Raw genomic sequence first — 71,793 nt, forward strand, 5'->3', positions numbered from 1 at the left:
GATTAATGAGATTTTTTATTTATTTTATTTTTTATTTCACCTTTATTTAACCAGGTAGGCTAGTTGAGAACAAGTTCTCATTTGCAGCTGCGACCTGGCCAAGATAAAGCAAAGCAGTTCGACACATATAACAACACAGAGTTACACATGGAATAAACAAACATACAATCAATAATACAGTAGAAAAATCTATATACAGCATGTGCAAATGAGGTAGGATAAGAGGGACCAGTACGGAGAAAAAATTTATGAAATGTATGCATTCACTACTGTAAGTCGCTCTGGATAAGAGCGTCTGCTAAATGACTAAAATGTAAATGTAAGGTAAGGCAATAAATAGGCCGTGGTGGAGAAGTAATTACAATATAGCAATTAAACACTGGAATGGTAGAATGTACAGAAGATGAATGGGCAAATAGAGATACTGGGGTGCAAAGGAGCAAGATAAATAAATAAATACAGTTTGGGGATGAGGTAGATTGGATGGGCTATTTACAGATGAGCTATGTACAGGTGCAGTGATCTGTGAGCTGCTCTGACAGCTGGTGAGGGAGGTAAGAGTCTCCAGCTTTAGTGATTTTTGCAGTTCGTTCCACTCATTGGCAGCAGAGAACTGGAAGGAGAGGCGGCCGAAGGAAGAATTGGCTTTGGGGGTGAACAGTGAGATATACCTTCTGGAGCGCGTACTACGGGTGGGTGCTGCTATGGTGACCGGTGAGCTGAGATAAGGCGGGGCTTTACCTAGCAGAGACTTGTAGATGACCTGGAGCCAGTGGGTTTGGCGACGAGTATGAAGCGAGGGCCAGCCAACGAGAGCGTACAGGTCACAGTGGTGGGTAGTATATGGGGCTTTGGTGACAAAACGGATGGCACTGTGGTAGACTGCATTCAATTTGTTGAGTAGAGTGTTGGAGGCTATTTTGTAAATGACATCGCAGAAGTCGAGGATCGGTAGGATAGTCAGTTTTGCAAGGGTATGTTTGGCAGCATGAGTGAAGGATGCTTTGTTGCAGAATAGGGTGCCGATTCTAGATTTAATTTTGGATTGGAGATGTTTAATGTGAGTCTGGAAGGAGAGTTTACAGTCTAGCCAGACACCTAGGTATTTGTAGTTGTCCACATATTCTAAGTCAGAACCGTCCAGAGTAGTGATGCTGGACGGGCGGGCAGGTGCGTGCAGTGATCGGTTGAAGAGCATGCATTTAGTTTTACTTGCATTTAAGAGCAGTTGGAGGCCACGGAAGGAGAGTTGTAAGGCATTGAAGCTCATCTGGAGGTTAGTTAACGCAGTGTCCAAAGAAGGGCCAGAGGTATACAGAAGGTGTCGTGTGTGTAGAGGTGGATCAGAGAATCACCAGCAGCAAGAGCGACATCATTGATGTATACAGAGAAGAGAGTCGGACAGAGAATTGAACCCTGTGGCACCCCCATAGAGACTGCCAGAGGTCCGGACAACAGGCTTTCCGATTTGAAATACTGAACTCTATCAGAGAAGTAGTTGGTGAACCAGGCGAGGCAATCATTTGAGAAACCAAGGCTGTTGAGTCTTGGTTGTGATGTTGTGATTGACAGAGTCGAAAGCCTTAGCCAGGTCGATTAATACGGCTGCACAGTAATGTCTCTTATCGATGGCGGTTATGATATCGTTTAGGACCTTGAGCGTGGCCGAGGTGCACCCATGACCAGCTCTGAAACCAGATTGCATAGTGGAGAAGGTACGGTGGGATTCGAAATGGTCGGAAAGGCAGAGTAGAATAGATATAGGTCTGTAGCAGTTTGGGTGTAGAGTGTCTCCCCCTTTGATAAGGGGGATGACCGCGGCAGCTTTCCAATCTATGGGAATCTCAGACGATACGAAAGAGAGGTTGAACAGGCTAGTAATGGGGTTGCCCAGATACTCTGTTAAGACTTAATGTGCACAAGCCTCTTCAGTGTCATAAATGCTAAATATTTGGTCATGCGTCAAGTGTGTGCAAAAGGGAAGAGTATCTTCTGCAGTGGTTACACGTCTTTCAGGGCAGGTGGTTTGAGCCCCAACTGTTTTGCATGTTATTTTGGCATTAATATGTGTCTCATATCAATTTGCAAACAATGGAAAAAATGTAATTAAAAAATCATTGCATTACTAAAGCCGCATACAAAATTGGTCTATTTTTTGCTTACTTGAGTAAGGCAGTTCCAAAGTGCAGGTGTTTCAGCCTAGCTCAGTGCTTTCTGTTCCGGTGGGGCAGCCAGCAGAAAATACGGAGCGTAGGGGTTGGTAATGTTCTCTACTGCCCCGTGATTGGCTCAGTGTTCTGACACTTATGGGGACACTACGTCACCACAAAATCTAAGGGTAGAGCTCGAGAATTCAAGCCCCTTGGGTTCTGCCAGAGAGTTACATTAGAAGTGTCCATCCAAGAAGGCTCAAGGTCATTGGCCATAGATAAAATTACATCATATCACATTATATCTACAGTAGCTTTGATTGGACTGATCATGTAAACATCACATCATACTTTCAAAATCTTAGCTAGCAAGCTAGCAGTCATCTTGAAGTCGACAATCTACTGGCAAATCCTTTGCAATCCTTGTCATTTGAAGAGAAATAATGAAGAGAAATTATAGATAAAAAGTATCAGTGCTCATCGGCTATTGGACATAAACATTAAACAAAGTTGGAAATGGAAAATTAAACAATGAGGGGTTTAGAACGAATCACTGGCTAACTGCAAGCATTGAAAGCAATCACTAGCCTGCTATTCAGTGGAGTGGGTGTGTGGACCCAAGTCTGGGTAAAAGGGTCTCTTTTCCAAGCTTAAAAGGACAAACATTCAACATTGGCCATGCTGTCAATCCAGCATGACTTCTGCCGCGCTCAAAACAACTGGAAACTCGGAACTGTGAAATCTCAGCCTTCAGTGAGTTCAAGACAACTTGGAACTCTGAAAAAAACGACCTCCGACTGGGAAAATACGTTTTAAATGGTCATCCAACTCGGAATTGCAAGTCGGGAACTCTGGCCTCTTTCTAGAGCTCTGACCTGAAGATCACTGAAGTCATCATGATTCAACCTGGTTTTTTTCAGAGTTCCCAGTTGTCTTGAAAGCACCAAAAATCCAAAGAATGACAAAGTTTGATGACAAAGTTTGATGACAAAATTTGCCCACGAAGGACCGCCGCTCCACCTTCCTGTTCAAGTGAGCACAGCACAACAAGGTGAGTCCAAAAATGTCTTCTATGCTGCTGCATAAATGATGTAATATGCCAGGTAGATATGTATACTTTAGCTAAGAAAGTAATACTAAGTGTATGTTGTGTAGTAAGCTGTTAGTAGCCCATGTGCCTCACCAAATCATTTGGTCCCCTTTCCCCTCATAATTCCACCAACTGTTCTGACTTGGTGGTGCACTATAGCATGTTTTAGAGGAATGTAATCATCAAATATTGTAACAGCTTTTATTGTCTGCTTATATGCCCCCTTTATTTAACCTACAGTTCTGACTTGGTGTACAGGGAGAATAGTTTTCTATTTTTTAAACTTGGTAAGTCAGTTAATAAGAACAAATTCTTATTTTTTATGATGGCCTAGGAACAGTGGGTTAACTGCCTTGTTCAGGGGCAGCACGACAGATTTTTACCTTGTCAGCTCAGGGATTTGATCTTGCAACCTTCTGGTTACTAGTCCAACGCTCTAACCACTAGGCTACCTGCCGCTCCAGAACACTGTAAGGATGGCCCATGTTCTGAATTCTGTCGCTGTACATTTCAAAAGTGCTAAACAAATAAACTCAGCAAAAAAATAAACGTCCTCTCACTGTCAACTGCGTTTATTTTCAGCAAACTTAAAGTGTAAATATTTGTATGAACATAAGATTCAACAACTGAGACATAAACTGAACAAGTTACACAGACATGTGACTAACAGAATAATGGAATAATGTGTCCCTGAACAAAGGTGGTGGTGGGGGGGGGGGGGGAGTCAAAATCAAAAGTAACAGTCAGTATCTGGTGTGGCCACCAGCTGCATTAAGTACTGCAGTGCATCTCCTCCTCATGGACTGCACCAGATTTGCCAGTTCTTGCTGTGAGATGTTACCCCACTCTTCCACCTAGGCACCTGCAAGTTCCCGGACATTTCTGGGGGGAATGGCCCTAGCCCTCACCCTCCGATCCAACAGGTCCCAGACCAATGGGATTGAGATCCGGGCTCTTTGCTGGTCATGGCAGAACACTAACATTCCTGTCTTGCAGGAAATCACGCACAGAATGAGCAGTATGGCTGGTGGCATTGTCATGCTGGAGGGTCATGTCAGGATGAGCCTGCAGGAAGGGTACCACATGAGGGAGGAGGATGTCTTCCCTGTAACACACAGCGTTGAGATTGCCTGCAATGACAACAAGCTCAGTCCAATGATGCTGTGACACACTGCCCCAGACCATGACGGACCCTCCACCTCCAAATGGATCCCACTCCAGAGTACAGGCCTCGGCGTAACGCTCATTCCTTCAACGATAAATGCAAATCCAACCATCACCCCCTTGTGAGACAAAACCGCGACTCGTCAGTGAAGAGCACTTTTTGCCAGTCCTGTCTGGTCCAGTGACGGTGGGTTTGTGCCCATAGGCGACGTTGTTGCCGGTGATGTGTGGTGAGGACCTGCCTTACAACAGGTCTACAAGCCCTCAGTCCAGCCTCCCTCAGCCTATTGCGGACAGTCTGAGCACTGATGGAGGGATTATACGTTCCTGGTGTAACTCGGGAAGTTGTTGTTGCCATCCTGTACCTGTCCCGCAGGTGTGATGTTCGGATGTACCGATCCTGTGCAGGTGTTGTTACACGTGGTCTGCCACTGCGATGACGATCAGCTCTCCGTCCTGTCTCCCTGTAGTGCTGTCTTAGGTGTCTTAAAGTACGTTCATTGCAATTTATTGCCCTGGCCACATCTGCAGTCCTGATGCCTCCTTGCAGCATGCCTAAGGCATGTTCACGCAGATGAGCAGAGACCCTGTGTCACACCCTGATCTGTTTCACCTGTTCTCGTTATTGTCTCCACCCCCTCCAGGTGTCGCTTGTTTTCCACATTGTATTTATCCCTGTGTTTCCTGGTTCTCTGTGCCAGTTCGTCTTGTCTGTTCCAAGTCAACCAGCGGTTTTCCCGTTCGCCGGCTTTTTGTATTCTCCTTTTTCTGGTCCTCCCGGTTTTGACCCTTGCCTGTTTCTGGGCTCTGTACCCACCTGCCTGACCATTCTGCATGCCTTAACCACGAGCCTGTCTGCCACTCTGTACCTCCTGGACTCTGATCTGGTTTTGACATTTTGCCTGTCCACGCCATGACCATTCTCTTGCCTACTCCTTTTGGATTTATTAAACATCTTAAATGCCAACCATCTGCCTCCTGTGTCTGCACGTTCATGAATTGTTTATGGTTCATTGAACAAGCATTGGTAACAGTGTTTAAACCCTTTACAAGGAAGATCTGTGAAGTTATTTGGATTTTTACAAATTATCTTTGAAAGACAGGGTCCTGAAAAAGGGAAGTTAATTTTTTTGCTGAGTTTAGTTATACTGACTATGTCCATCCTAGCTCGCTTATTAATGTCTTAATCTAAATTATCCCCCCCCCCCCGTTGTCCCCTTATGCCAAAATCGGTACATCTCAATTGTCATTAGAAACCACATTGATTTATGCCAGTCAGTCATATAAGCTATGTTTTTTTGAAAGGCAGTAAAGGAGGCTGAATTAACTGTTTCGCTGCCAGACAAGGCTCTGCAGTTTGTTGTCACCGTTATAGTGCAATTAATGTATTGTTTAGTGTAGTGGCTTTGCTGGCATTCATCATCTAAAAAAAAAAAAATGTGAGTTTGACCCACAAGATTTACATGCTAAAATCGCCACTGATCTTATGCCAATGAAATGCTGCAATTGTGGAGGCGAACATGCACCCGAATTCCTGGTGTCCTGTTATTGTGAAGGAGACCGAGGCGGCAAGAGTAAGGGGCGTTGAGCGTGTCTCCTATCTGGAGGCAGTTAGAAGAGTGGAAGGAATGAGTGTCGGGGAAGATGGTAGTAGAGGTACCACGACCAGTGAAGGTTTCTCATCAACGAGGGATCGTGAAATGTCACGTTATTAAAAAGTGGACTTTGTATTTTTTATTGCAATGGTCATAAACTGTACAGCACAAGCGGAAAAGAAGTAGCAGAAAATAAGTTTGAGAAAATTGGAATCATTCTGAATGCAGCTGAACGTTTATTGGGTCTTCGTGATTTCACAGCCGAGGCCTTGCAAGAAATCCTGCCGGTGAATGTTCCCCCTTAGCATGTGTAGGGATGTATTTTGGAATGGACTGTGATTGATTAAGTGGGATGGGTTTTGTTTGTTGACGTGTCTTTTTTTGTGTTTTGTATGATGTCATTTCCCCCCCTTTCCTACAATGGATTTTTATTTTCTCGTTCAGTACCTCATCCAGCTGGTGGCAGTAATGGTCAAAATTCCGGTCATTTTAAGGGGGTGGCTCTTCCATAGACACCAATGCATTAGCAGCTGGGTCTGTTCTGCTTAGTTCATTGACTGTATATGAACCAGAAAAAAATAAGGAGTGGGATGTCTCGCTTCCTCTTCCATCTCTGGTGGATTTTCTTTGACTACTATTCTTTTCAGGGAAATCATTGCACAGATTACTTTGGCAAAGGCAATGACCAATAATGGAATTCTCTTATTTAGGGGAGGTTTGCTTTCAACTGAGAGTGTGTTGTAGGTGTTTAGGAAACTATTACAGTCTTAATGTATTTCCATGTATTGCTCTCAGAGAATCCACACAAAGAATGGAAAAATGTAGTCCTAATTAAATGACAGAATCTAGACTACCTTTTTACACTTGTACTATTAGAAATGGGAATATTTCACAAGATCAGGACAGGACTACTGCATTTGATGTTGAAGTTTCTCTATGAAAAGCAATGGAATTCCAACTAACAAAACATATAGTGAGACGGGATGGAAATACTGTGTTGCTCTATTCAGGGACAGAGAAAAAGTGGGTTAGCCATGCTCACTGTCATCTGCCATGTCTCTACACACTTTCCTCTTGTCCCATGTCCACACCATGGCTCAACCCTGACCCTAGCCATAACCCTAACCCTAGTTTAATGTCCACACCCTGGCTCAACCCTATCACGAACCCTAGCAATAACCCTAAACTTAGCCCTAGCCTTATGTTCAACCCTAACCCTAATCTTGGTTTGTCACACTTTTATCCTACTTTTCTCTTTGGACCCATAAGGTGCTGGAACTCAGCTCTGCCTGGCTCTCTCTTTGACCCAAGTTGAAGGAGTCTGGCTCCGGATAGCTGGGTCGTTCCACTAAAAGAGTGCCCCTTTTACGTCCCTTTGATATTTCAAGTAGAAATTGTGCACCAATATTGCATTTTAAAAGCCTGTTATATTAAATGAAGTGCCCTTTAATATAGACCACATGGATAATTAAATAAATCAGATTTTTAATATGAATAAAGACTTGCTAAAGTGCCAAAATCCATCATTTTGACATGTCCCTCTGTGCACCCTCGGTCACTTCTAGAAAGATTTTAACCCACTTAACCCACACATTTCTCCAAGTTTTCACCATCATTGTAAAGCCCTATATATTTTGTTGCTTTGACAAAGTCAATGCTGAAGATTATTATTTATTTAGTGTGATTAGTGATTCATTTACGTTTGTCCCCCATTTACGTTTGTCAACCCTGTTACATGAACGGAGCTCTCGTTTTAATATGGTGAAACTATTCCTTTAAAAATATTTTTCAAAAGAAACATTGAACCTCTAATAGTCAAATCATTGTGTAAAAGCAGGTGAGCTTGTTCTACACTTTTGGGCAATTTTCTGGTGTTTTATGTTGTGAAACTGAGCTGGTTGAGCATAACACGTCAACCCTGTTACCCATAGAAATCTTTTAACATTACATTTTTTTTTGTGAAGCTTGCATTCAATTGTCACTTCCTGTTGCACACAACAAACTTCCATTCCCCCAATTAAAAGGTGATTTATGGCTGATTTAAGATGAAATCGTCAAACCTGTTACGGTCAACCCTGTTACTTCATTTGGTGCTTAATAGACACTTAATATAGTATTTTTTTTAATTTAACCTCTTGAGATGGGAAAACTTGTTTTTTATGAAGTTGAACATGTGCTCTTTATGACAGAATGTGTTAAAATTAGGTGAAGTTACACTTCTCAAAAGGCACCGAAATGGTGGAAGGACCCATCTCCAGTACAATTTAAAGGCCAGTTGCAGCCATTTAAAAAAATAATCTCAATATCAAATTATTTCTTAGTACCTTACTGTAATTATTTTCAATTAAAATGGTAAAAACTTTAAATTAAAATTGCTTCTTAGCAAAGAGCAATTTCTCAAGAACTAATTTAGATAGGACTGTCTGTGAGTGGTCTAAGTGACCCTTCAGGTGGTCTTTTCAAGCAGTTCTTACACTAAAAAGGCTTTATAATCATTTTCACAATTTCTCAGTATTATTCCAACCTCATAGTGTGGAAATATATATAAAACACAGGATATCACGTTTTTGACTGCACTGGGCCTTTAACCACCGGATGCAACATCCCTTAATCTGATACAACACAAGCCTATAGGAATAGAGATACATTCAATATAAGAGAGACAGATATTACATATATAGGAAGTATATCCCCATATACAGTGTCTTCAGAAAGTGTTCAGACCCCTTGAACTTTTCCACATTTTGTTAACGTTAAAGATTTATTCTAAAATTGATTCCATTTTCTAAAATCCTCAGCAATCTACACACAAAGTGAAAAACAGGTTTTTAGAAATGTTTGCAAATGTATTAAAAATAAAAACCTGAAAATACCTTATTTACATAAGTATTCCATTGATCATCCTTGAGATGTTTGTTCAACATGATTGGAGTCCACTTGTGGTAAATTCAATTGATTGGACATGATTTGGAAAGGTACACACCTGTTTATATAACCCACAGTTGACAACGCATGTCAGAGCAAAAACCAAGTAATGAGGTTGAAGGAATTGTCCGTAGAGCTCCGAGACAGGATTGTGTCGAGGCACAGATCTGGGGAAGGGTACGCAAACATTTCTGACCTGACTGCCCGGCCAAACTGAGCAATCCGAGGAGAAGGGCCTTGGTCAGGGAGGTGACCAAGAACCCGATGGTCACTCTGACAGAGCTCTAGAGTTCCTCTGTGGAGATGGGAGAACCATGGAGAAGGACAAACATCTCTGCAGCACTCCACCAATCAGGCCTTTTTGGTAGAGTGGCCATACGGAAGCCACTACTCAGTAAAAGGCACATGACAGCCACTTGGAGTTTGCCAAAACGCACCTAAAGGCTCTCAGACCATGAGAAACAAGATTCTCTGGTCTGATAAAACCAAGATTGAACTCTTTGGCCTGAATGCCAAATGCCACACCTGGAGGAAACCTGGCACCATCCCTACAGTGAAGCATGGTGGAGGCAGCATCATACTGTGGGGATGTTTATCAGTGGCAGGGACTGGGAGACTATTCAGGATTGAGGCAAAGATTAATGGAGCAAAGTACAGGGAGATCCTTGATGAAAACCTGTTCCAGAGCGCTCAGGACCTCAGACTGGGGCGAAGGTTCACCTTCCAACACGACAATGACCCTAAGCACACAGCCAAGACAATGCAGGAGTGGCTTCAGGACAAGTCTCTGAATGTCCTTGAGTGGCCCAGCCAGAGCCCGGACTTGAACCCAATCTAACATCTCTGGAGAGACCTGAGAATAGCGGGGCAGCAACGCTCCCCATCCAACCTGATAGAGCTTGAGAGGATCTGCGTAGAATAATGGGAGAAACTCCGCAAATACAGCTGTGCATCATACCCAAGAAGACTCTAGGCTGTAATCGATGCCAATGGTGCTTCAACAAAGTATTGAGTAAAGGGTCTGAATAACTTATGTAAATGTGATATTTCAGTTTTTTTTATATAAATTAGCAAAAAACTCTAAAAACCAGTTTTTGCTTTGTTGTTATGGGGTATTGTGTGTAGATTGATGAGGAAACTAGATTGATGAGGGAAAAAACAATGTAATACATTTTAGAATAAGGCTTTAATGTAACAAATGTGGAAAAAGTCAAGGGGTCTGAATACTTTCCGAAGGCACTGTATATTTAATTTTGTGTATTCCCATCAATGCAGTCTGCTTGCTCTATAAAGTTCACACCTTTTCAGATGATGCTTATTCAATGCAAGGGAACACGGTTGACCCCTAAGCCCAAGGCGCGAAGGGAAACCTATTGTATTGATGCAAATCAGGGGGACCAATTTAACATTCCACAATTCGATTAGACATCTGCCCCTCAAATCTGCCAATACCCCCCCGCCCCCATGACCCCAGGGCGGCCTCTGTCCCTGATTCCCCCCACCCCCTGACCCTGTAAGACCCTGGCACAATTGTTGACCCCGCCCTAGAGAAAGAGCAGCCAGAGTTCAAGGTAAATGTCCTTTTCTCTGTCTGTCTGCGGCCTGCCCATTCCTGCCCTTGCCCATAATAATATGCACCGCTCTTTTCACTTCTCACAGTTTTGTCACCCTTTGGACCAGATATGACTCTGTCTTGAAATTGAAGCTTTTCAGCTCCAAATAATTTTCAGAGACTCTTTTTCAGTGATTTCACAGAAGAAAAAATGTTTATTCTAATTTGGATCCCACAGATTCATTTTCAGTGGTGGGAATGATACAAAAGTGTGTGTTAATGCAACTTACAACAGACAGTAGAAGTGGTGGGATTTTAGGAAAATGCAACCCTAAAAACATAGATATACACGGTATGTAAAAAAAACATTTATCAATTTTAAGACATACACACAAATGACACATGGTTTGTCCTGGTGACAGCAGATCACATTGCTTTTCTATTTCTTATGAATAACCCGTAGCAATGTTAATTTATTTTAACAGAACAGGAAAAATTTGCTGTAGTTCTTTGTAACTCATTTTCTAAACTTGATACTGTCATGCATTTAAAAACCTACCTTTATATCTTAAAGGTCAATGCAATTGCAAACACTAATCTAATTTATTTAATTTAAGATTTTTTTGTATGGTAATCTTTTCAGTTTTACTCGATGTTAATAGGGGCATCAATATTCAAGTGGTGGAATATGTTTTTTTAATGTATATCATATTTATATATCATGTAAGTGCAGTGCATTCGGAAAGTATTCAGACTCCTTGACCTTTTCAAATAAAATTACGTTACAGCCTTAATTGAAAATGTATTAAATACACATTTTTCCTCATCAATCTACACACAATACCCCATAATGACAAAGCGAAAACAGGTTTTTAGAAATGTTTGAAATGTATTCCAAATATAAAACTGAAATACTTTATTTACCGAAGTATTCAGACCCTTTGCTATGGGACTCGAAATTGAGCTCAGATGCATCGTGTTTCCATTGATCATCCTTGAGATGTTTCTACAACTTGAACTGAGTCCACCTGTGGTAGAGCTCAGAGGCACAGATCAAGGCACAGATCTGGGGAAGGGTACCAAAACATTTCTGCAGCATTGAAGGTCCCCAAACACAGTGGCCTCCATCATTCTTAAAATGAAGAAGTTTGGAACCACCAAGATTCTTCCTAGAGCTGGCAGCCCAGCCAAACTGAGCAATCGGGAGAGAACCTTCCAGAAGGACAACCATCTCTGCAGCACTCCACCAATTAGGCCTTTATGGTAGAGTGGCCAGAGCGAAGCCACTCCTCAGTAAAAGGCACATGACAGCCCGCTTAGAGTTTACCAAAAGGCGAAAATAAAATTGAATCCAAGATTGAACTCTTTGGCCTGAATGCCATTATTCATGTCTGGAGGAAACCTGGCACCATCCCTACAGTAAAACATGGTGTTGGCAGCATCATGCTGTGGATATGTTTTTCATCCGGAGGGACTGGGAGACTAGTCAGGATCGAGGGAAAGATTAACGGAGCAAAGTACAGAGAGGTTTTTTATGAAAACCTGCTCCAGAGCGCTCAGGACCTCAGACTGGGGGGCGAAGATTCACCTTCCAACGATACAATGACCCTAAGCACACAGCCAAGACAGCGCAGGAATGGCTTCGGGACAAGTCTCTGAATGTCCTTGAGTGGCCCAGCCAGAGGCCGGACTTGAACCCGATCGACCATCTCTGGAGAGACCTGAAAATAGCTGTGCAGCAATGCTCCCCATCCAACCTGACAGAGCTTGAGAGGATCTGCAGAGAAGAATGGGAGAAACTCCCCAAATACAGGTGTGCCAAGCAAGTAACATCATACCCAAGAAGACTTGAGGCTGTAATCGCTGCCAAAGGTCCTTCAACAAAGTAGTCTGAATACTTATGTAAATATAATATTCAGTTTTTTTATATTCATTTGCAAAAAATTCTACAAACCTGTTTTTGCTTTGTCATTATGAGTTATTGTGTGTAGATTGATGAGGAGAAAAAATGGTTTAATCCATTTTAGAATAAGTCTGTAACATAACAACATTTGGAAAAAGCCAAGGGGTCTGAATACTTTCTGAATGCACCGTATATACTAGGGTATTTTTATGACAGTGGGATGCATTTTAAATGTGCTTTGATGTGAGCTGAAATTGTGGCAATAGTTTTAGAATAAGAAGAGCACACCTTTTTGGCAAAACTAAGTATTTGAAAGTATAGCGACACTATTGAATCCTTTGGAGTTAGCAAGGGTGCAACTTTCACTGGGGATGGGGGGAAATGTCCCCCCCACATTCAGAAATAGCATTTTTGTCCCCCCCAGTTTTATAATTGGAATGTGATACAAAACTGGGCAACGGTGTGCTTTAGGACCATGCGGACGCCTCCGAGTGGTTGGGTAAGCTGTTTGGAGTGTTTATCCGACCGGATACATTTTTTAAATAATAATAAGTTATGTCCCCCCCACTTCTAAAACCAAAGTTGCGCCCCTGGGAGTTAGTAGGATTGGTGTAATTGATATTAATAAGTACTGTATTAGAATATAACTGTATAAAACTGAAACGGAATCAGCAACTGTATGTTTTCACAAATCGCCATTTTATTTTGATCTTGACATGTTTGGGTGTTTGATCCACACTACAACTCATATTGCACAATGCTCAACATGCTGGCAGCTACACCCTGGTTTGAAAACAGATCTTTTCTCTATCAGGCAAGCACCAACACATTAAGCACGCACATTTCAACCAGTGTCAAACCTATTTATTACTGATTTATAAATATAAATCGGTATATAAACACAGTCTTTGAAATACTCATTGAATACCTCACAGATCCTTTATAACCCATTTATAAGGTACTTTATTTTCTTCTTCACAAGAGTTACCCAACTTATGGAAGTATCACATTTTTATACTAGGAGGACTGGATGAAGAATAAATCTTAAAATAATAGTATGCATTCCAAGCAAGTTCAGGAAAGTCCCTGCAACACTCCCACTTGAAGAAAGATTTTGTAGAACTTCATGGATACAGTGTTGTAAAGTAACTAAGTAAAAATAATTTGAAGTACAGTTGTGGTGGAAATTCAACACCAGGGACACTCAAAGTCAATATTAAATGAATCTTTATTTATTAACAGCAAGCTGAAGAGGTCACAGTCAAACTTAGATGCATAAAGTATTGGTCTGAAGTGAGCTCCACCGGGGCAGTCCCGTTAGTTCTCTTGTATACTGCTTACACAGACAAGTTATATTTGCATGATTTAGCTTATTCATTATTCATAATTAATTCATCATTAATGTTTTGGTTCATGCATGTGACCGACCAATACCTCTTCTTCTCCAAGCTGAGACCTTGAAACTGAGATATCCCTTTCCGTTCTCAAAACAAGGTTCTGGACGTACTGCCAAATTGCTTATTCTGATAGTGAGGATTCTTCCCAGGCACGATCAATCAGTCACTTGCATGAACCCAGTCGAATTGGTTATTAGAAAAGCACAAACATAACATTTTCCATCACCCTACTTAAGTATTTTTGGGGATATCTGTACTTTACTATTTATATTTTTTGAAAACTTTTACTTTTACTCCACTATATTCCTAAAGAAAATATGTAATTTTTGCTCCCATATACAGTGCCCTTAGAATGTATTCACACCCCTTGCCTTTCTCCAAATGTTGTTGTGTTACAGCTTGAATTCTTTTGTCACTGGCCTACACACAATACCCCATAACATCAAAGTCGAATCATGTTTTTTGAAAATTTTACAAATAAATTAAAATGAAAAGCTAAAATGTCTTGAGTCAGTAAGTATTCAACCCCTTTGTTATGGCAAGCCTAAATATGTTCATGAGTAAACATTTGCTTAACAAGTCACAAAATAAGTTGCCTGGACTCCAATAGTGTTTTACAGGATTTTTAAGTGACTACCTAATCTCTGTAACTCTGTAACTAAAGGTTCCTCAGTCGAGCAGTGAATTTCAAATACAGATTCAGCCAGGGAGGTTTTCCAATGCCTCGCAAAGAAGGGCATATATGGTAGATGGGTAAAACATTTTAAAAAGCTGATTTTGAATGTCCATTTGAGCATGTTGAAGTTATTAATTACACTTTGGATGGTGTATCAATACACCCAGTCACTACAAAGATAAGGGCGTCCTTCCAAACTTATTTGCCGGAGAGGAAGGAAACCACTCAGGGATTTTATCATAAGGCCAGTTACAGAGTTTAATGGTTGTGATAGGAGAAAACTGAGAATGGATCAACAACATTGTAGTTACTCCACAATACTAACCTAATTGACACAGTGAAAATAAGGAAGACGGCACAGAATACAAATATTCCAAAACATGCATCCTGTTTGCAAAAAGGCACTAAAGTAATACTGCAAAAAAATGTGGCAAAGCAATTAACATTTATCCCAAATACAAAGTCTTATGTTTGGAGCAAATCCAATCCAATACATTACTTGTACCATATTTTCAAGCATAGTGGTGGCTGCATCATGTTATGGGTATGCTTGTAATTGTTAAGGACTGGGGAATTTTTCAGTATAAAATAGAAATGGAATAGAGCTAAGCACAGGCAAAATCCTGGAGGAAAACCTGGTTCAGTCTGCTTTCCGCCAGACTGGGAGATGAATTCCCCTTTCAGCAGGACAATAACCTAAAACATAAGGCCAAATCTACACTGGAGTTGCTTACCAAGAAGACTGTGAATGTTCCTGAGTGGCAGAGTTTCAGTTTTCACTTAAATCTACTTGAAAATCTATGGCAAGACCTGAAGATGGTTGTCTAGCAATGATCAACAACCAATTTGAGAGAGCTTGAAGAATTCTGAAAAGAATAATGAGCAAATGTTGAACAATCCAGGTGCAGAATGCTCTTAGAGACTTACCCAGAAAGACTCACAGCTGTAATCTCTGCCAAAGGTGCTTATACAAAGTATTGACTCAGTGGTGTGAATACTTATGTAAATATCATATTTCTGTATTCCATTTTCAATAAATTTGCCTAAAATTCTAAAAACATGTTTACACATGGTCATTTGAGGGTATTGTGTGTAGATAGGGGAGATTACTATTTTTTAAATCCATTTTTAATTCAGACTGTACACAACAAAATGTGGAATAAATCAAGGGGTATGAATATTTTCTGAAGGTACTGTACACCCAAAAGTACTCATACATTCTTTTATGCTTAGCAGGACATGAAAATGGTCTAATTCACTCACTTATCAAGAGAACACACGGTTGTCACTACTGCCTCTGATCTGGTGGACTCACTAAACAAAAAGGCTTTGTTTGTGAATGATGTCTGAATGTTGGAGTGTGCGCCTGCACTCCAAAAAATGCTGGGTTAAAAACAAACAGATTAGGGTTTTTCATCATTATTCTTGTTCTGGAGGCAGCTCTGCAGTATGGTCACTAGCTGGCACAGCCACAAAGTCATACAATCTGTTTTTAAACCTAACCCTAACCTTAACCACACAGCTAACCCTAATGCCTAACCCTAACCTTAAATTAAGACAAAATCGCAAATGTTTGTTTTCATGAATTTTTGCAATATCTATCTAAGGGGAAATCTCAGAGTTCTGCCTCCAGGAAAAGAGTCATGACAATAAATGTTAACCTGCTAAAAACAACCCAATTTCGTTTATTTGGTAACCCAGTACTGGGTAAATATTGGACAGAACACACACTGGGTTATTTTGACCCAGCCAGTTGGGTTGCGTGAATAACCCAACATATTGGGTTGTTGGGATTACCTAAACATGGGTTAATTTAACCATCAATTGGGTTTGTATTCCCTTTCATGCTGGTTGACCCAGCAGCTGTGTCTTTTTTTAATGTAATCCATAAGTTATTAGGGGCGTAGTTTTCATATAGTTGTTTTTGGCCACCTGTGAGAGTAAATGTCATTCCTGTTAAACTTATTACATTTGTACACTGCAATTCGATTTTCCTTGATTATTTTTGCACATTATATGTTCTAATATACATTTATTATAATATGTTTTGGAATATTGTAACAAAGTGGTAACTATCCCAACTTTGGAATATGTATAGACTCTTCATAAACTCATAAACTTGTGTAAGCCTCTAAAGCTTCAAAAGTGTCAGTGTGAAACTTTAACTTGTGATTACAATACAAGAGAACAAATTAACCGGAATGACATTTACTCTCACGAGTGACCAAAAATAACTTCCTGAATGCCATCCCCCTACTAAGCCACGTCTCCAGTCTTCCAGTCATATCATTAGAACATCTTTCTGTCACAGTATCTAACGAAGGTGGCGCCCCTCCTCGGTCGGGCGGTGCTCGGCGGTCGTCGTCGCCGGCCTATTAGCTGCCACCGATCGTTGTTTCTGTGTCTTTTGGTTTTGTCTGTCTATCCCACACCTGTTTTGTGTCTGTCATTAGTGGGGGGTTATTTAGTGTGTATTTTCAGTTGGGGTTCTCGTGCGGAATTGTTTATTGTCTACTCTAGACAGTTGCGAGTATAGCAGTTTTTTTCGCTGGATATTGTCTATTGTATTGCCGGGCTGCGCCCCGTGCGCTTTTCCGGAGTGTTTAATTTTTGGGAATGTGTTTTTCCCTGGCGGACTTTGTCACGCGCCCTGTGCCCTACGGCTATTGTGTTTGCATTTATTATTAAAACACCGTTGCTCCGGCCCTCTGTCTCCTGCTCCTGATTCCACATCTCCACTGGTCCTAGACAGCCGTGACACTTTCGTCATATCTCAACCCAACCTTCCTTTTTTTAAAGACAACAACCAAACTGAGTGACCCAATGCCTACAACCCAGCAATTGCGTCATCCAAACAATCCAGCACGTTTGAGTGGCTATCTGTAAAATAGAAAAACAACAAAATTGTGCCGTCTGGTTTGCATTTTTTTTATATTTAAAGGGCAATTCAACTATTTTTCAACCTCATTTTCATTATCTACAGTGTATACATTTCTAGTTTTGTAGAAAATACTCTAAACTAAAAAAGTTCTACCCGATTACATCATCAAAAGTAAAAAAAATAAAAAAAAAAACAGTGATCTTCAAACACTATGAGATTCGCAGTGAAAAAGTATCTGTCCAGAAAACTACTTAAGTACTAGTTACACATTTAGCTAGGTCATTTTTTACACCTTATGGTAAACCGTGATAGCAAACAAAAATAACAACTACTTGATTTTACATACATTTATTATTTAATAAGCCTGCCAGCACCATCTTGCAGATGTCCTCCAGCACAGGTAGTCTCCAATGAAGACTGATATCATACAGTCCGTAGGCTGTACACTTTCAGTTATGGTCTTATTCAAAGTTGACTTAATATCTATCAATGTGCTCAGTTTCATAAAAAGGTTAAATGGTACTATAGACATTTCGAATAATTTCACAATTTTAAATTAATTTCACAATATTATTTCAAGTACCTTTGATGAATGCGTTCTAAAAAGATTTACCCCAAGTGGGACGTTTCATTTTTTTTACTCAGAATGACATATCAAGGAGGATCAGTTAAGTGTTACAACAGTCAAACAACAATAAATATCAACATTTCACTATCAATCATGTTACTGGTATGCAAATCAGACACATTTCAGAATGGAATTAAACGTGAAGGTAGGTATTAAGGTAAGAATAATTTAAGTAATAAATAATCAAACAGTGCAGATATCAATTGCCATAGCCAACTCAATCATCTTTTTCCTGCCAAGGTGTGATTTACCCTGAATCCTCCTTCTCTTCTGAACCTCTCCTTTCCACTTTGAAGGGTCTTTTCTTTTCTTGGCAGGTCCATTCTCCTCCCCCTTGGCTGTGTCGCTACAAGCTGTAATTTCACTAAATGGCACAAAAATCTTACTCAGATGATGCACTGTATGACCAATGTACTTATAGACCTTGTCATAAGAGAGAGAGAGAGAGCAATGGAGTGGGAGAATGCCAAGAGTGTGCAAAGCTGTCATCAAGGCAAAGGGTGGCTATTTGAAAAATCTCAAATCTCAAATATATTTTGATATGTTTAACACTTTTTGAGTTACTACATGTATAGTAAAAATAGTAAAAAATAAAGAAAAACACTTGATTGAGTAGATGTTCTAAAACATTTGACCGGTAGTACATATCTGAGAAATACTTATTTTACTCCAGAAATATATAAAATTTCAAAGGCAGAAAGTTATTTGTATTTATTATGGATCCCCATTAGCAATCAAGATATTATGTTGTGAAATCTGTTGTGGAATTTATTGTACTGTTTTAAAATTGTATATAACTGCCTTCATTTTGCTGGACCTGGGATTTCACAACACAATACCTTGATCATGTCTGGCTAAGATTGAACCTACAAACACAAATCACTTCAAGTGAAGATGCACGCTTCACTTCAAAAGCTGAGTTGGAGAAATGGGATTTGACAGACAACTTTGAGAGCCAGTGGACTTAAGAGTTTTGATGACAAGCTATTTTGAATATATTTCATTGGCCGAGGGGTCGTGAAACGTTCATACAGACATAAAGTGGCATGGTCTACAGACAATCACAGACTACAAAAGGAAAACCAGCCACGTCGTGGACACCGACGTCTTGCTTCTGGACAAGCTAAACACCTTCTTCGCCTTCTTTGACGATAACACAGTACCATCGACCCAGCCCGCTATCAAGAACTGTGGAATCTCCTTCTCTGTGGCCGACGTGAGTAAGACATTTAAGCATGTTGACCCTCACAAGGCTACCGGCCCAGACGGCATACCTTGCAGCGTCCTCAGAGCATGTGCAGACCAGTTGGCTGGAGTGTTTAAGGACATATTCAATCTCTCCCTATCCCAGTCTACTGTCCCCACATGCTTCAAGATGGCCACCATTGTTCCTGTACCCAAGATAGCAAAGGTAACTAACTAAATGACTATTGCCCCGTTGCACTCACTTCTGTCATCATGAAGTGCTTCGAGAGACTAGTCAGGGATCGTAGCACCTCTGCCTTACCTGACACCCTAGACTCACTTCAATTTGCTTACCGCCGCAATAGATCCACAGACGATGCAATCGTCATCGCACTGCACACTGCCCTATCCCATCTGGACAAGAGGAATACCTATGTAAGAATGCTGTTCATTGACTATAGCTTAGCATTCAAAACTATAGTACTGTCCAAGCTCATCATTAAGCTCGAGGCCCTGGGTCTGAACCCCGCCCTATGCAATTGGGTCCTGGACTTCCTGACGGGCCACCCCCAGGTGGTGAAGGGAGGAAACAACACCACCACTTTGCTGATCCTCAACACTGGGGCCCCACAAGGGTGCGTGCTCGGCCCCCTCCTGTACTCCCTGTTCACCAATGATTGCGTGGCCACGCACGCCTCCAACACAATCATCAAGTTTGCAGATGACACAATAGTAATAGGCTTGATTACCAACAATGACAAGACAGCCTACAGGGAGGAGGTGAGGGCCCTGGGAGTGTGGTGCCAGGAAAATAAACTCACTCAATGTCAACAAAACAAGGAGCTGATCGTGGACCTCAGGAAACAGCAGAGGGAGCACCCCCCTATCCACATCGAAGGGACCACAGTGGAGAAGGTGGAAAGTTCTTCTGCGTACACATCACAGACAAACTGAAATGGTCCACCCACACAGACAGTGTGGTGAAGAAGGCGCAACAGCGCCTCTTCAACCTCAGGAGGCTGAAGAAATTTGGCTTGGCACCTAAAACCCTCACAAACTTTTACAGATGCACAATTGAAAGCATCATGTCCAACTGTATCACCGCCTGGTACGGCAACTGCACCACCTGCAACCGCAGGCCTCTCCAGAGGATGGTGTGGTCTGCCCAACGCGTCACCGGGGGCAAACTACCTGCCCTCCAGGACACCTAGAGCACCCGATGTCACAGGAAGGCCAAAAAGATCATCAAGGACAACAAACACTCGAGCCAATGTCTGTTCACAGGTCAGTACAGGTTTATCAAAGCTGGGACCGAGAGACTGAAAAACAGCTTCTATCTCAAGGTCATCAGACTGTTAAATAGCCATCACTAGCACATTAGAGGCTGATGCCCTATATACATAGACTTGAAATCACTTATTATTAAATTCCATTAATGTTAGATTTTACTGCACTGTTGGAGCTAGAAACACAAGCATTTCGCTACACCCGCAATAACATCTGCTAAACACGTGTATGTGACCAATACATTTTTATTTGACTTGATTTGAAAGGGGAACCATTAGTATTGATTCATGTAAAAAAAAAAAAAAAAGATCTCCACATTTGGAATTACAAGGTTTTCACCCGAGAGCGAAGATATAATAATAGAAATCTATGTCACTGAAGTGATTTGGTAAAATGTAACTGTTAAAAAGTAAGTTACTTCCTTCAGAAATTGCTTGAGTAAGAATACAGAGCGTAACTACAGAGAGTAACTAAAAAAGTACAATACTGAAAAAAATATAAACACAACATGTAAAGTGTTGGTCCCATGTTTCATGATCCCAGAACTTTTCCATGTGCACAAAAAGCTTTTGCAACTTGTGCTGGGGATAATAAAAGTTCACTGTAAAATGTGCAGTTTTGTCACATAATACAATGCCACAGATGTCTCAAGTTTTGATGGAGCGTGCAATTGGCATGCTGACTGCAGGACTGTCCACCAGAGCTGTTGCCAGAGAATTTAATGTTCATTTATCTACCAAAACGTTGTTTTAGAGAATTTGGCAGTACAACCAACCGGCCTCACAACCGCAGACCACGTGGAACCATGCCAGTCCAGGACCTCCACATCCAGCTTCCTCACCTGCGGGATCGTCTGAGACCAGCCACCCAGACAGCTTATGAAACTGAGGAGTATGTCTGTCTGTAATAAAGCCCTTTTGTGGGGAAAAACTCATTCTGATTGGCTGGACCTGGCTCCCCAGTGGGTGGGCCTGGTGCTCAAGTGAGTAGGCCTATGCCCTCCCATGTCAACCCATGGCTGCAACCCTGCCCAGTCATATGAAATCCATAAATTAGGGCCTAATGAATTTATTTCAATTGACTGATTTCCTTATATGTACTGTAACGCAGTAAAATCGTTGAAATCTTTGAGATTGTTGCATGTTGCGTTTTTATTTTTGTTCAGTATAGTTCCTCCAAAAATGTACTTAAGTTCATGTAACGTGTTACTTGCAGTGCGTTACTACCTACTTCTGCCTCTGGTTAGAAACTAATTTCAGATTTTGAAAATAACCATTTTTTTCACTTTTCATTGAAAAGCATTTTTTAGGACCTTTTTCTTATCTTTTTAACCATAGATCATAGATACACGTCGTTTTCACATGTGTAGACATTCAAAATACAAAATACAGAAATCATCCCAGCATATAATGCAAAATGCATCATACGGTGATGATTTCTGTATTTTGAACACTAATGAAACAAATACCAAAATATAGTTTTTGGGTGGAATTAATGTTTTTATTTTTTATTTATTTATTCAAGAAAACAAGTGATAGACAACAATACAGAAAAAAACAAATTAAATAAAAAAAATAATAATACTGTGTGCAGGTGTGGATGGAAGCCCAAGGGCTTGTATGAAAACCACACCACAAAAAAACTACATACAATACATAAGTACAAAAATAAGTATATTTAAGTATATTTAAAACCAGATACTTTTAGACTTTTACTCAAGTAGTATTTTACTGGGTTACTTTCACTTTTACTTAAGTAATTTTCTATTAAAGTATCTTTATTTTTACTCAAATATGACAATAGGGTACTTTTTCCACCACTGCATGGATGTTTGTTTATGCTGTTGTCAAGCACACCTCCTCTTCCGTCTAGGTTTTATTTGTACTTTAGGCTACCGAAACTCACACGTAGTTTCTTAACTAGCATAACCTGTCACGTTTACTACTGCTCCCCCTCTCCGGAGCTCGACGTCCCCAGTTGTCTCATCATTACACACACCTGTCACCATTGTTACGCGCACCTGCGCCTAATGACACTCACCTGGACTCCATCACCTTCCTGATTACCTCCCCTATATCTGTCACTCCCCTTGGTTCTTTCCTCAGGCGTTATTGACTCTGTTTCTGTTTGTACTCTACTCGTGTTTCTTGTTTTGTTCATGTTCATTTATTTAGAAAATTCACTCCCTGTACTTGTTTCCCGATTATTAGCGTACACGTTTCATAACCAGTCCATGACGATCATTTCCAATGAAATACAGAGATGAGTTTATTTGGTTGAACATAGTCAATCAATCAATCACATTTATTTATAAAGCCCTTTTTACATCAGCAGATGTCAGAGTGCTATATAGAAACACAGCCTAAAACCCCAAACAAAAAGCAATGCATTTGTAGAAGCCCGGTGGCTAGGAAAAACTTCCTAGAAAGGCAGGAACCAAGGAAGAAACCTAGAGATCTGAGGGGTGACCAGTCCTCTTCTGGCTGTGCCAGGTGGGATAGTACATGGCCATTAAGACCAGATTGTTTTGAAGATTTTCAAATGTTCATAGTGACTCACTTCTGCTAAACTGACAGTCACAGAATGTACCATCTACATACATAAACTAATTTGCATGACCCCTAAATAATAGAGTGCAAGACATTCAAATGTGTAGACATTATAGTAAGTTATTGTTTTGGTCATATGTTATGCTAGATGTATGGTGTCATCAACACAGTAAATCCTGTCTTCTGTTGTTATAAGAACTCACAACAGAAATCATCCCAAATACAGTATGTGCAATGAGGAATACAATTGGCTTGATTCAATATGAGTTCCCTAAAACCAGAAGGGAGGACAGAGTTTGAAACACATTTTTGGAACTCCTTGGAACTATTTTGTGATCTACATCCAGCTAGCAAGTTTCTTGGGATGCTGTGTCATATCAGTCCAACCTGTGTAGAAGCTATAGGCGAGAGTCCACTCCAACTCAGCGATCCTCCTGGCTACAGACACATTAAACGGGCTCTGAAAATGGAGGCCTAAAATATATTTGTGTGCCGATCACTTTGAACTCTGTCCCTGTGAATCTTGGCAGGAAGTGACTATCATTGGTGTAAAATTACCGTTTTTGGTCCTTGTCCCAGCCTGCACTGTTGGAGAGAACAGAGGGGCAGAATGGCTCTCTGGGTCACTTCAACATGACAAGAGATTTAAAGAGATTGAACCCAGTGAACTTACTATTTCCTAGAGACGTATCCCTCTTTTATTTGGCTCTATAAACTCAAAAGAGCAAATGGAAGTTGCACATTTCATGTGGTTATGGCATTGCTGCATCAAGCATGAACAAAGGTCAGTAAGGGACGAATCCTAACTTCCACTCTGGTGAAATGTTCGCTTAGTCTCCTATTGATATCAATGCATGTGTTCTTTACACTTTAATTAAACATTTTGTACTGCGGGTTTATATTTTTTTTCCATACCTTTTTTAGCATTATGAAAAGCTACATTTGAATATTTTACTTGTTCAAATGGTAAGCATTGGACTAGAGATTCAGATCCTGGTATAATAAAACTAAAATCTGACTGGTACACAATCTATTGATAACAAATCATGTTCATTGAACCATCAAACTACACTAAGGCATTTCATCAAAGATACATAAATAGTTTTCCTTATTTATTTATTCCATAAATGATGGGATATAGCTAGAAAGATACATCTGGGATTGAGTTGTCAAATCTCAGGATTAAATTTTGTCCGTTGCGTATCTCAGCCCCCCCGCTCTCCCTTTTCGTATATCTGTAGCTACATCACAATGTTAAACGCTTTTGTCCCTCATCTCCTTGCTCTGAACAGCGTTTCTGGCCAATCACAAAACGTGTCAAACGGGGGCATTGGACTTGGTCTGCCATGTTCTCCCATGGCTGACTTTAATCCTATTACTGTCGGCCATGACGCATAGATCATGGCCTTTCATCCTTCCCCATTAGGGTCTATCGGCTGTGCTGTTGACTAGGGGGTGTTGGTGGAGCTTTAATGACATTGTAAGCTATTCACCCCATCCGTGTGTCATAACGTGTTATCCTCTGATTCAGTTATAACCCGCCGTTTGGATCGTAGGGCTGAATGGGTTTCGCTATTGGGGCGGTGGGGCATTTTCAATCTGTTTCTCAACATGTTAGTTTTGACTGAATTAACATTAACATTTCAAACTTGGTACGTGAGCTCTGTAACATTTTGAACATTTGAATGTTTAGATTGGCATGATAATGGAACTGCAGATTTAAAAGCAGTTGATATGAAATGAAGGAATCTAAAGGCCTGTGGAGGAAGGGAGATGCAGGCTGTCTAGTCGTGGTGGTTTGGTGTTCAAGCCAGTTCCTTACAGTTCCTGTCTTCTAGGTTGGAAATAGCTTTTTGATACATTGAACAATTGTGATACATTGGCCTCATTCTTTCCTGTTGGATTTTTTTTATTCAAAAGCAACCGGAATTAAATATTCGCAAATACCCAATTGTTTTCCCTGAGTTTCACTTATCTAGGCAAAGCGTTGGCACACACACAGCCTTCCACGGCTCTCAATAGCCACATTTGCGTGGACATTGACCAGAGTCAATTGCCTGTCAAATGCTATGCATGATTAGATACCAGTGGATATTGGGCCTAATGCAGGGAGCCTCCTATAGAGTCCGGACAGTGGGCACCCTCACCCTCCTCGCTCCCCCCCTTTTCTTGACCTTTTATCTCACCGCTCAGTTCAATGTTAACATCCAGCAGTGTCCAGTTGGCCAGCTCCTGCGCAAAATCGTTCCTTCCCTCTTTTCTCACCCTCGCCTCCTCTTGTGTGCTGTCCAGCTGGCTGTGACCTCTGACCCGGACAACCTCACTCCTGACCCTTGGACTCGTTCCCACGCCACACCCTTTTGTGTGGACCGCGCCATGGCAACGCCTCGGTCACTGCTGCCACGGTAACAGATGGACAGGGCCCTGGAAATAACTTCATTCAAGCCGCGGACAATCTGCCCAGGGGTACCCCACCCCACACACACCCCAAAGCCCCCCACACACTCCCTCCATCCCTGCACTCTGCGCCCACAATCCTTCGATTAATTCCGCTGCGGTACTTCTGGTTATGCTATTTAATAAAGTCATTACCATGGCAATCTCAGATTTATCCTGACATGTGCGCAGAAAATGTTCATAGAAATAAGAAGAGCATGTTGTCAATGCAGTAAGCCTCAAAAGGCACAAACAAGATACACAAATATCCTATTTCACAGTGCTGGTATTTATGGTAGGGAGTGGGAGTGGGAGTGGTAACTAACTTCATCAACTAACTTCATAATTATTAGCTAAACCACTTTTATTAGTCCTATTGTTCTTCTCACATTCTGCAAAGGGTAGCTTTAAGGAGAGATGTAAAGAGACAGATTGGAGCAATAGGAATTTGTATGCTGCTCCAAAACAAATGGAAAGAATAATAATATCATTAACATACCCAATAAGGTGCTTGCAGAACATTTTGTGAAAATTACTTATCACTAGTTTCATTTTTTTGACGTGACAAATTAAGTTGATTCTGGGGCAAATGTGTTAAATAAAACAGGGATGATGTTTAATTGTGTTGAATGGGCCTGTGACCATGTTGGTGTTGTGTTGTCAAAACACACACTTGTCCTTTAATAGAGCAGTCTGATCCTCAATGCCGTTTCACCTCCCACTCAGAGTACACAAACAAACACACAAAATGGCTCCTATTGAAACTGCCGAATACTCCCAAAAGCATCATATTTCAAAAATCTGTACAATTAGGTTTGAAAAGGTAAATCCCATAGGCTGCATCTACACAGGCAGCTCAATTCAGATTTTTTTTCTACTAATAGCTTTTTTTGAGCTGATCTGATTGGTCAAAAGACCAATTAATGACAAGAAGGTCAGATTTGGGATGCCTGTATGAACGCAGCCGTATAGGCCTACATGAAAACAACACTATTAAAAACAAAATGATCTCCTAGTCTTATAAGAACAGTTGGATTTTTTTTTTTTACATTTTCTAGCACTTTTATACAGGGAGAGGTTAGTTGGAAATTCAGCATAAGATTCAAAAGTGGGAGATGTTTTCAGCTCAGCCCAACAGACTGACTGATCAAGAGGCGCCAACGGCGACCCCAAAAGACGGACCATTGAAGCGAAATCACACAAGCGCAACCATTTATTCAATTTTGGATTTTGGATCCCTCTGTCCCGCATCTGCATCACTATCTTTCCCCCCCCACCCCACTTCTCCCCCTCTGCCTCTCGCCCAGTTCATTGTACCAAAGGAGATTTTCTTCATTGAGGCCCAGTCTCTTAGGTAACCCCAGTGCTGCATGAAATGAAGAGAGAGAGACAGAGAGCGAGAGAGCGAGAGAGAGAGAGAAAAAAAGAGAGAGAGGGGGGAGTGAAGGAAATTGAAAGACGGAAGGAAGAACAGGCAGAAAGGGTCGGAGAACGCAAGAGAGAAGGATGCAGGAGCAGAGAAGGCAAGAGTTAAGATGCTAAAGTAGGACAAGTGTGTCAGACATTGAACGCAACGCAGCTAAAACAATAACCTATCTGAGGGAAGAAGATAAAAAAATATTTCAGGATGAATTTCTACACCTTTGAGCAGCAGGGTTTTTATTTGTTATAACGTGTCAATGTTTTTAGGCCTCAGGTCGTATCTGAGGTCGTATCTGAGACACGGAGCCATGTCGTAGACCAGATGCAGCAGTTGGACTCTCGTTGGATTCCTTGCCGGGACAGTGGAACAACTTCACTGCTGCTTAACAGATTACTACCACTTTGAAGAAACTTCTCAAGATGAATGGGTAAAAATGGGTGACTAGCTTTTATTTTCCAGTCGTGGCTGATATTCAGGAAGGGAAATACACTTTATTGAACCTTCTAAACATCCTCTGTGGGGAAAAAATGTACTAAGTACTGTAAAAATCCAGATTTAGTTTTTGATATTTAAAAGAGGTTAATTTAACCAGATTTTAAATGAACCACTTTTTTTCTGTAATCAAATATTTAAGAAAAAGGGCATTTTCTGAATTCAAAAGAAAAACAAGTCTTCATTAGACTTTTAAATATGACTTTTTATAGTATCTACTCAATAGTATCTACTCAAACAAATAACTGTTAACATTAACTTTAAGATATGGATATGAAATACTTTATTTCTCTTTGTGGGGCGTACGGGGCTGCTCTTCAATTGTGAGCAGCACATGGAGCATCAATGAATGGCTGAGGCCTTTCGAAAGCGGCCCATATTATTCATTTTGACACAGCTCATATTGAAAGACAAATGTTGCATAGAGCAATTCAGTTTGGGGGGCTACTTTTGTTTCAACTTCTCACTTTTGTTTCCAGCTCTTACCTTGGCTGCTCATGTGTTAACACTCGGCTGCACTAAGTTATCATAGGGAGCTTTTGTCTCTTTGATCCGTGTGACCATGGGGAGCCCTTTTGTATGGGTCACATTGCTGCTGCCTTGGGGTGCTGCCCTGCAAAGTGACCCTGCGTTCATCATTGTGTCATGAACATACAGAAAGGGTGGTTGAGTTAGGGTTTCAGAGGCCTTAATTTCCCTATACGTTTCTCTGTACCCTATGTCTATCCAAACGTCTGCCCATCCATCCCTGCTATGTGCTGACCCAGGGGGTCCGGAGCTGATTGTCCAAACGCAATTCTTGTGTCTGCCTCCCTGAAACCAGGAGTTGTGGATGGACATCACGCCCCTGACCTCCAGAAATCTCCAGTAATGCAGACATGGAAGGGACAGAAGGAAACGTGTGGGTATAAATGCTCACCTTTAGCACACTGGGCTTTTTCCAAGAAATTATTTTTACTTCTACTATTCTCCAGCTTCTAAACGTGGCTCACGGTGGCGGTTAAGAGCCAGAACAAGAGGTTGAGTCTACTTGGAGGCTGAAGTCATTAGAGGGAGAAATGAATAGCATTTATAATGTTAAGTACTGTTGAATGTGTCCGGTTTGCACTTCAGTCCCTGTTTTCTAGGTTGCTTTTTCTTTCAAAGCTATTCACAAAAGGTCTCACAAGATGCACACTTCTAGCAGGAAAGGGGAGAGAGTGAGAGAAAATTAGATTGAATGAATGAAGTGAGGTGTGTGTGTTTGCATTTGCCTGTGTTTGGCAAGGTTCAGGGGTTAGGCTACGGAATAATAGGGAAAACGAGAGCGAAAGTAAAGCACTGTAAAGGATTTGGAGATTGTAGGGAGAGACGGGGCTTGGGGCGAGAGACTGGGATTATCAGGGAAGGAGGGATTTCGGAAGAGAAAGAAGGAGGAGAAAAGGGCAATAGGACATTTTTGGAGGGAAAGACAAGAGAACAAGGAAGAGAGAAATGTGTAAAGTACGAAGGGCCCAAACTGAGCGCAGAGAGAAAGGGAAGTACAAAATAAGTTGAGAAAAAAATTGCCAGGGAGGAAGTTCGAGCGAGACTCGGGAAATAGCTATAGAAAGGAAAGAGAAAGAGAGAGGGTGGAGAAAAGAGAGAGACAGAGAGATCAAGAGGGAGGCAGCATTAATATGCTAATGGACTGGGTGAATGCACAACAGGCCCACTGACCAGGCTAATCACTGGTGGACACACACTGGGGCTAATCCTTCACGCAGCTCCCTCGCACACACCTCCGTGCACACACTGATCACCCACTGCTGAACACACACGCACAACCCACCCACATGTACACTATTTGCACTGACCCACACAAATAACATCATTTGATGCTAATAATAGCAAAATAGCAAAAAGTCACAGGAACATATATGCGCAATGCACTCTCACTTTCACACACAAACAGCTGTTCAGACAATATCACCATGGTTATTTAGCTCTCTGAAGCCATGATTGGACTCTGTGGGCAGAATGTGTCCTCTGATGGGGTTTCTACCACTCGTTTTGTTAGGGTTTTCTCTTTATTCTGAGCTGGAGTCAATGAAACTACTGATATTTACTGAAGAGATTGGCTGCCATCTGTGTGTCTAACCCAGACTGAAGGAGTGGAGGTTTTGAGTGAGCACAGGGAAGTGATTCCAAACAATTCTTGTAATAAATGATGTGTACATCTTTATTAGCTATCATGTCACGTGTAATATCATGTCTTTCACTTAAATAAAAAAACGTTCAAATTAGTTGATGTGACTTTTCCCATTTTTTTCCCCTCAAGGTGATTAGTAGCTATATATGAATGGAAACTCAATGCTTTATATTAAGTAACTGTCTTTGTTATCCATCTCAAGAGTTGAGTTTAAAACCAAAAAAACTGTCACAGATATAACCTGACAAAGGTTAGGATTTAGGTATTGTATCTTGTATTGTATCTTGAGCGCTCAGTTGGTTACCCAGGGTAAGAACAAGTTACCCCTCAAGTCGAGTGGGGCTTAGAGGGGAGCAGTGGAGACAGCTGGTGGTTGATATTAGAGCAGCACCTCGGGGCAACCTAGCCCTACGCTGACATATGATCATGTCTCAGCTAAGCTAGGCTAATGCTAACTGTGCTCTGGCCAACTCTTATGTCTGGCAGCAATGACAACTACAACAATAGGAGTGTAGCCATAACAATAGCAACATCAATGGAAACTTACCACTCATTTAATTAGATTGGATGGGGATTAAAGTCCCCTCAAATCCACACCAGTCCCATCATATCTGGAAAACAAAAAACTGACCTAAGGTCAACGTCTCTACGGTCAACTTCAGTTAGTGCCACCCGGAAACCTTGGGACATCGATACCCTAAACCTTACCATAACCATAACCCTAACCTTAACCCTAACCTTAACCCTTAACTTTTTACAACGTTAAATGTTTTAGATTTCAACTACATTTTAAACATTTTAACTTTCAATTTCAACTTTCATCCCAAGGACCCCACTTGGACTTTTCAGTCAACTTCACCCTACTCTGTACCCTGGGCTGCTCTCTCCTCTCCCCATCTGGCTACAGCTGTAGACTTCAGAGAAACCATCTCCAAGTTCACCCCTTCCACTCGCTTCGGCCTCTTGGTGGTCTAAGAAAACACAGCACCAAGAGTCAGTAATATAAAAAAAATCACAGGTACAATACAATCCAACTGATTAATTCAGTGATTAAACCAAGACTTGCCTTCTAAAATACACATTTTGTTCACCTGACTTGTCACTTTTTAATGTCTTTACCTTGATGTACAGATAGGTGGTGGAGTTGGCTTTCACCGACAGTGGAAAGCTGTCAGAGGAGAGACTGCAACAGAAACACATTTCATTAGGGGATTGTTAATCATCAGATTCGTCTGTGGAAAATCTGTTAATGTCAAAGTTCTAAGTATGGTTTGTTTTCAGTTACCTGTGACAGTGAGGGAGAGGAGCTCACTCTCAGAAGAGAAGTCATGTGAAAAAACATAAATCTCATGAACACAGCTGTAGTTCCCTTGGTGGAAGCCATCTGCAGCGGGAAAGAGGAAGGCAGCAGAGTGATAGACAGCTGGCTAGGTCTGGGTTGTTTTGGAGTCAGGGTACGTGAGGAGGAAGGAGACACCCGGGTGCTGTGGCTGAGTGGAGCAGGTGCTGGTGAAGCTGTGGCCCCTGAACACCTCTAGAGTCCTTTGGTGGCCCCTGGAGACCCGTCCCATTGAGATGGTCATGGAGATATCAGGCTTAAGCGGGAGATCTATAAAAATAAAACACAAAAATAAAAACCTCTTTTAAAGGGGCAATCAGCAGTTGCTACATCCATGTTTTGACTTATAAGTTAATGCTATGTACCCTTTGATTCTTGAAGAGTATAACTTATAAATGCCTCCTGAGCTTAGTTATACTTTTGTATCCCATCAGAATCCAAAATATAAGCTTGTTTTACTCCAGTGTTTGTAAATAAGATAAATGTAAACAAACACTATATAGCCTCAAAACATGGTTAAACTAACATTTTGATATCATGGATGGTCAGTCCACGCATCCATAGCTCTCTATGAATTTGAAAGTGGTTACATTTCTCCAACCCCCATCCCTCGGCTTTTTTTTACAGAAACAGGGCTGGGAGTGGCTTTGTTATTGTTTCAACTGCTGATCGCCACTTTAACTCATTTCATCATATACTGTAGATATGACCATAACATCAGCATGTAACAGTGCTTGCCAGCCTCTCTTACAGGGCAACATCTGTGATGGGCCTATAGCGACTGAAATTACATGAAAATACAAAAGCATTGTGTGATACTTTGCATTGCTATTGAATTATTATTAGTTCATCTTTATTAAAGCAGCCATAAAAGTTCAACTGTGAGATGTGTGAAGGAAGTTGTATAAAAATCAGCAGAATATTATAACTCTAGTGTTACCTGAGCAGATCACCTTTAATGGAGTCACCAAAGTTGGCCCTGTGCCTCTTCCACAGTCCCTGAGCGCCGGCTCAGGTCCATTACAGTACACTTCAAACCCTTCAGTGCATTTTCCCAAGTAGTGTTGAAACAGTGGAGCCACAGTCCAGCTGTCTACACAAAAACATCAGCGACATCCTTCAATTTCCAGCCATATTTTACAGGCCACATATTCCTCTTTCCCTGTTGGTACCATTCCACTCTACCAACGCAGCGACTGCCTCCTCCCACCAGCCTCACATCATCAGACTCTGGAGAAAGAAGAGTACATACTATTTATTTATCTATTCTCAACAAGGTGCCACAGCCAAGCTCCCGACAGACGTCCTCTGCATCCTGCCAGTCAAAGTCAGCTTCACACCCTGACGTCCAGGACTGATTGGACTTCAGCTCCACTCTTCCAGAGCAGAAACCAGCTTCATCCACAAACTTGACAAAATCTGAACAAAAAGAGACGGTAGAACATTCAGTTTTGTTGATGGTACTAGTATTTTCAGCCCCCAAAATATGAATATTGAATATTAAATGAAAATCTAAAATATCCTAATTTTGTTTGATACAATCTTTAATACAACACATATCAATCTTACCTGAGCAGATGACATTAGCATAATTATGCTTATGCTCAAAGACACCATCTCCATGTGAGACTAATGTACACTGCTCAAGAGTAGAATCCTGACCTTAGCAATCAATACATGCTAGTTGGTATCCTCCACTTCCCTCCAAACTGAGGTCTGTAAGTTGCAGCTACAGCATTCCCACAGTCCATCTTTCTCCACACATTAGCTGCTTTCAAGCCACAATACAGTCCTCCAGTGTCCATAGAAAAACACCTCTGCTCTCCGAGCGCAGGAGCTGCTTCCATTCACCACCCTGAATGGGCCTAAACACCAGGTAGGAAAATACAAGGGTGAGGACAGATTATATGGCAGAATTATTTTGATTGTAACAGAAGTAGTGTCAGTGCTTTTGACATTGTAATAGCAGTTACTACAGAACAGTTCTTTAAAGCTGTAATCTCTGTTGATTGTTTTTCTACCAACCTGCTGGGCTGCCGATTTGAGCCTGTATATCTGAGAATAAAGATAAAAGAAGAAACATTAATTTAACATATCCCATAAAGTGATGGGAAACATATTAATATGTGTGTGTTTGTTTGTGCTTTTTAATCACACTAACTGTGAACTGCTCCAAAACTGCCATAAAAAAGCCAGACTACGGTTTGCAACTGCACATGGGGACAAAGATTGTACTTTTTGGAGAAATGTCCTCTGGTCTGATGAAACAGAAATATAACTGTTTGGCCATAATGACCATCGTTATGTTTGGAGGAAAAAGGGGGAGGCTTGCAAGCTGAAGAACACCATCCCAACCATGAAGCACGGGGGTGGCAGCATCATGTTGTGGGGGTGCTTTGCTGAAGGATGGACTGGTGCACTTAACAAAATAGATGGCATCATGAGGCAGAAAAATTATGTGGATATATTGAAGCAACATCTCAAGACATCAGTCAGGAAGTCAAAGCTTGGTCGCATATGGGTCTTCCAAATGGACAATGACCCCAAGCATACTTCCAAAGTTGTTGCAAAATGGCTTAAGGACAACAAAGTCAAGGTATTGGAGTGGCCATCACAAAGCCCTGACCTCAAAAAAAGCATATGCGAGCAAGGAGACCTACAAACCTGACTCAGTTACACCAGCTCTGTCAGGAGGAATGGGCCAAAATTCACACAACTTATTGTGGGAAGCTTGTGGAAGGCTTCCCGAAACGTTTGACCCAAGTTAAACAATTTAATGGCAATGCTACCAAATACTAATTGAGTGTATGTAAACTTCTGACCCACTGGGAATGTGATGAAAGAAATAAAAGCTGAAATAAATAATTCTCTCTACTATCATTCTGACATTTCACATTCTTAAAATAAAGTGGTGATCCTAACTGACCTAAGACAGGGATTTTTTACTGGGATTAAATGTCAGGAATTGTGAAAAACAGAGTTTAAATGTATTTGACTAAGGTGTATGTAAACTTACGACTTCAACTGTACATCTCCTTGACTACATGCACACTTGGGGGAGAGAGAGAGAGAGAGAGAGAGAGAGAGAGAGAGCGAGAGAGAAAGAGAATGAGGGGGAGGGAGGGAGAGGGAGAGAGAGAGAGGGGGGGCGGGGGAGAGTGAGAGAGAGCGAGAGCGAGAGAGAGAGGGGGGGTGGGGAGGGGGAGACTGTTAGGGAGGTAAAGAAAAGGAGAACAGAAAGGGGAAGGACATAGATAGACAGAGAGCAGAGAAAATAACAGAGGTGGCAAAAGAAGATAGAAAATATAAAATAACAAATGCTTTTCATCATAATAACATTATTTTATTCAAAATTCTCAGTTTAATGTCAGTTAAAATATGCAATGTGAAATCATTTACATCATTACTGTGTAAGTAGAGCTACGTCATGTCATGTACATAAAGAGAGAGAGTGTGTGTGTCTATGACTATGCATGTGTGTACATTTCAATGTGTGCTTGTGAGCGTCGCTACGTATGAAGTTTGTTTGTGTTCTAACTGGCAGTGGGTAATGGTATGTGCGTCAAATTGAGGGAAGTAGTGCATAAAAATATTGATTTTGGCATGTTATTACATCATTCATCAGAAAAGTTTTTACTCACCGGTTAAATTAATCACCATCGGTTAATCTAAAAAATGACATCCACCGGAAAAAGTTATTATGTTAACCGTTCAACATTTTATTACGCTAACCGGCAAGTTATTATATTAACCGGTTTTATTACATAAATGTGTTATTACAAATAGAAAGGTTCTAACATTAACCGGTGTTATTATTACATTAGCCATTGTAACAAGGCCTATTACCAGCACCAGAAGGATAAAACCCCTTCAGTCAACTATTAGGCCCAAAACAGTGCTCTCCTTGGGCCTGGAGCAGGGGGTCTAGATATTTTCACTAACTTTGAGGGGTCGTTCTTTAAAAGTGCTTTCCTCACCATCTTAAACAAGCATGCCCTTTCAAAAAATGTAGAACTAAGAACAGATATAGCCCTTGGTTCACTCCAGACTTGACTGCCCTTGACCAAAACAAAAACCCCCTGTGGCGTACTGCACTAGCTTCGAATAGTCCCCACGATATGCAACTTTTCAGGGAAGTCAGGAACCAATACACACAGTCAGTTAGGAAAGCAAAGGCTAGCTTTTTCAAACAGAAATTTGCATCCTGCAGCACTAATTCCAAAAGGTTTTGGGACATTGTAAAGTCCATGGAGAATAAGAGCACCTCCTCCCAGCTGTCCACTGCACTGAGGATAGGAAACACTGTCACCACTGATAAATCAATGATAATCGAGAATTTCAATAAGCATTTCTCTACGGCTGGCAATGCTTTCCACCTGGTCACCTCAACCCGGGACAACAGCTCTGCACGCCCCGCAGCAACTGGCTCAAGCCCCCCCGCTTCTCCTTCACCCAAATCCAGACAGCTGATGTTCTGAAAGAGCTGCATAATCTGGATCCCTACAAATCAGCTGGGCTAGACAATCTGGACCCTCTCTTCCTGAAATTATCCGCTGCCATTGTTGCAACCCCTATTACTAGTCTGTTCAACCTCTCTTTCGTATTGTCTGAGATTCCTAAAGATTGGAAAACTGCCGTGGTCATCCCCCTCTTCAAAGGGGGAGACACTCTTGACCCAAACTATTACAGACCTATATCCATCCTGCCCTGCTTTTCTAAAGTCTTCGAAAGCCAAGTGAACAAACAGATCACAAACCATTTCGAATCCCGCCATACAACACTCCTTCCGTGGCTTCCAACTGCTCTTAAATACAAGTAAAACGAAATGCCCGCATGACTAGCATCACAACTCTGGACGGTTCTGACTTAGAGTATGTGGACAACTATAAATACCTAGGTGTCTGGCTAGACTGTAAACTCTCCTTCCAGACTCACATTAAGCATCTCCAATCCAAAGTTAGATCTAGAATCGGCTTCCTATTTACGGGGTATGCTGCCAAACATACCCCGTAAAACTGACCATCCTACCGATCCTTGACTTCGGCGATGTCATTTACAAAATAGCCTCCAACACTCTACTCAGCAAATTGGATGCAGTCTATCACAGTGACATCCGTTTTGTCACCAAAGCCCCATAGACTACCCACCACTGTGACCTGTATGCTCTCGTTGGCTGGTCCTCGCTTCATATTCATCGCCAAACCTACTGGCTCCAGATCATCTATAAACATTTGCTAGGTAAACTCCGCCTTATCTCAGCTCACTGGTCACCATAGCAACTCCCACCGCGCTCCAGCACACGCTCCAGCAGGTATATTTCACTGGTCATCCCCAAAGCCAACAGCTCCTTTGGCCGCCTTTCCTCCCAGTTCTCTGCTGCCAATGACTGGAACAAATTGCAAAAATCACTGAAGTTGGAGACTTATATCTCCCTCACTAACTTTAAGCGTCAGCTGTCAGAGCAGCTTACCGATCGCTGCAGCTGTACACAGCCCATCCAACCAACTACCTACCTCATCCCCATATTTGTTTTTGTTTTTCTACTCTTTTGCACACTAGTATTTCTACTTGCACATCTTCATCTGCACATATATCACTCCAGTGTAAATTGCTAAATTGTAATTACTTCACCACTATTGGCCTATTTATTGCCTTACCTCCTTACTTAATTTGCACACACTGTATACAGGTTTTTCTATTGTGTTATTGACTGTACGTTTGTTTATCCCATGTGTAACTCTGTGTTGTTTTTGTCGCACTGCTTTGCTTTACTTGGCCAGGTCGCAGTTGTAAATGAGAACTTGTTCTCAACTAGCCTACCTGGTTAAATATAGGTGAAATAAATTAGCTGCAACTCTTGATAGCTTTTGTCTCCAGATAGTGCATGCAGGTTCAAAGATAGTAAGAAACTAAAGGCCTATAAATGACCAACATCAATAATGTTAATTATTATTTACGTCAATATCTATGTCATTACCTCGCATGCCCCTTGAAAGTCTACATTAGAGTATGCTGTGGTTTGGGAGAATGGCATAATAGAGCTTCATGTATCTCAGGTTAAGGTCTATGGAGTTTATTTGGCGTACTGTATGTAACCCATTGAAGGAGGCGCATCATGTTGGATCTAGCTCCATTTAATATTAAATTATTTTATATCATCACATTGAAACACAGCAATAAAAAATACAGCATGGAAATGCAATGCAAAGTACTGTGCACACACAGACAAACATGGCAGCGCGCGCACACATACACACACACACACACAGAGGAGGGTGGTGTCAAACAGTGTTGAGGTAAATACCACACCCTTTCATGTAAGAGCCTCAGTATGCAGCCATCTTGTGTCTATCTATCCTCAATCATAAGATGGCCGACACATGGATGTTTTTTCATATCCATACTGCTGAGTGGGGTGTAGGCCTATTACATTAACACATTATTTTCATTTAAAAAGGGGTTTTGTGTCACAACGACTTCAGGCTACTGAAAGAACTAGAACAGAGCCAGTGGATACTAGCTGAAACTCTTTGACCATAACTACAGTAACAAGCCTACAAGTCCAACCAAGTCATCTTTGGACACTCATTTTCTCTCCCCAATGAAAATGTGTTCCTGAATTCTTGCCCACTCCCACAGTGTATTCCGGTACTTTTGAAATGGAATAACCAAATCAAACCCTAATAAGAATCATAAAAGCGACAAACCATCAGTCCAATAGGCCTACAGTGAAGGATGAACAATATCACAGTGTCATCTATAGGTAGATTAACTCTTCTCATCCTTGTTAGAGAGGAATCACCTGATGAGTCATGACTTTTGGGTGTCTTTGTCGCTCCGTGGTAAAGTTTCCCCTAGGTACAGATCTAGGATCAGCTTCCCCTCCCCTACTCCTAACCTTAACCATTAGTGGGGAAAATGCAAAAACAAAAAAAGTTGCCTCTCATCACAAATCTTGGATCAGATTACTATACTCGCAATCCTAACATAAACAATGGGTGGTAAAATAAATATCTGACCATGTCATAGAGTTCTTTATTGTCAACAGAAAACGGGCATTTGGCAGATACACCAGGAAGTAAGAAGGACAAAGCAGAGGCCATAGCTTGTTTATCAGATAGTCTCAGGTCATGGAATCCATCTTGACACTTTGTTTCTCTGCATTTTGCAAAACAATCAGGAAATTCTGTGACATTATCTATTAGTCTTTAGGGTTACAAAATTTGATATGAAGTTATGTTTGTTATTTCACACATAAAGAAAACGCCATTTGGAACAATGACTTGTTCAAAACCTATTTTTATCTATTGGTATCTAGATAAACTTTATCTAAATTTTAAGTTCCTCGGTGTACACATCACAGACAAACTGAAAGGGTCTACCCACACAGACAGCGTGGTGAAGAAGGCGCAACAGTGCCTCTTCAACCTCAGGAGGCTGAAGAAATTTGGCTTATCATCTAAAACACTCACAAACTTTTACAGATGCACAATCGAGAGCATCCTGTCGGGCTGTATCACCGCAAGGTTTGGCAACTGCGCCGCCCTCAACCGCAAGGCTCTCCAGAAGGTAGTGCGGTCTGCACTGCATCACCAGGGGCAAACTACCTGCCCTCCAGGACACATACAGCACCCGATATCACAGGAAGACCAAAAACATCATCAAGGACAATCACCACCCGAGCAAATGCCTGTTCACCAGACGCCTCCCAAGTCCTCAACTGGCAGCTTCATTAAATAGTACCCGCAAAACACCAGTCTCAACGTCAACAGTGAAGAGCCGACTCCGGGATGCTGGCCTTCTAGGCAAAGAAAAAGCCATATCTGACTTGATTAAGATTAAGATGGGCAAAAGAACACAGACACTGGACAGAGGAACTCTGCCTTGAAGGCCAGCATCCCGGACTCGCCTCTTCACTGTTGACGTTGCAACTGGTGTTTTGCGGGTACTATTTCATTAAGTTCCCAGTTGAGGACTTGTAAGGCTTCTGTTTCTCAAACCAGACACTCTAATCTACTTGTCCTCTTGCTCAGTTGTGCACCGGGGCCTCTCACTCCTCTTTCTATTCTGGTTAGAGCCCGTTTGCGCTGTTCTGTGTAGGGAGTAGTAGACAGCGTTGTACGAGATCTTCAGTTTCTTGGCAATTTCTTGCATGGAATACCCTTTATTTCTCAGAACAAGAATGGACTGACGAGTTTCAGAAGAAAGTTCTTTGTTTCTGGACATTTTTGAGCCTGTAATCGAACCCACAAATGCTGATGCTCCAGATACTTAACTAGTCTAAAGAAGGCCAGTTTTATTGCTTCTTTAATCAGAACAACAGTTTTCAGCTGTGCTAACATAATTGCAAAAGGTTTTTCTAATGATCAATTAGCCTTTTAAAATTATAAACTTGGATTAGCTAACACAACGTGCCATTGGAACACAGGAGTGATGGTTGCTGATAATGAGCCTCTGTATGCCTATGTACATATTCCAATAAGAAATCAGCCGTTTCCAGCTACAATAGTCATTTACAACATTAACAATGTCTACACTGTATTTCGGATCAATTTTATGTTCTTTTAATGGACCAAAAATGTGCTTTTCTTTCAAAAACAAGGACATTTCTGAGTGACTCCAAACTTTTGAACGGTAGTGTACATAATGTACTAGTTTTACTTTATACCATGGTGCTCCATCTATGCCTCATCTGGCTATGCGCATGTGTGTCTGACTGCTAAATGAAAGTGAAAGGAGAGTTTGCTGTGGGAGTTACAGGGGAAGTCCGAAGTCAAAATCGTATTTCTCCTCATTTTGTCTCATCCATCAGACTACAGAATAGTCGAGGACACTATCAAAGACGACCAGTGCTTAACTTGTACTGAAATAGGTGGTGGTATTCAATTTGGGTGCCAGTACTGTTTATATTTAGCTGCAGGAGCTCCACAATACTTATATTCTATAAGAGGAAGAGGAGCTCAAGCCGTAGAACATTTGAGGTGCCGGCAGTAGCGGTGTGTGGGTAAGCCACATTACAATCTACGTGTTGTGATAATTGCGTTGTTTGCTCTATGACCCGTTAATTAATATGCCTTGCGACCTTGATATATAGGACTAGACAAAAAGAAGACACAGTGCCTGAATAAATTCAACCACACCTTTCAATTTCATTGAATTGTTCTTGTGCATGTGAAAAAACAACTTTAATATTGTTTTTATTTAATTTTGTTTAATTTTATATTTCCTTGTATAGACAGAATAGGCTACTTTTCGTTAATATTTTCTTATTGATTTTCCTACCATCACATCAGTTGTTAGATTAATCTATTGTCAGGAATGAGCAAGAACGTTGAGCAAATGAGGACTGTCTCAGCCTCCAGTATTTATGCTGCAGTAGTTTATGTGTCGGGGGGCTAGGGTCAGTCTGTTACATCTGGAGTATTTCTCTTGTCTTATCCGGTGTCCTGTGTGAATTTAAATATGCTCTCTAATTCTCTCTTTCTTTCGGAGGACCTGAGCCCTAGGACCATACCTGAGCCCTGGCATGATGACTCCTTGCTGTCCCCAGTCCACCTGGCCATGCTGCTGCTCGTTTCAACTGTTCTGCCTGCGGCTATGGAACCCTGACCTGTTCACCGGACATGCTTGTTGCACCCTCGACAACTACTATGATTATTATTATTTGACCATGCTGGTCATTTATGAACATTTTGACATCTTGACCATGTTCTGTTATAATATCCACCCGGCACAGCCAGAAGAGGACTGGCCACCCCTCATAGCCTGGTTCCTCTCTAGGTTTCTTCCTAGGTTTTTGGCCTTTCTAGGGAGTTTTTCCTAGCCACCGTGCTTCTTTCACATGTATTGCTTGATGTTTGGGGTTTTAGGCTGGGTTTCTGTAGAGCACTTTGAGATTTCAGCTGATGTACGAAGGGCTATATGAATACATTTGATTTTGATTTGACATGGGATGTAATAAAGTCTTTGTTCATCTTCAAAACAGCGTTGAAGGAAACTAACAAGATTATAGAGATCAACCATTACCTGCTGGGGACCATGTCTGGTAGTGCTGCTGACTGCCAGTACTGGGAGAGACTGCTGGCTAAGGAGTGCAGGTCTGTTAAAACTTGTCTCTGTGGGATTGAGTCCTGCTATACAGTTACATGGTGTTAATATCATAATCATCTATGCCTGTCTGTCTGTTAGGCTTATGGGCACGGGGAGGGCCAGTGAGGGTTGGTTGAAGAGAAAATGTACCAATCAATGTCATTTCCATACACTCAAAACAAATGCGTGGGACAAAGTAAGCCATCAGTACCAACCAGTGACATTGTAGGTACCATCTGTTATCTAGACGAGCCACCTCCCTATTCTGGTCTTAATGGTCTGTTTCCAAGCCACATTAATGCCTTTATGTATCTGGGGTGTTAAAATGTATCTGGAAGTAAACCAGTGTTTCAGCACTCTTGACTGCCTTGTCTCATACAGTGACTGACCATCTCTTTGTGTCTCAGGCTGTACAAACTGAGGAACAAGCAGAGGATCAGTGTCTGCAGCCTCTAAGCTGCTGTGTAACATGATGCTGGGATACAGAGTCATGGGCCTCTCCATGGGCAGCATGATCGTTGGCTGGGACAACAAGGTACAGGGTGGGAGGGAGTAGAGTTTGTATATGTGTGTGGGGTGGTATGTGTTTATTTGAAAGGATGATTTTATAGCTTACATTTTCATCCTGATGGTACCCACAATTCGGTTACTGGCCCAACGCTCTTAACCGCTAGGCTACCTGCCACCACAATTTTTCACACAGGTTATCAAAATATTTATTACTTCTTAAGCCCATATACAAAATTATATTGTTCCACTTCCAATACCTGTTTAGAGCATATCTTACTGCAAACATTATTAAAAGGCCCAGTATGACACTGATTCAAATTGTGGACTTTGAGAAGTGTAAGAACATTACAGAACGCATGAATTTGGTCTCTAATTTGTCTTGTTGTGGATCACATTAAATGGAATGAAATAATGGGGCCAACAGAGGGCTGCCTTGCTTCTAGTCCATAGGAAACTTTGCGACAAGCATTTCACCACCCGCAATAACATCTGCTAAGCACGTGGTGTATGCGTTTGTATTTATTATGGCTCCCCATTAAAATGAAGGCAGTTTATACAATTAAAACTTTACATTTACAAAACACTGTGGCCTCAGGCCTCTACTCCGCCACATATCTACAGTTCTAAATCCTTATGTATTGTGTGTGCCAATGTGTGTGCTGCTTCACAGTCCCCGCTGTTCCATAAGGTGTTTATGTTTTTAAAATATAATTTTACTGCTTGCATCAGTTAGTTGATGTGGAATAGAGTTCCATGTAGTCATGGCTCTATGTAGTACTGTGTCTGTTCTGGACTTGGGGACTGAAGATACCTTTTGTGGCATGTCTTGTAGGGTATGCATGGGTGTCCCGAGCTGTGTGCCAGTAGTTAAGACAGACAGCTCGGTGCATTCAACAAAAAAAGTTGTGATGAAGTCACTCTCCTCCACTTGTAGAATATGTGACCAATACATTTAACTTGGATTAGATCATTGCTTTGTGTAGAGCATCCTTAATGTACAAAGCACAAACACTTGCAATAAAAGTTGTTGTTCAACTTGACCCATCACCAACTTATTCTACAGAACGCACTAGCCACAAAAAGAAAAACACCACCACTTCAAATGAAATATGTACAAATGGAACATGTGGACAGGCCTTGTCTGGCTTACAGTTATACAATTAAACAAGTTAGTGTGAGCAAAGTTATAACGTCACACAATTACTGTATCTTATGCCACCAAAACAGACATATGAAGCTACACCAAACAAAAATGTTTTTCCAGTTCACAGAAAAATCATTTTAAATGTGATTGTTTTGGTGGCTTCAGTTAGGGGAAAATCAAGCTAATTTATGTTTATTTGTAGAATAATATAAAATTCACATTTTAAATTTACCTGTATGTCTGTGTTCCACTGGTTCTAATATACCTATATGACTTGAGATACATATATCACACAGTGGTAATATTACATTATAATTCAACAAAATTACAGCACAACTTTTCAAAAGCCAAACCAATTAAATGAAAGTAAAACTTTCAGATGTTTTATATATGGATTCTGTGTTCACAGTGTGTGTGTGAGAGACTGATGTGTTACATTCTTGGGAAGTTTACGTTTGTCGTTTCCATTGCGTTGCTGTCCTCTTCAGCTCCTTCCTAAAACACATGAGAAGAGAGAGGTTACACACAAACACATTCCAAACAGTAGCAGTGTGTTCCAGTGTGGTAGTGGTTGTTTCCATTCCTTCCTAAAACACATGAGAAGAGAGAGGTTACACACAAACACATTCCAAACAGCAGCAGTGTGTTCCAGTGTGGTAGTGGTTGTTTCCATTCCTTCCTAAAACACATGAGAAGAGAGAGGTTACACACAAACACATTCCAAACAGTAGCAGTGAGTTCCAGTGTGGTAGTGGTTGTTTCCATTCCTTCCTAAAACACATGAGAAGAGAGAGGTTACACATAAACACATTCCAAACAGTAGCAGTGTGTTCCAGTGTGGTAGTGGTTGTTTCTCCAGTTTGCTCATTAATATGAAGACATCTTCAGTGACTTACTCTGATGTTACAGAAGTGCAGAGGTTTCTCAAATCTTCTGGGCACCTTTCCCAGAGTTCTCAGAGTCGGTGTCGGAAGCTAAAACAGAAATAAAACCTATGTTAGAAAAAGAGACTGATTGAAAGATAATGAGTTTAGGTTCATTACCAAGTTCTTAATGCATGGTTCACAGTAAATAAAACCTTTCATATTAACTAAGTTGCTGCATCAATTAACATTGTTTGAACCAGCATCACAATCTACAAGGAAAAGAGACAACCACATTCTAAAATGGATACAGTCAAACCCAAAACAAAGAAAAATCTGTGATCTTTTTAGAATAATTAACAATATTAAGGTCCCCACTTACTGCTGGCTGGAACAAACCCTGAAACAGAGATAAACATTGTTTTATTACTGATTCTGCCTTGTTGGAATATTACAATAGAAGAGCATGCTTGACAGTATTCTGAATCCTGCATTCCTACTGCTGACATCACATACAACCTAACTCTTTATTTACATTAAACAGGTCAATTCAAACATACTTCTACCATCACTAACAGCGCTGCACAATACTATAACTTATAACAGTACTATGACTACTACTTCTAAACTACTAAGTAAGTCACAGCTGATAATATCTAAGATGACAATGTAAGCTACATAGGACAATAGAAAGGTCTTTCCTCACACCTTTCTTGCTCTTCTTCCTCCTCCACATGACGAGCCCAACAACAACAACAACAACCAGGAGAGCTACAACCACTCCAATGATGGGGGCGGAGCCAATGGTGTTCACACCTGTAATCATCAGAACAGAGCATTCAGACTACAGTGATAGATGATACATTTCCATCTAAAATGAACTCTAAGCAACATCAATAAAATTCAGGAGGTAAATGAGAACATGTGGTCAGAAAGGTAGTGTTCCTGAGCAGGTGAGTGAACTTAAATTAGGAATATTTGGTAGGAGGGTTGGGTATAGTGTATATTTGAATCTTTCTCCCTCTTACCCCTGTTGGTCTGGATCTCAGACTCAGTCAGAACCTTGATAAAGTCCTCCTTGATACCAGTGACCTGAACAACACACTGATACTTGTTGTTCTTCCACTCCTCAGACGTCACTTTGAGGTGGGTTCTTTTCTGGAAGGTTCCATCATCGTTGTGGAGAGTCTCTCCATTCTCCACATCTTCATGGTGATCTTGTCCATCTTTCTGCCAGAACACCATGACTCCACTGGGATAGAAACCTGTAGCGTGGCAGGTCACTGGAGAGGAGGGGGTCTTCTGGAGCAGAGACACTGATGGAGGGACTGGAGAGAGAATAAAATAGAGGGGGAGGAAGAAACACAGGCATAGTGATGAGAAACAATTATAGGGATTGGAACCGCAAGAGATAAGAAAAAGAACTTGAATATGACGTGCAGTACGGAAATGTAAATAAAAATACACAATATATCACTTTTCTGCCTGTTAATTCATATGCATAGTCACTTTAATTATACATTCATGTACATACTACCTGAATTGGCCCGACCAGTGTTCCCGCACATTGGCTAATCGGGCTATCTGCATTGTGTCCCACCACCCGCCAACCCCTCTTTTTACGCTACTGCTACTCTCTGTTCATCATATATGCATAGTCACTTTAACCATATCTACATACTACCAAAATAAGCCTGACTAACCGGTGTCTGTGTATAGACTTGCTACTCTTATTTTTCAAATGTCTTTACTGTTTTATTTCTTTACTTACCTACACACACTTTTTTTTCCTCTCTTCGCACTATTGGTTAGAGCCTGTAAGTAAGCATTTCACTGTAAGGTCTACACCTGTTGTATTCAGCGCACGTGACAAATAAACTGATATAATCTCCTGTGTCTCTGTACCTGTTCTCTGCAGAGTAGTCTTCCCGTATTCCAGATACTTTTTCAGCCACACAATGCAATCCTGGGTGAGGTAGCGTTTCTCGCTCTCAATGCTAGACGGGTCCCCTTCCCACTTCATTTTGGAGTGGAGAGCCTGCGGGACTGAGGCAATCCATGTCGCTCTCTTCAGGTCAAATACCAGGAGGTCTTGTCCATCATATCCAATATGGTGAAACCCTTCTGTTAATCCTGTCTCATCATCCCATTCACAGCCATACATGTCCTGGCTAATGTGCATGCCTGAGAGAGAGATCACATTAGAAACACTGACATGCCAACATGAACTTTCTTTACACAGCACTCACATTGAACACACAAAACCATACGACTTCTGCATGGAGTAATTTAAATTATATCAAATTTGTTATCAAAATGTAGTCACACAGTACAATCACACAGACTGGGGTCTCTGAAGCTCACCTCCTGTTTGATTGAAACGCTTCTGTGCCGTCTGAAGGTTGTTTTTGAAAACCTTCTCTGCGCCTCTCAGGTCCTCTGTGGTGCTATCCCAATACTGCTGGTCAAAAACCTTCCCCATCCAGCTCTGCTTTGGGACCTTCCTCTTCGTGATGCTGTCATAGTGGCTAATGACCTGATCATTCACCATCCCCATGTCCACAAACTCAGGGAAGTCTGAGATTCCTGAGGAGGATGTGTAGAAGTAGCGCAGGGAATGGATCACTGTAACAGAGAAGGTACTTTAAGGTACTGTACATGGAACGTTAATGAGTGTGCATATGCATGTTATCTCGGCTAGGCTAAGTGAACGTCTGTGCCTCGCATACTCCCTTAAAAGACCTTCGCTTGAAAAACAAGAAAAAAGTGGCAATAGTACTTTGACCATTTTGAGACACCATAGCCAATATACACTTGCTCAAAAAGGTCTGAATTAATCAATGATAACTCAAGAAATCTGTTAATTATTAATTTTGCTGATGAGATCTTAATCAAGCAATTTTATAACTAAGATGTTTGGAGCAGTATTTCAAGTGAAAAAATGTGCATGAAAACAAGTCGTCTCTCATTGAATGAAAACAAACACTTTACTGAAGAATCCCTACTGTTGACCAATCATATACAAATGGGCGTAGCCCTCACCTACAGAACATTGGCTTGCCTCAAAACAATTGTGCACATGAAGACCTGAAAAATTACTTGCCGAAGCAAAAACATCAAGATGTCATCATAATATATGCACAAACTTTAGGATGGAAGCATGCAGATGCTTTTAAGAGAAGCAATAACAATGTCAGCGCTAGCTAACCTTCGTTGATATTATGGCACCACTTTACCAAACACTACTAACCCTTCCTCAATCAATAACTCAGAAAATCCCCAGTATTTTTGGAGTACCATCATTCGCCGAAGACGTGGACGTTGAATATGGCAGCCCCCCCCCCGCACCTCTGACTCAGAGGGGTTGGTTTAAATGAGGAAGACACATTTCAGTTGTACAACTGACTAGGTATCCCCCTTTCCCTTAAGTATGACTATGACATGCAAACCTATTGAGGTTAAAAATGACATGTTATCCTACTGTAGGTGTCGGATTTTATTCATGTATTTGATCAAAACTATACAGAACCTATAGATAAGGGCACTCAACTTGTACAGCACTGACACAAATGACAGTTGGAAAGAAATTGATAATTGAAGATTGTGGGAGCTGTACTGTTAGTTCTTTGATATAATTGTCGATAACCTGTTTTTGAAAAAAACTTGGGTTATGGCTTTTCAACCTCTGCCATATCGTGGATTCAGTCATTTAATTGAACACGCATATATATACACATACATATATTTTTTATGTAAGCTTCTAATGTGAATGTAATGAGACTGCTCTTCTCTGTGTCACGGAGGCTCTCCGCACTGCTAAAGCTAACTCTCTCTCCTCTGCTCTCATCCTTCTAGACCTATCTGCTGCCTTTGATACTGTGAACCATCAGATCCTCCTCTCCACCCTCTCCGAGTTGGGCATCTCCGGCGCGGCCCACGCTTGGATTGCGTCCTGACAGGTCGCTCCTACCAGGTGGCGTGGCGAGAATCTGTCTCCGCACCATGCGCTCTCACCACTGGTGTCCCCCAGGGCTCTGTTCTAGGCCCTCTCCTATTCTCGCTATACACCAAGTCACTTGGCTCTGTCATATCCTCACATGGTCTCTCCTATCATTGCTATGCAGACGACACACAATTAATCTTCTCCTTTCCCCCTTCTGATAACCAGGCGGCGAATCGCATCTCTGCATGTCTGTCAGACATATCAGTGTGGATGACGGATCACCAGCTCAAGCTGAACCTCGGCAAGACGGAGCTGCTCTTCCTCCCGGGGAAGGACTGCCCGTTCCATGATCTCGCCATCACGATTGACAACTCCCTTGTGTCCTCCTCCCAGAGTGCTAAGAACCTTGGCGTGATCCTGGACAACACCCTGTCGTTCTCCACTAACATCAAGGCGGTGACCCGATCCTGTAGGTTCATGCTCTACAACATTCGCAGAGTACGACCCTGCCTCACACAGGAAGCGGCGCAGGTCCTAATCCAGGCACTTGTCATCTCCCGTCTGGATTACTGCAACTCGCTGTTGGCTGGGCTCCCTGCCTGTGCCATTAAACCCCTACAACTCATCCAGAACGCCGCAGCCCGTCTGGTGTTCAACCTTCCCAAGTTCTCTCACGTCACCCCGCTCCTCCGCTCTCTCCACTGGCTTCCAGTTGAAGCTCGCATCCGCTACAAGACCATGGTGATTGCCTACGGAGCTGTGAAGGGAACGGCACCTCCATACCTTCAGGCTCTGATCAGGCCCTACACCCAAACAAGGGCACTGCGTTCATCCACCACTGGCCTGCTGGCCCCCCTACCTCTGAGGAAGCACAGTTCCCGCTCAGCCCAGTCAAAACTGTTCGCTGCTCTGGCACCCCAATGGTGGAACAAGCTCCCTCACGACGCCAGGACAGCGGAGTCAATCACCACCTTCCGGAGACACCTGAAACCCCACCTCTTTAAGGAATACTTAGGATAGGATAAAGTAATCCTTATAACCCCCCCCTTAAAAGATTTAGATGCACTATTGTAAAGTGGTTGTTCCACTGGATATCATAAGGTGAATGCACCATTTTGTAAGTCGCTCTGGATAAGAGCGTCTGCTAAATGACTTAAATGTAATGTAAATGTAATGTTAAACATGTAATGTTTGGTGTACCGCAGGGCAGTGCTCTTGGCACTTTTCATATTTTGTTTACCAATGACCTGACACTGGCATTAAAACAAAGCCTGTGTGTTGATGTATGCTGATGATTCAACCCTATACGCGTCAGCAACCACAGCTAGTGAAGTCACTGCAACCCTAAACAACGAGTTTGTCAGTTTTAGAATGGGTGGCCAGTAGTCCTGAATATCTCTAAAACTAAGAGAATTGCATTTGGTACAAATCATTGCCTAAATTCTAGACCTCAGCTGAATCTGGTAATGAATGATGTGACTGTTTAGCAAGTTGAGAAGACTAAATTACTTGGCGTTACCTTAGAATGTAAACTGTCATGGTCAAAACATACATACACTGAACAATGGTCCCATGTTTCATGAGCTGAAATAAAAGGTAACAGAAATGTTCCATATGCACAAGTGAGCATTTCTCCTTTGCCAAGATAACCCATCCAACTGACAGGTGTGGCATATCAAGAAGCTGAATAAACAGCATGAGCATTACAAATGACACCTTGTGCTGGGGACAATAAAAGGCCTCTAAAATGTCAAGTTATCACAACACAATGCCAAAGAGGTCTCAAGTTGAGGGAGCTTGCAATTGGCATGATGACTGCAGGAATGTCTACCAGAGAATTGAATGTTAGAGAATTTGGTAGTACGTCTAACCGGCCTCACAACCGCAGACCACGTGTAACCACGCCAGCCCAGGACCTCCACATGCTTCTTCACCTACGTGATCGTCCCGAGACCAGACACCAAGACAGCTGATTAAACTGGGTTTGCACAACTTAAGAATTTCTGCACAAACTGTCAGAAACAGTCTCAGGGAAGCTGACCTGTGTGCTCGTCGTCCTCATCAAGGTAATGACCTAACTGCAGTTCGGCGTCGTAACCAACTTCAGCGGGCAAATGCTCACCTTCGATGGCCACTGGCACGCTGGAGAACTGTGCTCTTCACGGATAAATCCCGGCTTCAACTGTACCGGGCAGAGTGGGCGAACGGTTTGATTATGTCAACGTTGTGAACAGAGTGCCCCATGGTGGGGTTATGGTATCGGCAGGCATAAATCGATTGCAATTTGAATACACAGAAATACCGTGACGAGATCCTGAGTCACACTGTCGTGTCATTCATCCGCCGACCATCACGATAATGCACAGCCCCATGTCGCAAGGATCTGTACACAATTCCTGGAAGCTGAAAATGGCCCAGTTCTTCCATGGCCTGCATACCCAGACATGTCACACATTGAGCATTTTTGGGATGCTCTGGATCCACGTGTACGACAGCTTGTTCCAGTTCCCGCCAATATCCAGCAACTTTACACAGCCATTGAGGAGTGGGACAAGATTCCACAGGCCACAATGAACAGCCTGTTGCGCTGCATGATGCAAATGGTGGTCACACCAGATACTGATTGGTTTCCTGATGCCCCAATCTGTATTCCCAGTTATGTGAAATCAATAGATTATGGCCTAATGAATTTTTCAATTGACTGATTTCCTTATATGAACTGTAACTCAGTAAAAATCTTTTAACCTCTATGGGCTAGGTGGGACGCTTGCTGTTTTGGATAGAGATGATCAAGAAGGCCAAGAAATAGTCAGAGAGCGCTTCCTGTTTGGAATCTTCTCAGGTTTTGGCCTGCCAAATGAGTTCTGTTATACTCAGACACCATTCAAACAGTTTTAGAAACTTTAGGGTGTTTTCTATCCAAATCAAACAATTATATGCATATTCTAGTTACTGGGCAGGAGTAGTAACCAGATTAAATCGGGTACGTTTTTTATCCGGCCGTGCAAATACTGCCCCCTAGCCCTAACAGGTTAAATTGTTGCAGTTATATTTTTGTTCAGTGTAAAACCAATGATTGTAAACATGGGGGGAGGTCTGTCCATAATAAAGAGACACTACACAAAGCAAGTCCTGCAGGCTTTAGTTTAATCTTATCTTGATTATTGTCCAGTCATATGGTCAAATGCTGAAAAGGACCTAGTTAAACTGCAGCTGGCACAGAACAGAGCGGCACATTTTGCTCTTCATTGTAATCAGAGGGCTAATATATCAATACTATGCATGCCAGTCTCTCTTGGCTAAGAGTTGAGTAAAGACGACGCATCACTTCTTGTTTTTATAAGAAGCAATGTGTTGAAAATTCCAAATTGTTTGCATAGTTAGCTTACACACAGCACTGACACACACCCCACCAGACATGCCACCAGGGGTCTTTTCACAGTCCCCAGGTCCAGAACCAATTCAAGGAAACTTACAGTATTATACAGAGCCACGATTGCATTGCACTCTCTTCAATCTCATTAAAGCATGTAACACCAAACCTGGTTTAAAAAATAAATAAAATAGCAACTCCCCCATGTGACCTACTTTTTCTGTGCATGTACTGACATGTTATTGTAACTGATGTGTGTAACGCATACACACATCCACACTGCATGTTGTTTTAAATGTAAGTAAATTGTAAAGTATTTTATTTGTAATGTCTTTTTCGTTATGTGTCGGTCCCCAGTAAGACTAGCTGTCGCTATTGGCGTCGGCTAGTGGGAATCCTAATTAAATCTAAAACAACAAAAAATACATTTTACACCTTTTGAAGGCCCTCGGAATCAATTACAGTAGTGTCTCAAATGACGGTTTCTTGTTCGAATAGTAGAATACACAAGGTGCAATTTCGAAATTTGGTTGTGCATCAACAGTTCTATTATGGCAGTCACTGATATTCACTCAATTAGCCCATGTCCACCTCATTGATTCGTGACCACATCAAAGTTACCCATCCCAGGCCTATAGTAACATAGAACAGACTGCGCGTCACCAAACACCAGGGCAAACGATATACTTAAGGTTAAGATCGAAACTGATATAGGCACTTCACAGCCATTATAGCATACGAGTTCACATCTCACAGTGGACAGCCCGCCTCCACATTGTTGGACATATAATGAAATCACGTTTGCATACTGTAATGTGTTTGTTTTATCGAGTGATGCTGTTATTATATTTAACGTTACTCAGATTGTTTGTTTGTTCTAAAGGCCGTCGGCGGACGAATTGTCATGTTTTTAATTTGAAACAATAAAACATCAGCGTTTAAATTTTATGAGTCACGTGTATATATCCTACAAAAGAATCTAACAATAATAAAAATATACTAAATAATGTGGAAATCACTGACCTGATAAAGCGCCATGAATACAACTGAGGAGAACAAAATATATCTTCATGGCGCTGATGAGTCTGGTTTTCATGACCGTTTTCCGAATTCAGGAACTGTTTGTATCTAATGCAGTAATATAGCCAATTTAAACTGTATTACAATTTAAATTGGCCATATTACTGATTTGTTCCACCACACCTCAGAACCACAGTGAAAATACGTTTCCGTCTTGGCAAGGCCATTTATACGGCTCTTCTGTTTACAGATCAACTGGGAACCCAATAGGAAATCAGAAAGATACTTCGTCACAAAACACCAGGAGTACAAACGTGTTCAAGGTTATGATCCAAATTGAAAGTAAAGCCATGTCACTGTTGATGTTCAAAAACGGTTGGCAAAGGGAAAACGGACTATAAGGGTGACAGATGGATGACTGAAAATTGACTTTGAAATAAATTAGGTTCAAAGCAAAGCCGTGTTCAAATTGTACCCTACTCTGTTTCTGCTGTAGCTCTCTGTTACTTTTTTGAGATCATCGCATTACATATGCCTCGTTCAAAACAACAGGGAAATCGTGATAACAGTGATATTTGGGTCGGGAAGTCAGAGTTCTAGATAGATGCTCGAGTTTCCGACTTGGAATTCGGAGTTGGATGACAGTTCAAACCGATTTTTCCCAGTAGGAGCAAGTTTTTTACCGAGTTCCCAGTTGTCTTGAACACACTGAAGTCAGAAGTCGGAGATTTCAGACTTCCCAGTTGTTTTGCACGCACCAAGGCACCTCTGCTGTTACCATACACACCATTTGACCACCCTGAGAGAAATAACTAACTTCGCCATGGTTCGTTGGACAAAGCCTATGGGGGAAATGAATGACGTTTTTGTAAGGATAAATGCCGAAAAGAAATGATGTGGTAAACACAGGCTTTAAGAGATATTACGTTCTGTTCTATGAGATTATATTTATCAACTAACATAGCCTAACTTTGTGAATTTTGAATAATTTATGTACTTAAAAAAAAAGCACACAAACGCTTCAGAATTCAGAAAGGTTATGTTAACTGTGTAACGAGTGTGCTGACAGTCAGGAAGCAAGTTCAGGGAGTGAAAACATTTAATTAATAAATGAACAAAACAAGAAACACGAACAGCGCACCGACATGAAACAGGTACAGAAACAATGACGACTGGGGAAGAAACCAAAGGGAGTGACATAAACTCAGCAAAAAAATAAACGTCCTCTCAATGTCAACTGCGTTTATTTTCAGCAAACTTAACGTGTAAATATTTGTATGAGCAAAACGAGATTCAACAACTGAAACATAAACTTAACAAGTTCCACAGACATGTGACTAACAGAAATGGAATAATGTGTCCCTGAACAAAGGTGGGGGGTCAAAATCAAAAGTAACAGTCAGTATCTGGTGTGGCCACCAGCTGCATTAAGTACTGCAGTGCATCTCCTTGTCATGGACTGTACCAGATTTGCCAGTTCTTGCTGTGAGATGTTACCCCACTCTTCCACCAAGGCACCTGCAAGTTCCCGGACATTTCTGGGGGGAATGGCCCTCACCCTCCAAACCAACAGGTCCCAGACATGCTCAATGGGATTGAGATCCGGGCTCTTCGCTGGCCATGGCAGAACACTGACATTCTTGTCTTGCAGGAAATCACGCACAGAACGAGCAGTATGGCTGGTGGCATTGTCATGCTGGAGGGTCATGTCAGGTTTAGTCTGCAGGAAGGGTACCACATGAGGGAGGAATATGTCTTCCCTGTAACGAACAGCGTTGAGATTGCCTGCAATGACAACAAGCTCAGTCCGATGATGCTGTGACACACCGCCCCAGACCATGACGGACCCTCCAAATCGATCCCGCTCCAGAGTACAGGCCTCAGTGTAACGCTCATTTGTTCGACGATAAACGCGAATCCGAACATCACCCCTGGTGAGACAAAACCGCAACTCGTCAGTGAAGAGCACTTTTTGCCAGTCCTGTCTGGTCCAGCGACAGTGGGTTTGTGCCCATAGGCGACGTTGTTGCCGGTGATGTCTGGTGAGGACCTGCCTTACAACAGGCCTACAAGCCCTCAGTCCAGCCTCTCTCAGCCTATTGCGGACAGTCTGAGCACTGATAGAGGGATTGTGCGTTCCTGGTGTAACTCGGGCAGTTGTTGTTGCCATCCTGTACTTGTCCCGCAGGTGTGATGTTCGGATGTACCGATCCTGTGCAGGTGTTGTTACACGTGGTCTGCCACTGCGAGGACGATCAGTTGTCCGCCCTGTCTCCCTGTAGCGCTGTCTTAGGCGTCTCATATTACGGACATTGCAATTTATTGCCCTGGCCACATCTGCAGTCCTCATGCCTCCTTGCAGCATGCCTAAGGCACATTTTTCAAACAAATGACTATTTTACACCATTTTAAAGACAAGACTCTCCTTTATCTAACCACATTGTCCGATTTCAAAAAGGCTTTACAACAAAAGCAAAACATTAGATTATGTCAGGAGAGTACCCAGCCAGAAATAATCACACACCCATTTTTCAAGCTAGCATATAATGTCACAAAAACCAAAACCACAGCTAAATGCAGGACTAACCTTTGATGATCTTTATCAGATGACACTCCTAGGACATTATGTTATACAATAAATGCATGTTTTGTTCAATCAAGTTCATATTTATATCAAAAACCAGCTTTTTACATTAGCATGTGACATTCAGAACTAGCATACCCACCGAAAACTTCCGGTGAATTTACTAAATTACTCACGATAAACGTTCACAAAAAACATAATTATTTTAAGAATTATAGATACAGAACTCCTTTATGCAATCGCGGTGTCCGATTTTAAAATAGCTTTTTGGTGAAAGCACATTTTGCAATATTCTGAGTAGATAGCCCGGCCATCATGGCTAGCTATTTTGACACCCACCAAGTTTGGCACTCACCAAACTCAGATTTACTATAAGAAAAATTGGATTACCTTTGCTGTTCTTCGTCAGAATGCACTCCCAGGACTTCTACTTCAACACTCAATGTTGTTTTGGTTCCAAATAATCCATAGTTATATCCAAATAGCTCAGTTTTGTTCTTGCGTTCAAGACACTATCCGAAGGGTGATGCGCCGGCACGTATCGTGACAAAAAAATTAAAAATATTCCATTACCGTACTTCGAAGCATGTCAAACGCTGTTTAAAATCCATTTTTATGCGATTTTTCTCGTAAAATAGCGATAATATTCCGACCGGGAGACCTTGTTTTCGTTCAAACACTGAAAATAGAAAATGGAGTCTTCACATGCACGCGCACGCCCGTGTCATTGTTCTCAGAACGACCACTTTCCAAAAGCCCTACTGTTTTTCGCCCAGGGACTGCAGAGTCATCATTCCCCATTCTGGCGCCTTCTGAGAGCCTATGAGAGCCTTAGAAAATGTCACGTTACAGCAGAGATCCTCTGTTTTCGATAAAGAGGCTATAGAAGGCCAAGAAATGGTCAGAGAGGGCACTTCCTGTATGGAATCTTCTCAGGTTTTGGCCTGCCATATGAGTTCTGTTATATTCACAGACACCATTCAAACAGTTTTAGAAACTTTAGGGTGTTTTCTATCCAAATCAAACAATTATATGCATATTCTAGTTTCTGGGCAGGAGTAATAACCAGATTAAATCGGGTAAGTTTTTTATCCGGCCGTGAAAATACTGCCCCCTATCCTAAACAGGTTAACAGAAAACACCCATATCTGCTACTGCACGTTAAGCGGTACTGGAGCCTCCTTAATGACAGCTTCTACCCCCAAGCCATAAGCCTGCTGAACAGTTAATCAAATGGATACACAGACTATTTGCATTGACCCCCTTATTGTTATCTATTATAATTTTTTGCACTGACTCTCTTGCACAGGATGTACACTCACTGGACTCTAACCCCACACCCACTCATACTACTCTGACACTCTCACACACAACACACACATGCTTAAAGACGCCAAACACACACACACACACACACACACACACACACACACACACACACACACACACACACACACACACACACACACACACACACACACACACACACATTCATATTCCTTCACACTCTTTACACACGCTGCTGCTACTCTCTGTTTATTATCTATGCATAGTTACTTTACACCTACCTACATATTACCTCGACTACCCCGTACCCCAGCACATTGATTCGGTACTGGGACCCCTTGTATAATGCCTCTTTATTGTTATTTTTAATGTGTTACTATGTTTTCTTTAGTTTATTCAGCACATTTTTCTTACTTACTTTGAAAAAAACCTCTACATTGTTGGTTAAGGGCTCATAAGTAAGCATTTCCGTTTTACTCTAAGGTCTACACTTGCTGTATTTGGCGCATGTGACAAACTATTCACAGAGAAGTATCAGGACCATAGACATGAATAAAGCATTTGCGTCTTTGGGTCTGAGAAAAGCCCCATAACAATGTTATGTATTATTTGATATATAAACACTGGTTATAATGACATCATTTGTGAGAAGTCAGTTGTGACGACGTATATTCAGTTTACATGAGTGTTATAACTGTCAATCAGTCAACCTGGGGCGGCAGGTAGCATAGTGGTTAGCGTGTTGGGCCAGTAACCGAAAGGTTGCTGGATTGAATCCCAATCTGACAAGGTAAAAATCTGTCGTTCTGTCCCTGAACAAGGCAGTTAACACACTGTTCCCCGATAGGCTGTAATTGTAAATAAGAATTTGTTCTGACTTGCCTAGTTAGATAAAGGTTAGGGGGAAAAAGATACAAAAAGTCAAACATTTATTAAAAAGAAAACAACTAAATCAGTCAGCCCTATCTGTCTTGACATCTCCCTTCCTTTCTCTCTCTCCCCCCCAAGATGTCCAAGTGCATTTGAAAGACTTATCTAAGTGTATAAATGTTTCTTAGAATGGAAAAGGTAAGAAATGTACCGTGCCATTCAAGAGAACAGTCTTTAGAACAGTATTTGTGCGTGCATTATCCCAAATAACCACCAGGGGGAGCTGTCAGACAGCTATTTGCAAGAGAAATCGAAGTTGCTTCTCCACATATCCGGCGAAAAGTGAGAAAGATGGCTACAGAGAGATTCCAAACCTGTCGTCTTTGATTAATTATTGTCATTCTGGATGGAATATAGCGATAGTATCACCCCCTCCAACATACATCGTGGCGGAAAATAACCTTGTCACAGAGGTGGTCATAGTGGCACGAGATTGAAAGTCTCTCGTTACAATCTAGTGTCCATAGCAAGCTAGCTAACGTTAGTTGTGCTGCTAGCCTAGCCACACCGGCAGGCTGTCCTTCAAATTCCTTGGTAAGTAGCGGCTAGCTAGTCCCACTAACTAATTAGACAGCAAGTCACCTTTTTTTGGTACGCTAGCTACACGGATAGCATGACAATAGTGTGGCATTACGATTCTACCAGAGTCTGACAGTTTGCTCAATGATGTATATCATTGTGACAAAATAAGTTAAGAAAAGTAGTTCGCTAGTTACGATACAACAAAGGAAGACGTCAATATGCATGAAATGTCAAGGAGAGTGTAATGAGATGTACCTAGGTTTGCAACTGCGTTGCTTTCGACATGTCACTGTTTTTAGAACAACTAGTTAGCTATCCCAAAACATCTTCCCTTGTTGTTTTTACGGCATAATTATTACTATTACCACCTGTGTGCCCAAAGAATTCAGTCTCATTCTTCACTTGTCTTAACAGCTGTCAAACTGGGTTGCTCAGTTGTAATGCAATCGACTGCAATCTAACCTATACACAGATCTTCTCTCACATCAGTCTATGTTGGCCTAATTTCCTAAAACTAAATGTAATGTGTGTAACATTTATCGTCATCTTTCATGCTTTTCCATAGATAGGGGTTTTTAAAACACAAAATGGTGACTCCAGTCAACATCCAAAACCCCAGTAAGACGTGGGAGCTGAGCTTGTATGAGCTGCACAGGAGCCCACAGGTAATGACAATCACTTTCCACATAGAAATACTTACAAATGCATCCAGGTGAGAAGTGATAAAACAGCATTGTATTGTATTCACAAAAACGGTGGAGTCCTTTTTATAGTTTCTCAGTTAACAAACATTGGTGTGAGGAACAGTGGAATCATTGATCTCACCTACTTGTGAAATTTCCATGGAAAGGAAGGATGCTTTTTTTGTGCATTTGAAACTGGGCCATGGTCAATCAATTTAAAGCTGACCCTTGAACGACATAGATGGCCCATGGAGTTACCTGTATTGCCTGACACATTCCCCTCCCTGCCTGTAGGAGGCGATCATGGACAGCACAGAGATAGCAGTGTCCCCCAGGAGCCTCCACAGTGAGCTGATGTGCCCCATCTGTCTGGACATGCTGAAGAACACCATGACCACTAAGGAGTGCCTGCATCGCTTCTGTTCCGACTGCATCGTCACTGCACTCCGATCAGGGTGAGGGACACACAGCTGTGACGATTTGAGGATGACCCTTCATTCGCTCTACTCTGGAGTGTGCGCCAGTTTAAATCTTTAGAGAACCTCCATATTAAACGATATAAAATGAAAGCTTATCTTTAACTCACCCTCATTCCTCTCCTCCTCAGGAACAAGGAATGCCCCACGTGCCGAAAGAAGCTGGTGTCGAGACGCTCGTTGCGCCGTGACTCCAACTTCGACGCCCTCATCTCAAAGATCTACCCCAGCCGGGACGAGTACGAGGCCCACCAGGACCGGGTGCTGGAGAGACTCAACCGACTGCACAACAAGCAGGCACTCAGCTCCAGCATCGAGGAGGGGCTGCGCATGCAGGCACTTCACAGGTAGGAGATGAGAGGATAGGGAGTAGGGTTTATAGGTTTCCCAGAAATTCCAGTTGAAAGATTCTTGGAATCAGGAGAGAGTTGTCAGACCTAGTATGTGGACAAACGAACAACACTGCATAAGTCAGGGAAAGTCCCTCCTTTGAGTATTGGAAGTGTAAAATGGCCTCTCGCACTCTGCTCACCCTTGACCCCCTAGAGCCCAGCGAGTGCGCAAACCGGCGCAGGAGAGTGACAACACAACCTTCAGCGGTGGTGAGGACAATGGGGACACACGGTCACACCTCTCCCACGACTCCGCTCCCTCCCATGCGCCCCTCCCCCCGAGCCACACCCCCTCCGAGGCCGGGCACACCCGGAACCCCAAGCGGCCCAGAGAATCGGACGGGTCGGTCCCGGAGGTGGATGGGGGCAGCCCCACGCCACCAGTCCGCCGCCACAAAGAGAGCCCCGGCTCTGAGATAGAGCTGGTGTTCCGCCCGCACCCCCTGCTGGTCAACACACAGGACTACAGCCAGACCAGGTGAGGGTTCTGTGGGGGGGTGTTGTATGTAGCTATGAGGTGTTCTGTTATAACATCTCAAATGATGGAAATTTTGATTCGGAATGTATTCTTGAACGGTCTTTTTGTTTGGTTTTTATTGACACCCATTCCTCTCAGATATGTGAAGACCACAGCCAATGCAACAGTTGACCACCTGTCTAAGTACCTGGCTCTGCGTATTGCTCTGGAGGACAGACAAAGAGACAGCCAATCAGATGCAGGGACAGAGAAAGAAGGGGGTGCTAGAGGAGAGGAAGCAGCAGCAGCAGAAGGGACCAGCCTGAAGAATATCAGTGAGAAACAATACACCATCTACATTCCCACATCAGGGGGCCAGTTCTCTGTGAGTACACAAGCTTATCAGCCATATTTTTTCAGGGTGGTGGGAGCTATTATCAGTGAATTAATTTAAATGGACCCCTCATCTGTCCTATTTATCTCCTGCTCTACTTTCATCCTCATCCATTGCTTTGACTTGTACCTCTGGGTCACGTTTCTTTCGTTCTCTCTACCTCAGACTCTCAACGGCTCCCTGACTCTGGAGCTGGTAAATGAGAAGTACTGGAAGGTCAGAAAGCCTCTGGAGCTCTACTATGCCCCCAGCAAGGACCAACAGCCTCAGTCCCCAAAGAGGGGTGAGGAGCCCTCCCTCTTCAGCCTTCATCACTCCCTCTGACCATGTGTCGGAGAGACCTTTAATTAAAGGGTTGTGTGCTGCTTCGAAGGTAGTCATTGGGAACATTCAATAGATTGCTGGTCTTACCATTTGTTTTCAGTAGCTTCAAATCAAACGAGTGTAAAGTTTAGAATTCCTACAACGTAGATCTGATTCATCATTGATAGAAGGGTTGACTTAATGCTGTCTGGACTGGCACACACACCACCAGACAACATACGTAGTCCAGCCTTTCAAGTATTGATGCTTGGCATTTCACCAAGACGGGTGATACATTTCAGATACATGAGGATTTTTCATTGGAAGATTAACCTTTTTCTTTGAGACTTGGGATGACCAGAGGTCATGAAGGATTGAATATTATGCAAGAATACTGCAATATAGCAGTAGATTAAGACTTTTCTATACTGAAATTTGAAAATAAAGCCATGACTGAATCATTATGCTGCTTATGGAGAACGTCAAGTAGTAACTGTCAGTGGAATGTATCCTGAACTTAACCATAGGGCTAGTTCCATAACTTTCACTTTATCAAGACTTACCCGATTGATGCACTTAGTTCTTCTGGCATGGGTTCTTACCACAATGTTCTTTGTACAATTAAAGCAATATCCCACGTGGAACTGTTACTCAGCTTATATATTGCAATCACTCTTGATGTTTCAGCCTTAAGATCAAGTCAGCACAATGATTGCGCATTGGTATGAAATTGGTGCTGTGGTATCACAGGATAGGAGTCAATGAAACTTGGTTGCATGTTGAGGGTGAACAGTAACATGCTATTCTACATACTTAAAATTAAAACGGGTTGCAACTGAACTTGAGCTCCTCCTAGGACTCATGACCAATTCTCCTGGTCCTTTAAACTTTTTCAAAATCATACCAATGTATATGAACAGGTATAGTGTACACCTTTTCAAATCCTAGAATTGGTCTGTTTACAGTGCTCGTTCAGTCCCCTCTTAGAGATCCATTCAGACTTGGGCACAACATTTGGATAAATTGACATGCCACCGACATGGTAAAATAAGGAGTCAAATTCTATTCATGACATTACCACAACCATTTCCTAAAGAATGCAGCCCAGGTGAGTGAAGTCTCTGGCCAATAAGTGACTACCTACATGGGAGCAAAGAAAGCCTAAAGTGCTGCTGACCTTGAGGCTCTGATCTGAGTAGACTATGCAACAACCGCACCAAAACTACTCAGTATGAAGAGATGAGCAAACAATCAAATATATGAACTGTGCATTTATTGACACATGGGGAGCAGGGAGACTACTTCTTCTTGGACACACCAACAGTGCGACCACGACGACCGGTGGTCTTCGTGTGCTGGCCACGCACACGCAGTCTGAAAGAGAGGGACAGCAAAGTCATTAAATGTATCCAGAAAGTCAAAGTGTAAGAAAAATCCCATCCTAATGGAATTTAGTAGTCTTCATAGGACAAAATTATTTGATCACACTGACAGCAGAAGTTGACAAATGTGCTGACCATTATACCATAATTGGTATGCTTACAATAATCACTTAAGGAACTTGTGCTACAGACTTACTGCAATTGACGACAAAATAAGTTGGCTAAATGTCTCCTTGATAAACAATACAGAGATCAAGCTAAGCATTGTTTAGGATCAGCTTTTACATAGAACATATTCAAAGCATAGTCTCTAGTGAAAGTGCTTTAGTCCAGTATGCACAAAATGTTAAGAAACTACTGTCCAAATACAGGGATTGAACTCATCCAACAAACTCGTTTTCATGTTCCATGTGCCTTCAAAACAACCCAGAACTAAGCAGTATGCGTCTGGGAAACCAGGCCTTTGGCAGAGCATTGGGATTTGCCCTTAATATTTAGTCATTAAAATACAGAAAACAGCCATGCAACATAGCTGGACATCAGAAAAGCGCTTACCCCCAGAAGTGCCTGAGTCCACGGTGAGCCCTTATCTTCTTCAGCCTCTCAAGATCCTCTCTCAGCTTGTTGTCCAGACCGTTAGCAAGGACCTATAACATACAAAGACCATTGTAAGGTTGGATTATTGGGAGACAATTGTACATTTCGCTTTCGGAAATATTACTCAATTTGTATTAACTGCGCCACGAAGACAAAGGTTTACTTTAACTAGCCAATATCAATGCGACTGCATCACAAACTCAAGTAGTTTAGTTCCAATTTTGGAAAGAAGTCAGACGTCTCAAGTCTGCTGCAGTCACGTACCTGGCTGTACTTGCCATCCTTTACGTCCTTCTGTCTGTTGAGGAACCAGTCAGGGATTTTGTACTGGCGAGGATTCTGCATAATTGTCACCACCCTCTCAACCTGGGGACAAGTACATCCACTCAGATGTAATGCATCCACACAGATGACTGGGCCACACCACAGTAACTCATTGAGTGATGCAAGGTGATCCATGAAAGGAGTAAGGCCAGGATTCAAATCCACCACCCTGTGATTTACTTGAATCCCGGCCTCAGCCCTTCTGGCTGAGTTTGTACAGGCAGTTAAATTCTGACCTTTGTTTGCTAACCAGTCTTTTGACCAATCAGGTCAGCTCTGAAAAATACCTGATGCAATTGGTCAAAAGACCACTGAAAAAATATCAAGGTTGGGCTTCCGGTCTAAACACAGCCTAGGTAAATGATATGTCCACAACTGTCCCATACAGTCCTCTCACCTCATCATCAGTAAGTTCTCCAGCCCTCTTGCTGAGGTCGATATCAGCCTTCCTCAGGACAACATGGGCATATCGCCTGCCAACACCCTGTGAAGGAAATATACATGAACAATTGCTTTAGGCCTTAGTCCCACATTAGCCAACTGTAGTCATCTCTACATAGTCCTGAGAAGGTAATTCTTAACAAGCATAGCTACCTTGATGGCTGTGATGGCGAAGGCAATCTTCCTCCTACCATCAATGTTCGTGTTGAGAACACGAAGGATGTGCTGGAACTTCTCAGGAATGACCAGAGACTGCAGAGAAAAGACAGAACAGGGTCAATAGCGATTCACTTAGCTAGCTAACTACATCGTTGCTTCCAGAGGCCTGGCAGTGGCCCTTCTTGCCAGCCAGCAAAGTGTGACTGTATTATTAACAATTTGTATTTCCACAACTAATGCCGTGAATTAAGACCTATTTTCAAAATGTTGAGTTCAAATGTCAGCCGCCACCTGGCCAGCTTGCTACCGCAGTGACGAGGACTGACGTTAACTCGGTAGCATCAGACAACGTTAGCAGCAATGAGACCAGCTTACCATGGACGGCAAAAATGTTTCTGCTTATAATAACAACCACCCGCCCAACAAAGTGTGTGAAACTGAGGTTTACAACAACCTATTAAAGAAACCACCAAAGCCTATATTGACAAAAACTGTACTTCCCTGCAGCGTAGTGTCGGCGCGAAATAGGTATTTCAGCATAGTGAGTTGTCTGTACATTTGCGTCAATCTATGCAACTTCAATACGATAAATAAAGGATAAAAGTTCGCAAACACAATGTTAACAATAGTATCATAGTCGTCCAATTGACAGAATGTCCCTAAAAGCGACGATGAATGCAGATATTGACAATAATTTTGGTAACCCAATTCGCCACTTACCATCTTGGAAGCAGGTTCCGTTCAAAGAGGAAATTCCGAGACTCTCGCGATGGCTTTTGCCTTCGTTTCGTGAGTTCCCTGAGGAAAGGATTACATCGGCATAACTTGTCCGTCTAGGAACATGAACCGATATAAAATAGCGTTTTAAACAATATACAAATTAATACAATATAAATTACATTTAAAACAGTATATATTTGTATAGTAATTGTATTCGACATATACATACATTTATTTTAAGCAGATTTCAAAATTATCTTTTCTAATCGTTTTTACTCAGGTATCCCGGGGACATTAGGAAATAGCACACTACGTTTGTGTCTAGTTTTTGTTTTAGGCTATGGTGGAGGGTGCAGTGACTGTAGCTGTGTTCGATGTAAACATAGCTGGTAACTCGACGGCGAATGTCATGTCATATTTACAAGATGAGGTGACGTTCGATAATGTTTCTGGCATACCAGATATATTTATGATAACTTGAATGTTCCGACTTCTGTTGCTCTCTGTGTTCTGCTCTGTGTGTTCTTTACATCGACAACACCAGTATAATTTAACGTTAGTTAGCCAGCTAGCTTGATCTTCCTACATCTTGGCCATCTGATCTGTCTAGCAATACAATCTAGCTACCGTTATCCATCTCTAATCAGCTATATTTCAGATGATTTAGATTAACTGTAGTGTTTGTTGTCGTTTTGCCTTATAGTTGTGTTTGCATCAGAGATGCATTGCATCAGATGCAAGGCTAGCTAGCCAGAGTCACTGATTGCTTGTTAGCAAGTTAAAAGCTCTGGTTGATTGCGTCGTTCCTGCACCAGAACTAGCATGCTACCTGCTAAGGTGACTCATACCTCAGAAGTCCCCTCTGGCCCCAAGTCAGAGTGGGCCAGAGCCCGATACTTTTTTTTGGGCCAGGCCTCAGAGGTGGGAACATAGAAAGCACCTGTCTAAAACCTGCAATGGAAAAGGCCTATTTAAGTCTTTACTCCCATGAATGGAGTCAGTTAGCTAACTCATTGAATTGTTATATCTTCCTTTACATAGTACACCAAAGCCATGCTGACTTACTGTCATTCTGCAACAGATGCAGCCTGACACAGATGCCATGGCCCCTCTCAACCTGGGTGAGTTGGACTTGACCACAAACGAATTCATCTTGGATGAAGTGGATAGTAAGACCTTCAGCATTATTGTCTTTTGAATTAAGTATTGGTCCTATCATAAGGTCAAATTGGATCATAACCAAATAGTAATTTAGCTAATTAGTTCAGTGTTTTGGAAAATGTAAGAACCAACCTTTATGGAGATTAAACTAGCTAACCCCCCCCAGTTCACATACAAGCTAATCTGGAAGATGACTTGGTGAAGGAGGCACTGAAAACAGTAAGACCATTGTACTGCACTATGCATGTCCCTAAACATCAACACATTTACAGTTTCAATTTTATTTCCTGTTTTCATTTTATATGTTGTATATAAGGCTGCATTCCTGCAACTGATGGCTTCCTTTCATCTGAATCTCTGTTTCTATCAGGGAGTTGACCTCAGGCATTACTCTAAACAGGTGGAGGGTGAACTCCAACGAATTGAACAAGCTTCCATCAAAGACTGTATCCATTCATGTATGAATGTTTTGAAAGAATTAGTGCATTATTTATGGTAATTCCTGATAGATTCAGTAGTTCAACCTGATAGGTAATCCTTGACCAAGCTTGTGTCAGATATCAAGGAGAGCCAGAACATTGCCTCTCTGCACAACCAGATCACAGCCTGTGACTCCATACTGGAGGTGAGTGGATGATGCCCTCAATCAAAAGTATCAAGTGTCTTCATACATCCATTCTAAATGGATCCTCATTTTTGCATGTGCAGGGTCTGAAAGAATGCGTTTACAATTTTCTATGTAAAAATATATAATGAAGCCAATGATAAATAGCTTTCATCCCCTCTCTCTCGCCACCCCCCCTCTATCCTCCCCTCTCTATTTCTTCAGCGAATGGAGGGCATGCTGAGCGGCTTCCAGAGTGACCTCTCGTCCATCAGCAGTGAGATCCAGACTCTGCAGCAGCAGTCGGTCAGCATGAACGTGCGGCTGAAGAACAGGCAGGCCGTACGCAGCCACCTCAGCCAACTGGTGGATGAGCTGGTGGTGCCCGGAGCTATGATCCAGTAAGGGCGTGTGTGTGTTGTATACAGATTTGTAACAATACATGTACCTGTATATATTTGATAGATATGGATGGAAAGAGGTTAGGGAGCACATGTCATATTGATGTCTGTAATGAGAAATCTACTTGACAGAGTCTCTATGATGTTGTAAGTGGTCCTATGGTCAAGCATGTATTCTAATAATTGTTCCCGACATTTTGTCCGCCTGCAGGGTAATCGTGGATAGCCCGGTTACGGAGCAGGAGTTCCTTGATCAGCTCCATGAGCTCAACAACAAGATCAATTTTGCCAAAGAGCTCAGCTTCAAGGAGACTTTGGCCTGCTCTGATGTCCAGGACATCGTTTGTGATACTACAATTCCCTCAGCAAGATTTTTTTGGTCAAATATCTGTGGTGATATACAGTGGGGCAAAGCATGGAAAATTGTTAACAAATATTGTATCAGTAACAAAGTAAAGGAAGTTTCATTTAAAATGTTACACGGAATTTATCCTGTGAAACATGTTTTGGAAAGATTCAAGCTAAATATTGACTATAACTGTGATTTCTGTGGAATGGAGAAGGAGGCCATTTTGCATTTTTTTTTTGCCTGTATTTATAGTAGAATGTTTTGGATTGACATACAGAATTTTGTTACAAAACAAAATAGGACGGTTGTACTATTTAATGGTTTTGATATAATGATTTATTTCAGAAATTCTGACATAAAGATGTATATTTAATTCAACTGCTAATAATACTAGGTACATGTTAAAGGAATTTTATATCTTGATGATAATAATCAATAATCAATTCGCCTTGACTAATGCCCAAGGTTTGTAAGACAATGGGTTAAATAATTAGGCAAGGACTCAGCTTTCTGCAAAAGGTTTCTGTAGCTTTATTCATGAGAATGTTCTGAGGTCAGGATAACAAAACAGTCATTTTATAGTTCTTGCTTACTTACGGACATGCATTTACACACAAACTGTTGGTGACCTGCATCCCCCATTGACTTCTCACACTTATCACTGCCTAGCTCATCCTGTTCCTTTCCCTCAAGGTTAGGAACCCTTTGAAGTTTTACTCCCTTTACCATCTGTCCCCTGCTCTCTATACTAATTGCATACACACATTTCTTTCCCTCTCCAGTGGTTCCTGGACTCTCTGGAACTAATCAGACCAATAGATCACTACATTGATCATTACATTGATTATTCATTAACCATGCTGTATGACTAATAATTCATCATGGTTTATTGATTCATTTACCTCTATATAGATAATTCTCTTATCAGTACATTTCATATTCACAAATCCCCCCCAAAAAATATATATTTCATTGTTTATGAACAAATAACAAACAAAAGAGGAATAGTCACATGCAAACAAGCATACATAAACTATTTACATTGCCAGGAATCCTAAACAAACAAATCATATTAATAATACAAGTTTTAATTGCCTTTTTGTTTTTCATTTTAGTTAAAGTAGTGCCATATTGTTTACATCTTGCTGAGGGAATTGTAGTATCAAACAATATTCCTAATCTGTTTATTACTACATTTATCTTTGATGTTAATATTGCCAATGAATATATTTTCATGTAAATCTGTTACTTACATCAACCACAGAGAAATTTACCAGAGATACAACTCCCCTTGGAATCGCATCAAAAACAATTGCATTTTCTTTTGGGGTTATTGGATTTTTAAATGTATCAAGAAATTCCCCATATATAAAAAAAATTATTATGATCCACGTCACAAAAAGCTCCCTCAGTACAGACATTCCAAGTGCCCTCGTTACCAAGGTTTCAGTGACTGCCAGAGGAACTGTTTGCCACAAGAGAAGTCTACCCTGATGTGTAAGGCTAAATCTTCAATGGATATTCTCTATTGAGCTAGCTATTTAGTCCATTAGGAATAGGGTTAATCTGGTCCTGGAAACTGGCTCAATCTTTATTTTTTTAATAATTGTATTAAATTCCCTGGAACACATTGGCCAGAGTACAACCAAAATCCTATTTGCATTTTTTAAATTTCACTGTTTTCACAGGGGAACGCACCCTAGCACTCTGATTTGTGATTTGGCTTAGGGTGTAAAAAATATTGCAGACGGTCTGTGAAACCAGCCAAATAGGTTAAAACCTTGCTTACATGGGAGATCGTTGTTAGAAGAGATGTTGAATCAGGGGACTGAACAGCAGGACAAATAACATAAGCAGAGAGGAGGACCTGTTATATGTTGATTTACCTGGAGAGAGAAGATTGAAACAACTTGTTCAGACCTGTCCATCACTCTGCAGTATCATCAATTTGGTATACTTTCCTTGCACAATAAGTATCTTGAATGAACTGCATTTTAAATGCTGTGTCTTACCTATAGGTGCTTGTTCGACCAGGATCTGATGGAATGTTTGAGTTTCACCAACCTGATACGCTAAAGGGGAAAAAATGTAGTAGTTAGAAATCCCAAACATTACTTATTATTAACCAAGTTCTTCATAAGTATACCCAGAGAAGACAATCTGTTGCCACCATGGCTCAGGTATTTTACCTTCCACTGTAAGTTGAACCCTGCTAATTGACAGCCCATGGGAATCCAACACGTTATAGGTCCCACCGTCATCTATCCTTAACCCTTTGAGGCGGACCACCAACCCTTTAGCCTCAAGACGACCCCTGTTGACCTCTTCACCCCTCATCCACAGGACCGTCAACTCTGTGCTGTTCCACCCCTGGAAGACCACTTTCATGGCCTGGGGAGTGTGGAGCTTCAGGTCCAGGGTTTCACCCACCCTCAAGGACTCCTTGGACGTGTAGTCTGAAGAGAATTACAGAAGAAATTAGGTAAGAGATCGTGAGGAAAGTGGAATGCTGGACCAATCTGAAACTGTGACTTCTGCACTTTTCAGGTGGTCTAAATGAGGTGTAGTGCCATAAAGTTAACTTCTGATCACTTTCACCTGGCCTTATAGCCCCACCGTGTAGTAAAGATAGTTCAACCCTTACCATGGACTGAGAGCTGGACACTCTGGATGAACACCCGCCTCTTATTACGTGCCCTGTCAACGACCATGAAGCTCTCGTAAAGCCCCACATCCCCCAACTGCACGTCACGCAAGATCAGAGAGCAGTCTCCCTTCCACAGCTGTTCCTCAGGTACCTCCACCCGCCCCTCAAACTCGGTTGCCTGCCACCGTTGCGCCCCCATCTGTTCAAACACGGTCTCATCAGGTGTCTGCCACTGGACATGGCAAACTGGGATTTTGTCTAGCTGGGACTTCCACTTGCAGGGAAGGATGGCTTGGCTTCCCACATTGCAAGAGATGGGGACAGGAATGGAAGACAGGGGGGAGGAGGCTGTAGGAGAGAGTTGGAACCAATGATTGGCAAATAAAACTACAAATCCATGATTTTCCAATGTTCATGTTCTAATAAGCAATTAGAACATGAACACGGGGTGTGGTATATGGCCAATATACTACGGCTAAGGGCTTTTCTTAGCCACGACGCAACGTGGAGTGTCTGGATACAGCCCTTCGCCATGGTATATTGGCAATGTACCACCAACCCCGAGGTGCCTTATTGCTGTTATAAACTGGTTACCAACGTAATTATAGCAGTAAAATGACATGTTGTTGCTTTCAGCCAATCAGTATTCAGGGCTTGAACCATCCAGTTTATAATTGTGGATAGAGTTAATTTATACTCACCAACATAGCTGACAATCCACAGACAATGAAGATGTATGAAATGTCTAAAAAAAGAAAAGGAAGAATAAGCAGGATGAGAGGAAAGCATATATATGTGTATATATGCTATTGATGCAAAGCATTATGGCCCTCGCCACATATTCGTCGCCAGACCCACTTGCTCCAGGTCATCTATAAGTCTATGCTAGGTAAAGCTCCGCCTTATCTCAGTTCACTGGTCACCATAACAACACCCACCCGTAGCACGCGCTCCAGCAGGTATATCTCACTGGTCACCCCCAAAGCCAACACCTCTTTTGGCCGCCTTTCCTTATAGTTGTCTACTGCCATTGACTGGAACGAATTGCAAAAATCGCTGAAGCTGGAGACTTATATTTCCCTCACTAGCTTTAAACATCAGCTATCAGCTAACCGATCGCTGCAGCTGTACATAGTCCATCTGTAAATAGCCTACCTATCCTACCCATCTCATCCCCATAGTTTTTATTTACTTTTCTGCTCTTTTGCACACCAATATTTCAACTTGCACATCATCATCTGATCATCATCATCATCTGTTCATCTATCACTCCAGTGTTAATTTGCTAAATTGTAAATACTGCTATGGCCCATTTATTGCCTTACCTCACGCCATTTGCACACACTGTATATAGACTTTTTTTCTATTGTGTTATTGACTGTACGCTTGTTTATTCCATGTGTAACTCTGTGTTGTTTGTGTCACACTGCTTTGCTTTATCTTGGCCGGGTCGCAGTTGTAAATGAGAACTTGTTCTCAACTAGCCTACCTGGTTAAATAAAGGTGTGATAAAAAATTAAATGTAAAAACTGTTGTCAAACAAGTCACAATCAGAGAAAAATACAATTTGTTTTACTTTCATATACTGCAAAATGAACTCAAATAATTTAAACGTTTGAAACAACATCACTAGCATATCTGATACTAATTGTTATTATAGCTTTAAAATATAAAGATTTTGTCAACGGCATGAAATCAGTTTCGTTTCTCCAAACCAGTTAAGGCTCAATTGAATTTCTTTAAAGCGGCTGCCCTTCTCTGAAAACGAAACTTAAGAATATTGCAGTCCTAATGCACGCCACGCATCTAATTTAGTAAACAAACTTGTCCATACATGATGTAATCCACCAAGAAATGCGTACAGCTATCATCTCCTTTCAATTAGTTACCCGATGTGAGCACATAGCCTAGTGATGCACAGTGAATACAATAGGAAACAAGCAATTTGTCTGGGCAGATAGAGTCAAATACAATTTTTTTTCTTCTAAGAATTGTTTAGATAATTTGCTAATTAAAATAAATACATATGTGTCTCTTACCGTTTACTGACTATGCCATACATTTTTATTGTAACAGACTGCGAGTAGGTTGACTCCTCGAACTTGTAACAAACTGCGAGCAGGCTGAGTCCTAGAAACTGATGATTGAGCAGTGGCAGCAAGCAAAGCTGTACAAGCCTCGGGAGCGTCAGCTGAGTTATCAGAAACGAAACCTGGGGGGGAAAAAATAGGCCTGGCTACTAATTAGAGACTCATTTCATTTTAAGAACGGGGAACATTCTGAATGGCACACGTACACAATCCATGTCTCAATTGTCTCAAGGCTTAGAAATCCTTCTTTAACCTGTCTCTTCCCCTTCATCTACACTGATTGAAGTGGATTTTACAGGTGACAGCAATAAGGGGTCATAGCTTTCGCCTGGATTCACCTGGTCAGTCTATGTCATGGAAAGAGTAGGTGTTCATAATGTTTGTGCACTCAGTGAAGATGTAGTGAACAAATCTTGATCATCCCCATTGTTGTGGTTGAATGGTAGCAGCAAAAACAGGGGTGAATGTAAACGCTTAAGACTTGTAAATAGTTTACTTAAAGGGACATTACAAAATAAAAGTTGATATTTTGCAAATCTGCAGTTGTTACATACATTTTTTGATTTCAAGTAATTATATATACCCATTGATTCTTGAACAATATAACGTATGAATACTTCCTGAGCTGAGTTGAACAGTTTTACCCGATCAAAACCCCAATTATAACCCCAATTATAATCTTGTTTTTATATTCTCAAAACATTGTAGTCGATATCCTCGTTTATAAACCCAGGGTCGTTACAACATGATTAAAGCTATCATTTTGATCTCATGGATCCTTGCATCAATAGTGCTGTCTATGAATTTAAGAGTGGTTCTATTTCTTCAGCCCCATTGATCAGCTATTTACCCAAACAATGGCGCGATAAACCATTTGTTATTGTTTGAACTGCAGATTGCCTCTATGAATTGTTTCCTCTTTCAGGTAAAACAACATATTTGTGTAGCACCTGTGTGAACAGGAATTCAAGTCTCAAGGTAAAAGTACTTCTGTTAGTCATAATTGTTAGGACTAAACCTTGTCTAACTGTAAATCTGTGCCTGGGAGGTTTGGATGGCATGAAGTAAATATTTCATCACTGACACTGACATATATATATATATCA

The 71,793-nt window shown here is 41.6% G+C and overlaps 5 protein-coding genes, 1 long non-coding RNA gene and 1 other non-coding gene across 8 annotated transcripts; 3 read left to right on the plus strand and 4 right to left on the minus strand.

Annotated features, from left to right (window-relative positions):
• Positions 1 to 27,223: 27,223 nt before the first annotated feature.
• LOC106569950 (uncharacterized) lies at positions 27,224 to 33,076 on the minus strand. Its single transcript, XR_006758885.1, has 5 exons — positions 32,868 to 33,076; positions 31,783 to 32,707; positions 30,789 to 31,112; positions 30,623 to 30,686; positions 27,224 to 30,474 (listed from the first exon to the last, which is right to left on the minus strand). It is a non-coding gene; the product is annotated as an uncharacterized lncRNA (long non-coding RNA).
• Positions 33,077 to 40,535: 7,459 nt separating this feature from the next.
• Positions 40,536 to 42,684, plus strand: LOC106569949 (uncharacterized). Its single transcript, XR_006758884.1, has 2 exons — positions 40,536 to 40,939; positions 41,339 to 42,684. It is a non-coding gene; the product is annotated as an uncharacterized protein (transcript).
• LOC106569947 (major histocompatibility complex class I-related gene protein) lies at positions 41,943 to 52,092 on the minus strand. Its single transcript, XM_014141729.2, has 8 exons — positions 51,788 to 52,092; positions 45,813 to 46,073; positions 45,354 to 45,632; positions 44,477 to 44,776; positions 44,157 to 44,264; positions 43,831 to 43,848; positions 43,482 to 43,559; positions 41,943 to 43,080 (listed from the first exon to the last, which is right to left on the minus strand). The coding sequence occupies exons 1-7, from the start codon at positions 51,858 to 51,860 to the stop codon at positions 43,510 to 43,512; spliced, it is 1,089 nt and encodes a 362-aa protein (XP_013997204.2). The 5' UTR covers positions 51,861 to 52,092; the 3' UTR covers positions 41,943 to 43,080; positions 43,482 to 43,509.
• Positions 52,093 to 56,869: 4,777 nt separating this feature from the next.
• On the plus strand, positions 56,870 to 60,276 carry rng2a (E3 ubiquitin-protein ligase RING2-A). The gene is given in 7 exon segments (NM_001173880.1): positions 56,870 to 57,119; positions 57,673 to 57,772; positions 58,085 to 58,245; positions 58,398 to 58,613; positions 58,813 to 59,136; positions 59,275 to 59,500; positions 59,675 to 60,276. Coding segments are annotated over 6 exon segments (1,164 nt in total). The 5' UTR covers positions 56,870 to 57,119; positions 57,673 to 57,694; the 3' UTR covers positions 59,834 to 60,276.
• A 792-nt stretch (positions 60,277 to 61,068) lies between these two features.
• On the minus strand, positions 61,069 to 63,699 carry LOC106569946 (40S ribosomal protein S18). The gene is made up of 6 exons (XM_014141728.2): positions 63,436 to 63,699; positions 62,710 to 62,808; positions 62,513 to 62,599; positions 62,056 to 62,157; positions 61,750 to 61,841; positions 61,069 to 61,186 (listed from the first exon to the last, which is right to left on the minus strand). The coding sequence occupies exons 1-6, from the start codon at positions 63,436 to 63,438 to the stop codon at positions 61,111 to 61,113; spliced, it is 459 nt and encodes a 152-aa protein (XP_013997203.1). The 5' UTR covers positions 63,439 to 63,699; the 3' UTR covers positions 61,069 to 61,110.
• On the plus strand, positions 63,586 to 66,328 carry LOC100286442 (vacuolar protein sorting-associated protein 52 homolog). The gene is given in 8 exon segments (XM_014141725.2): positions 63,586 to 63,865; positions 64,517 to 64,556; positions 64,763 to 64,815; positions 64,967 to 65,042; positions 65,154 to 65,221; positions 65,426 to 65,601; positions 65,813 to 66,179; positions 66,181 to 66,328. Coding segments are annotated over 8 exon segments (972 nt in total). The 5' UTR covers positions 63,586 to 63,775; the 3' UTR covers positions 66,283 to 66,328.
• Positions 66,329 to 66,457: 129 nt separating this feature from the next.
• LOC100194553 (VHSV-induced protein-like) lies at positions 66,458 to 70,872 on the minus strand. Of its 2 annotated transcripts, XM_014141497.2 has the most exons (6): positions 70,637 to 70,872; positions 69,299 to 69,342; positions 68,595 to 68,945; positions 68,140 to 68,406; positions 67,963 to 68,022; positions 66,458 to 67,836 (listed from the first exon to the last, which is right to left on the minus strand). In XM_014141497.2, the coding sequence occupies exons 1-6, from the start codon at positions 70,657 to 70,659 to the stop codon at positions 67,754 to 67,756; spliced, it is 828 nt and encodes a 275-aa protein (XP_013996972.1). In that variant the 5' UTR covers positions 70,660 to 70,872; the 3' UTR covers positions 66,458 to 67,753.
• Positions 70,873 to 71,793: the final 921 nt, after the last annotated feature.

Source organism: Salmo salar, chromosome ssa14, assembly GCF_905237065.1.
Source record: "Salmo salar chromosome ssa14, Ssal_v3.1, whole genome shotgun sequence".
Classification (NCBI taxonomy): domain Eukaryota; kingdom Metazoa; phylum Chordata; class Actinopteri; order Salmoniformes; family Salmonidae; genus Salmo; species Salmo salar.

Excerpts from the sequence above, each read along its gene's own strand:
- LOC106569946 (XM_014141728.2), bottom strand. Across the intron at positions 62,600-62,709 it reads TCGCCATCACAGCCATCAAG|GGTGTTGGCAGGCGATATGC; the intron begins GTAGCTATGCTT and ends TTTCCTTCACAG. Across the intron at positions 61,187-61,749 it reads GGACTCAGGCACTTCTGGGG|ACTGCGTGTGCGTGGCCAGC; the intron begins GTAAGCGCTTTT and ends CCTCTCTTTCAG.
- LOC106569947 (XM_014141729.2), bottom strand. The coding sequence starts at position 51,860 with ATGAAAACCAGACTCATCAGCGCCATGAAGATATATTTTGTTCTCCTC. Across the intron at positions 46,074-51,787 it reads TATTCATGGCGCTTTATCAG|TGATCCATTCCCTGCGCTAC; the intron begins GTCAGTGATTTC and ends TCTCTGTTACAG. Across the intron at positions 45,633-45,812 it reads GCGTTTCAATCAAACAGGAG|GCATGCACATTAGCCAGGAC; the intron begins GTGAGCTTCAGA and ends TCTCTCTCTCAG.
- LOC100194553 (XM_014141497.2), bottom strand. The coding sequence starts at position 70,659 with ATGTATGGCATAGTCAGTAAACG. Across the intron at positions 69,343-70,636 it reads TATGGCATAGTCAGTAAACG|ACATTTCATACATCTTCATT; the intron begins GTAAGAGACACA and ends TTCTTTTTTTAG. Across the intron at positions 68,946-69,298 it reads GTGGATTGTCAGCTATGTTG|CCTCCTCCCCCCTGTCTTCC; the intron begins GTGAGTATAAAT and ends TCTCTCCTACAG.